The sequence below is a fragment of the Cupressus sempervirens genome, chromosome 2, assembly GCF_028749045.1.
Source record: "Cupressus sempervirens isolate cs-2001-9-10 chromosome 2, ASM2874904v1, whole genome shotgun sequence".
Lineage (NCBI taxonomy): Eukaryota > Viridiplantae > Streptophyta > Pinopsida > Cupressales > Cupressaceae > Cupressus > Cupressus sempervirens.
Genome location: NC_143119.1, coordinates 100,322,149 through 100,394,237, shown reverse-complemented (window position 1 = coordinate 100,394,237; position 72,089 = coordinate 100,322,149). Strand labels below are relative to the sequence as shown.

General features: G+C 35.1%; 1 protein-coding gene across 1 annotated transcript; it reads right to left on the bottom strand.

Moving 5' to 3' along the window:
* Nucleotides 1–37,439: 37,439 nt before the first annotated feature.
* Nucleotides 37,440–40,680, bottom strand: LOC149571222 (triacylglycerol lipase 1-like). The gene is made up of 9 exons (XM_089808661.1): nucleotides 40,421–40,680; nucleotides 40,122–40,226; nucleotides 39,875–40,015; nucleotides 38,889–38,999; nucleotides 38,651–38,794; nucleotides 38,518–38,558; nucleotides 38,251–38,336; nucleotides 37,950–38,042; nucleotides 37,440–37,765 (listed from the first exon to the last, which is right to left on the bottom strand). The coding sequence occupies exons 1-9, from the start codon at nucleotides 40,583–40,585 to the stop codon at nucleotides 37,467–37,469; spliced, it is 1,185 nt and encodes a 394-aa protein (XP_089664787.1). The 5' UTR covers nucleotides 40,586–40,680; the 3' UTR covers nucleotides 37,440–37,466.
* Between the last annotated feature and the right edge of the window lie 31,409 nt (nucleotides 40,681–72,089).

Genomic DNA, 72,089 nt, shown 5'->3' with positions numbered 1-72,089 from the left:
AAAAGGAGGAGCATACTCTCCAGTACATAACCACTTCAAAAAACAAACCCATGCTACTACCTCAATGAAATATATAACCTATCCCATTGCCAATAGAGATAAGCCTTTCTGACAATTCTAATGGGAATAGGTTCACGTTCAAAGAACAAAAAGCCTCAAATTTTCTCATGTCGAACTCCTCCACTACACATTTTTGAAACACCTTCAAAGCCTTTTTCATCAACTTTGTCTTACCTACCTCTTCCATATAAAACAAACTCAAAATCCCTCTACCTAATAATCTTGTATCAATCAGATCCATTGCAATAGATACCTCCATGCAAATATCTTCTGCTAACATTCTACGAATCATACCATTAACTAGCGCTAAGTGTCCAAACACTTGGACAATAGGACAAAAAAGATCAAAAATTATTTTCCCATATGCATATGCCTAGCCAACCAATAATCCACCCCAATAGGTCAATAATGGTAACTTTCTCTTGACCATTAGCCTACTTAAAAAGACTTGTAATTTGCTCATCTAGAGCCTCCACCAAGTCTAAAACCTACATACATTTGCACCTTATCCCTAAAAAAGCCATCAAGTTAGTGCAAAAGAAAGAGCATAATTCCTTTAAAAATCAAACAAATTGAATGTCACTAGCTCTTAAGCCAAGATTCAACAAGATATTCAATCAAACTTGCTACTAGGATATTGAAACCTTCCAGAAAAGTAGTGGACCAAAACTACAAGAGGACTAAGTTCACAAGAAACACTCCTTTTAGCATATGATGTGACTTCTTCTACATTAACCCATACCCTTTCTCATGAAGGCTTGCATATCTTCTGTAATAATCTCATGCAAGGATGTCGACAAAAGATCTACACAATCAAATGTTTCAACTCTTTGATTTGCCAATTTATCAGCCACTTTATTCCCTTCTCAATCTCATGTTTTCAACCACATGGAATAGGGAAAGCAAAATGTAGAAAAAAATATAACCTCAATCTCAAAATTTTGATTGATCAATTAAACAGCTTCTTTAAGCTCATATTTCAATAAAACCATATGACCAATGGACATCATACATAAAATAATTTTGATAGTTTGATAGTTATGATTTCAATATTAATTATTTTATAGAATTTTGCTTGTTGCTGCAAAAAAAATTTAACTCTGACTACCATCACTATTTTGATGTTTACTACAATTAACAGTGTAAGAAACCTGTCAAAACATCTCTACAGGTCATCGATATTTCGATAGATACTACCATTGAGAGTATGAAAAATCCATCACAACATATCTCTAGGTTGTCAATATTTCCATGCCTTCCACCATTGATGATGTGGACTACCTACTCATAAGCATTGATAGTTTGACATTTTGAACAAGTTGTTAGGCATCGGTATGGGACAATGATGGCAATAATTTTTTATAGTTGTCTGTCAATATATCAAAACTCATCTTGGTCGTCGAACTCTCACATAAGCATTGATAGTTCAACATTCTGACCCAGTTGGCTAATGCCACCATGGGACAATGATGGCAATAATTTTTTATAGTTCTTTTGTCGATATATCGATACTCATCTTGCTTATCAAACTTGTGACTACAGTTTAGTGATGGTAGGTTTTGATATTTTTAAGTCACAATTTCAATGAAAAAGTGTTGAAAAATAGGTCCAAAATTACTAGTGGAGGGTGCCACACAGTCAAGATATCCATCAATGTGATTTTGCAATAGTTAATGCTAGCATCCAATTTTTGGTTGCAAGGTTGCAAAGGTTAGAGGGAATCTATAGTTAATCTTCCTTGACCATTAGATCTTGTTAGATTGATGGCTGGCATTTCCCCACTTTTTTTAATATGCATGATGTTTAGCCAAAGTGGGGAAGTGGGCATTCACCACGTGGGCATGGTGAGATTAGCCATTTCATGAATCACCAGACATTACTAAGTTGGATAAGGTGCAAGATGTTTTTTCCTAATTTTCCAAAGGTGCAACACATAAATGAAAGTAAATGCTAAGTTGGACTAGTGGGTCCGATGTTTTTGAAGTGAACATAGTAATTGCTAGGATCATTTAGGATTTCCAATCAAATGAGGATTGACGATTATCACTTACCAAAATTTTGAAGATGATCAAACTTTAGCTAAAGTGGAAAAGCAAGCATGTGACATGTATCATGATGGGCTAGGTGGATTCAAGTTCTCTTCATCATATCATCACAAGGGTTAGAAGGCATTTTAATGTTAATCATTTTGAAGAAGTATTTTTTCAAATGAGGATAGATAAATTGAATCGACATCATTCCATCAAAAGCTTCAAAGCTTCAAGATGAAAATTTGCAAAGTTGTGAAGTTAATAGAACAACCAAGTTGACGATCATCATCGTGCATGGTTAAAAGGAAACCCTAGGTCAGAGTGGAAAAGTGGAAAAAGCCTATTATTGTAGCCTCACAAGGTTAAAAGATGGGTTAAGAGTTAGGTTTGTGGGAGAGCAAGCAACAGTTAAAGATGTCTTCACAGTTTCGCAGGTCAACATGATCAATGATGGAATACAGTTGTGAGGTTGCGATGACATGAAGTGGTCAGTTTAGCAATTATCACAAGGATGCAATAGTTAGTAAATTGAAGAGACACTAGGCTATGAAGAAATGATAAATACCTAAGATGAAGACATCATTGTTTCACAAGACCAAACAATTAAATAAGAAACTAAGTTGCGAAGCCGTGAACAAGGTAGTCAATAGGTCAACCTAATAGAAAGAAGGTTGGGGCACAAGGTGGTAGAATGCTTAAAGGTTATAGGACCACATGGTGAGTTTGAAGGTTGATTTCTATTGAATGAAGACAAACTGACTTGGCATGGTTGCAAACATAGAATTAAGTAGCTTTCTAATGGCGAACAGGTCCTTGATCACTTGCAACTACTATTTTGAGTGTACTCCATGCCTGATGAATGTAGAATTCCACCTACCACCACCATGGTTATCCATCTACCAAATTAGATTAGTCATGGCCATCATTTGTATCTCTTCAAGGCTTGAATTACATAGAAAGATTTGATTTCTACATAAAGACATGCACCCTGATCAAATCTTTCTAGAATTGGCAGTGATTGTTCTCTGCAACTTAAAGGTAGTTGTTAAGTTTTGGCTTCTAGTAGAAGTTTTTCTCAATTATTCTTGAGCCATAAAAGTAATTTTTGTAACCCTTCAAAGGTTCGGTCTTTTCTCTAATTCTATAGCAATTTTATTGCATGCTCTACTACTGTAATTTCATTTTGCCTTTGAGGGTATGTATGGGATCATAATATGCCAAAAAGTGGTGATGTGAAAAATATGTTGTTTTGGAACATCTAAAAGCATTTCAAAATTCACTTTGACTTTCTTTCCACCCATCTTGATACCAAACCAAAAATGCAATATCTTGCCTGATCGAGTACCTGATTTGAGAACAAGTTTTTGATTTGAGAATAGGTAGCCGATTTATGTTCCCAAATCATGGCACCAAATTTAAATTTAAAGGGAGTGGAGACCACTTTTTAAGATAAAATTTGATTTTTATTTACCAAACTCAAAGGGGGACCAATTTTTAAGTTATATAGAGTCCTAGTATAATATAGTTATAGCATAATTGGTGGGGGGGAGGGGGATTGGGTGGGGGGCAATTATTATATATAGTTACTAAAATTTACTATATAGTATTAAATAATAATTTTATATATAGTTATTACTTATTACATATTATTATTTATCATTTAATTATTTCATATATAGTTATTTCTTATTATATATTATTATATAATTATGTGTCATATATATTATTATTATATGTGATATATATTAGTAACCTAAGTTAATAAACTATATGATAATGTATGTTTCTAGGGATCTGCATAGGGACATGCATGTGTTCCAATGAATTCAAATGGGTCATGGGATACCCTATGATCCCTTTTGACCCATTATATGACAACATATCTTCCTAAGGGTCAAAGGATGCCTAGGGACATACATCTTGTATTTCAATGGGTAGAAAGGGGTTATGGAGTGTCTTATGACCCCTTTCAACCTATTACATGATAACATATGTTCCTAGGGGTCTTAGGACCCTTATAGACATATATTTTGTGTCACAATGGCTCAAAAGGGGTCATAGAGTATCTTATGACCCTTTCAACCCATTACATGACAACATACGTTCCTATAGGTCATAGGACCCCTATGAACATATGTTGTCATGTAATGGGCTAAAAGGGGTTATAGGATATCTAATGACCCCTTTCACCTATTAGAATACAACATGTATGGCTTTAGGGTCTTAGGACCCTTAGGAACATATGTTATCATGTAATGGGTCAAAATTTGACCCATTAGAGCACAACAAACATGATGATAAGGGTCCTAGGACCCCTAGGAACATTTATTCTCATGTAATGTGTCAAAAGGGATAATATAATACCCTATGATCCCTTTCTACCCATTGGAATATAAGAGGTATTTCCTTAGGGGTCATAGGATACCCTATGACCCCTTTCTATCTGTTGGAACACAACATATATGTCCCTAGGGACCCTAGGATCCCTAGGAACATAAGTTATCATGTATTTGATTTAAATGAATCAGAGGTTATTCTATAACCCCTATAACCCATTTCAATACTAGCATGCTTGTCCCTAGGGGTCTTAGGATGCACAAGAACATATTTTGTCATGTAATGGGTCGAAAGGGGTCATAAGGTATCTTTTAACCCCATTCGACCCATTAGAACACAATATGTATGTCCCTAGGGGTCTGATAAATCCTATGAACATATTTTGTCATGTAATAGGTTGAAATGTGTCATAACATGCCCTATGGCCCCTTTTTACCCATTACAACACATCATGTATGTCCCTAGGGGTCCTAGGTGCCATAGGAACATACATCATGTGTTTGAATGGGCCAAAAAGGGTCATAGGGTTCCCTAAACCATATGACCCCTTTTGACCTATTAAATGATAACATATGTTCATAGGGGTCCTAGAACCCCTAGGAAAACATATCATGTGTTCAAATGAGTCAAAAGGGGTCAAAGAGTACCCCATGACCCCTTTTAATACATTATATGACAATATATGTTCTTAGGGGTCCTAGGACCCCTAGGGACATAAATAATGTGTTTAAATGGGTTGAAAGGGGCCATAGAGTAACCTATGACCTATTTTGACCCATTAAATGATAACATATGTTCCTAAAGGTCCTAGGACGACTAGGAACATATATCATGTATTCAAATCAGGTGAAACGGGTCATAGAGTACCCTATGATCCCTTTCAACATATTTCATAACAACATATGTCTTTCAGGGTCCTAGGAGCCCTCGAGACCTATTTTATTTTTTTGAATGGATCGAAAGGGGTCATAGGATAATCTATGACTCCTTTTAGCGCATTTCATGATAACATACATCCTTAGGGGTGTTAGGACCCCTAGGGACCTATTCAATTTGTTTGAATGGGTTGAAAGGGATCATAGGATAACCTATGAACACTTTTGATGCATTTCATTCTAAAACATGTCCCTAGAGGTCTTAGGCCACGTAAGGATCTATTAAATTTGTTCAAATGGATTGAAAGGGATCATAGGATAACTTATGGTTGCTTTCAGCATATTTCATGATAACATATGTCCCTAGGGGTGCTCGGACCCCTAGGGACCTAATTTATTCATTTGAATGGGTTGAATGAGGCCATAACATAACCTATAACCTCTTTCAACACATCCCATGAAAACAATGTCTCTAGGGGTCCTAGGGACTTATTTTAATTGTTTGAACAAGTTTAAAGTGGTCATAGGTTAACCTATGACACCCTTCAATGCATTTCATGACAACATATGTCCCTAAGACCTATTTGATTTGTTTGAATGGATCGAAAGGGGTTATAAGATACTTATGACCCATTTTAATGCATTTCATGACAACATATGTCCCTAAGACCTATTTGTTTTGTTTGAATGGGTTGAAAGGGGTCATAAGATACTTATGACCCATTTTAATGCATTTCATGACAACATATGTCCCTAGGGGTTCTATTGTTAGAAAAAATAGTCTACCAAGCTAAATGAGGGGGGGGGAGTGGCGGCGGGGGTGAATCAATTACCCAACAATTAAAACATTTATCTTTTTTAATAAAACTTAACCATTCAACCAAAGTAAAAAAACAACCATAATAAAATACACATAGAAAAATATACCAAATATGTTGACTAGGGAAACCCTTGATCAGAGGGAAAACCTCGGTGGGATGCCCACAAGATGACGTACTAATATAAATATTCCTTGTTAGAGGATGGATCCTGTTAGTAGTCTATTACAACATTTAGTACAATAAGTCCCTATTAGGAGACTTTGAATCCCTATTAGGAGATTCCAACCCTATTAGGATTTGTAGTATAATATATGCAAGATGATCCCATTGCCCAAACAAGCAATTTCAACTACAAGAAGAGGTCACTGCTCAAACAAGTGATTTACAGTTATCTTCCTTCTTTCATCTATCCTATCAATCAGACCAATCATTGTTAGACCTTGTAGACTAGGATATGAACCTCGGATCCAAATACCAGACCTTAGATCACTCAACAAAATATTGGCAATGAAGTTTCCTTCACTTCTGCACTGCTCTGCTCAACTTCGCATCCTACACTCTCTATTACTTATCATCAATCATCATAAACATATCATTCATGCCATGATAAAGGAAAAAGTCATTCCTTTATACCAAGTCCTAAAAAAAAATCCCTAAGTTGGCTATTAGTCCTTCTCAATTAATTATTATAGGACCACATTAAGAACACATTACACTTAGTGATAACATTAATCTTCTGTCTTGCAACTTGAATAACTTTCCATACACACAACATTATGACAAGAAAGCTTAGCCACACCATCAACAACATGTCTTCTTCATGCCCTCAACCTTGATTCTTAGAATAACAACTCTACTAAGAGATATAACAAGTTTACCAGAATAGGACTCTATAAACTCTATCTTAAAACAAACATCACCAAAACTCTCATAATTTCTTCTAGACTTATCCTTTCTTATTTTGATGTTAACTGCATATACCAAATACTCAGAAGTATCTCCCATGATCTCATATAGTTATAATACCCAACTAGCCATCTATACCAACTTGATCTTTTTGTTGTTCTTCTGTCAGATACCACAAAAAACTGCTTTGTTGACATCAATGAAAAACTCAATCACGAATGTAACATATCATCATAATAACATATCTACAATACTCTCCCATGGGAATATCATCAGCATTCATTTTTGTAACCAATCTTCTAACAATCTTCCTGATCTTTCAAAAATCTCCCCCTTTGGCATTGATGACAACATAGATGAAAAAATATCTAGTTCCAAGAATACCAACAAAAGATTGTTTCTTCTTTTCAAATCCTCTTCATCAATCATTATCCCCCATTGATATACCTCACTATGCTTTCTACAATACTTCTCCCCATGATGTTCCATGATGTTTTTCATTCAATACTCTCCCCCATTGACATCAATGTCAAAGGTTTCAACAACCAACATCTCTACATTAAACTCTGCAACAACTGATTCTTACTAGCTTGAGTGTCAAAAGACACTGTTCACAATAATATCCAACAAGAGTCCCAGATGATTCTATTCATTATAGATACTCCCCCATTCAGGAAGCGTCAACATTCAGTCTAGACAAACAATGGTGCTTTGTTATCCTGGATTGATGCACTCTTGCATCTTCTACTTTGATATAGGAAAGGACATAACCCCAAGCATACCTCGCAAATACTCAAAAGTCTCTTTGGGAAGAGGCTTAGTGAATATATCTACAATCTTCTCTTTAGTGCTCACATACTCCAATCTAATTTTCTTTTCTGCAACTTTTTCTCTCAACATATGATACTTAATAGAAATGTGCTTAGTCTTAGAATGCAACACTAGATTCTTAGACATATTTACCATGTTTGTGTTGTCACAATGTATGACAATAGGTTCATTGATTTCTATCCTTATATCCTTCATCATCTACTTCATCCAAATGACTTGATTGCAATTACTTGTTGCAGCAACCTACTCTACTTTCGCTATACTTTGTGATGTATAATCTTGCTTCTTGCTTAACCAAGAAACCAATCTTCCTCCAAAAAAGAAAGCTCCACCACTAGTGCTTTTTTTTGGTCATCCATACTGCTTGCCCAATCTGCATTAGTATAAGCACCTAGAGTGAAATCATTAGATCTGTCATACCACAACCTAAATTTTGAAGTTCCTTTCAGATATCTAAATATCTTTTTTTACTGCTACATAGCATACTTCTTTGGGATCAGCCTAGAATCTTGCAACAATTCCAACTACATTTGCTATATTAGGCCTTGTGTGAATAAGATATTGTAATCCTTAGATCATAGATTTGTACTTTTTCTATTCAACAGTAAGTGTCTCATCCTTTGTAGATAACTTGTGTCTAGTTACCATAGGTGTTCCAATGGGTTTACATACTTCCAAACCAAACCTTTTCAATAAATCCTTCAAGTACTTAGTCTGAGAAATAAAGATTCCTTCTTTATTCTGTACAATCTGCAATCCTAAGAAATATTTCATCTCTCCTATCATACTCATCTCAAATTCTTTCTTCATCTCTTTAGCAAACTTTTTAATTTCTTTATCATTTCCTCCAAATATGATATCATTAACAAATGTTACCAAAATCATCAAACCATCATCAATTTCTTTCCAATACAGATTATTGTCTACCATAACTTTTCTATATCCAAGCTTTGTCAAATGCTTTTCCAACCTCACATACTAGGTTCTTGGTGCTTGCTTCAATCCATACAATGCTTTCCTTAGTCTATATGCTATGTCCTTGTCATCTGTCAAAGGACATCCTTTAGACTGCTCAATGTACACTTATTCAAGTTCTCCATTCAAAAATGCTAACTTGACATCCATCTGATATACTTTGAATTTCTTCTATGTTGCATAGCCTAAGAATAATCTTACCACTTCTATTCTATCCAGTGGAGCATAGGTTTCATCATAGTCTATTCCTTCTTTCTATGAGTAACCTTTACATACCAATCTTGCTTTATTCCTTAAAAATTCTCCTAGTTTATTCATCTTGTTCCTAAATAGCCATTTGGTTCCTATCACATTCTTGTTTGTTGGTCTAGGGACCAATTCTCATATTTCATTCTTTACTATCTAATCCAATTCCTCTTTGATAGCTTGTTTCCAATAATCATCTTTGCATACTCCATCTATATCCTTAGGCTCAACTTGAGATATCAAGAATAATTCTTCATTGACTCTACTTCTTTTCATCACTCCTTTGTCTTTGCTTTCGATGATATATTCAAATGGGTGATTCTTTATCATATTCTTTTCTAAAGTAGAAGTTTCTATCTCAATTCTTGGCTTTATTGAAGGTTCTAAGCTTTGTTCCTGGCTTGACTCTCCTTCATTCTAAAAATCATTGTTAGTCTCAAGAAATACCTCATCATTCCTTGGCTTAGTAACAACATCATCATCTGAATTGTAATCAACTATTCTCTCTTGTATTTTTAATTTCTCATCAATTCTCACATTTGCATTTTCCATAATAGTCTTAATTCTCTAATTATAACATCTATAAGTCTTTCTTTTCAATGAATAACCAAGAATCATACCTTTATCACTTCTAGCATCAAACTTACCAATATCATCATCTATTTTGATATAACACTTACTCCCAAAGATTCTAAAATACTTAACTGTAGGTGAGTGACCAAACCATACTTCATAAGGGGTCATGTTTGTGTCTTTCCTAACTTGCATTATGTTCACAGTGTAAATTGTTGTATTCACAACTTCTCTCCAAAATGTCTTGGATTCATCATTCTTTGCTAACATAGCTCTTGTTTATTTTGTAATTGGGTTGTTTCTTCTTTTTGCTATACCATTATGTTCATTAGTCTTCAACTCAACTCTTTCTTCTACTCTAGGATCAGATCTTTGTTCTTCAATCAGATTCCCATTCTACAAATTATTGTTAATGATAGCTTCCACATTTTCATGGTTAGCCTTGGGATCAACAATAGTTATCAAAGCTATGTCTTCTATTACTTCCTTTTCGTTAACCAATTCAAGCTTATTATCACAATCATTCAAGAATCTTTTCATACTTGCTTTAAATTCTTCATCTTCATCAGAAAGAAAATTCTTTCTAGTTTTTCTTACTCTCTTAGGGCATGTAGATGCATAATGAGAAAAATCATTACATATCCAATAAGAAAAAAATTCCATACCTTCTTTTCCTCTTTTCATAACTAGATCAATACTTACCATGATCTTCATGTCTTCTTTGGATCTGAACTTATCTTTACTTGTGGCTCTATCTAGAAACTCAATGCTCAACATAATTATGATCTCTTACCAAGAAGCTCCATCTTCTGGGTGTCAAAATTTCTTCTATCAGATGTAAGACTATGTTCTTTGAATATGTTTTCCATGGATCTCCTAAAGTTGTTAAACTTTATCTTCAAGGACCTAATGCTTTGATACCAATTGTTGGAAATAATGGTCCACCAAGATAAATGGGGGGCGGGGGTGTGGGTGGGGTGGTGAATTAGTTATCCAAAAATTAAAACATTTAATATTCTTTAAGAAAATTTAACCATTGAAAAAAAGTAAATATCAACCATAATAAAATTCACATAGACAAATACACCATATATGTTGACTAGGGAAATCTTGACCAGAGGGAAAACCCAGGTGGGAGTGATGCCCACAAGATGAAGTACTAATATAAATATTCCTTGTTAGAGGATGGAAGTTGTTAGGAGTCTATTACATCATTTATTACAATGAGTCCTTGTTAGGAGACTTTGAATCCGTATTAGGAGATCGCAACCTTTATAGGAGTTGTAGTATAATGTATGCAAGATGAGCCCACTACCCAAACATGCAATTTCAACTACAAGAAGAACTCACTGCTTAAACAAGTAATTTATTGTTATCTTCCTTCTTTTCTCTATCCTATTAACTGGACCAATTAGTGTCAAACCTTGTAGACCATGTCACAAACCTCAGATCCAAATACCAAACCTTTGATCACTCAACAAAACCTTGGCAATGAAGTTTCTTTCACTTCTGCATTGCTCTGCTAAACTTTGCATTCTGCTCTCCTTGCTTCTTATCATCAATCATCATAAACATATCTTTCATGCCATGATAAAGGAAAATGTCCTTCCTTTTTACCAAGTCCTCAAAAAAATTCCCTTAGTTAGTTGTTAGTCCTTCTCAATTAATTATTATAGGACCACATTAAGAACATGTTACACTTAGTGATAACATTAATCTTCAATCTTGCAACTTGAATAACTTTCTATACATGCAACATTATGACAAGTGAGCTTAGCCACATCATCACCAACATTTCTTCTTCATGTCCTCAACCTCGAGTCTCAGAATAACAACTCTGCTAAGAGATATATCAAGTTCACTAGAACATGCCTCTATAAACTCTATCTCAGAATAGACATCACCAAAACTCTCATAACTTCTTCTAGACTTATCCTTTCTTATTCCAACATTAATTGCATATACCAAATACTCAAAAGTATCTCCCACAATCTTAGATAGTTATAATACTCAACTAGTCATCTGTATCAACTTAATCATTTCACTATTCTTCTGTTAGATATTACAAAAAACTACTATGTTGACATCAATGAAACACTTAGTCATGAATGTAACATATCATCATAATAGCATATCTTCAATACTCCCCCATACAAATATCATTAGTATTCATGTTTGCAACCAATCTTCTAACAATCTCCCCGATCTTCCAACACCTATGACCCCTAGCAACCTATTTTGTTTGTTCAAATGGGTCGAAAGGGGTCATAGGTTAACCTATGATCCCTTTCGACACATTTCATCACAACGTATGTCCTTAGGGGTCCTGAATCCCTAGGGACCTATTTGATTTAATTTGTTAGAATGGGTCGAAAGGGATCATAGGATAACCTATGACCCCTTTCGATACATTTCATGACAACATATGTCTCTGGGGGTCCTAGGACCCCTAAGGACCTATTTCATTTGTTTGAATGACTTGAAAGAGTCATAGGATAACCTATGACCCTTTTCAACACATTTTATGAGAACATGTTTCCTTGGGGGTCCTAAGACCCCTAGGGACCTATTTGATTTGTTTGAATGGGTCGAAAGGGGTCATAGGATAACTTATGAGCCCTTTCAACACATTTCATGACAACATAGGACCCCTAGGGACCTATTTCATTTTTTTGAATGGGTCAAAAGGGGTCATAGTTTAACCTATGACCCCTTTCGACACATTTCATCACAACATATGTTCCTTGGGGTCCTAGGATCCCTAGGGACCCATTTTATTTCTTTGAATGGGTTGAAAGGGGTCATAGGTTAACCTATGACCCCTTTTAATGCATTTCACTACAACATATGTCCCTAGGGGTCCTAGGACCCCTATGGACCTGTTTGATTTGTTCAAATGGTTTGAATTAATCTATGACCCCTTTCGATGCATTTCATGACAACATATGTCCCTAGGTGTCCTAGGATCCCTAGGGACCTATTTGATTTTTTTGAATGGGTCGAAAGGGGCCATAGGATAACCTATGACTCCTTTCGATGTATTTTATGACAATATATGTCCCTAGGTATCCTAGGACCCCTAGGGACCTATTTGATTTGTTCGAATAGTCATAGGTTAACCTATGACCCCTTTTGACACATTTCATAACAACATATGTCCCTAGGGGTCCTACGACCCCTAGAGACCTATTTGGTTTGTTCGAATGGGTTGAAAGGTTTGACGTATTTTCTAACAACATATGTCCCTAGGGAGCTATTTGATTTATTTGAAAGGGTCGAAAGGGGTCATAAGATAACCTATGACCCCTGTCAATGTGTTTCATGACAACATATGCTCCTAGGGGTCCTATTTGATTTGTTCAAATAAGTTGAAATTGGTCATAGGTTAACCTATGACCTCTTTTGACACATTTTATCACAACATATGTCCCTAGGGGTCCTAAGACCCCTAGGGACCTATTTGATTTGTTTGAACGGGTCAAATTTTGATGTATTTCATGACAACATATGTCCCTAGGAGTCCTAGGGACCTATTTGATTTGTTTGAATGGGTTAAAAGGGGTCATAGGATAACCTATGACCCTTTTAATGTATTTCACGACAACATATGTCCCTAGGGGTCCTAGGATCCCTAGCAACCTATTTGATTTGTTCGAATGGATCGAAAGGGGTCATAGGAAAATCTATGACCCCTTTTAATGTATTTCATGACAACATATGTCCCTAGGGGTCTTAAGAACCCTAGGGACCTATTTGATTTGTTTGAATGGGTCGAAAGGGGTCATAGGTTAACCTATGAACCCTTTCAATGTATTTCATGAAAACATATGCCCCTAGGGGTTATACCTATGACCCCTTTCGATGAATTCATCACAACATATGTCCCCTGGCATCCTAGGACCCCTGGGACATATTTGATTTGTTTGCATGGGTTGAAATGGGTCATAGGATAACCTATGACTTTTTTTGATGCATTTCATGACAACATATGTTCCTGATGGTCCTAGGACCCTGAGGGACCTATCTATTTTTTCAAATGGGTCAAAAGGGGTCATAGTTTAACCTATGCCCCCTTTTGATGTATTTCATGACAACATATGTCCCTGGGGGTCCTAGGACCCCTAGGGACCTTTCATAGGTTAACCTATGACCTATGTGATTTGTAAGGAAGTCAACCTCCTCTAGAGATTTAATTGTATTGTTAAAGTCGCACAACTTGGAGATTGTTTCCATGTTTCACAAGGTTGAATTTAGGTCAAACTTTAGGCAATGGCACAAAAAAAAATTTTTGGCACATCTGGTGGGATGATATTGAAGAACTTTTTAAGTCTACTAGTTCACTGGTGTCAAAGAAAAGAAATTCAATGTATGTTGAGATGATAGTGTTTCTCTTAAGCATTCCAAGTCTTTAAGAGGCTCACATTCAAGAACTTGATGACTCCATCTCTATATCTTGGTTCTAGACTAGAAATGCTATAATTCATGTTGAAGGCTCATATAAGGGCATCTTCTAGAGGTACTTTTCAATATTCTAAACTGTCATTTTCAAATCCTAGAAGAAAGAGAAATTGACTCTCTCTATCACTAGTTTAGAGTTCATAACTAGCACATACACCTATTAGATCTCTTTCTACTCTTCCCATTGATAGATAATAACCTAGGGTACCATTTTTTAATATAAATAGATCATTTTTCTATATGGGCCTCCCTAGTGTATATGAGTAATGTTAGTATGCTAATAGAAACCAAATTTAAATAAAGCTTCTACAAACTAAACAAAATTCATAAACTTCAAGATAGACTAAGATGAGCTCTCAATTGAGAATATGAGCCATTAATGGACTCTCTCAATAAGAAGCTCTCTTGTTGAGGGGCTTTGTCTAAATAGATAGGATGTGTGCTCAAGCTTATGCTTCAAAAAGGGCTTCAAATGGAGTTGGAATTTGGGTGTGAGTGTATGGTTTTGATGTAAAATGGCTTCTTAAAATGGCATTATGACTTTACTTCATGGATTGTGTTGTTTTGCAAAGGGGAAGGATCCAATTTATAGGCAAGAGGCTTGAGGGATTAAGGGCTAATATGCAAGGATGGGAAAAAGCTCATGGAGGGCTCAGATTGCATGAGAAGAGAGCACATGGATTGTGCTTCCTTACAGCTAATCAAGGAGTGACACATGTCACAGGGTGAGAGGATGGATGAAAGGGGAAAGATGAGTCAACAAAGGAGGCTCAAGGGATAAAATCTTCATAAAGACCCTCATAATGACTTGTAAGAGCAATAAAAGGGCTTGGAAGAGTCATTTATGGCCTAGTGGGCTTCATAAAGTTTTATGGTTGAGATATTTTGAGGGAGATGAGAGAAATTTCAACTTGGGCTTGATTGGGAAGGTTTTAAGCTTGCTTAGGCTTGTGCAAATGATTAGAGGATGGATTAGGATGGTTTAGGATTAGCTTAGGGATAGGCAAGTGGATGGCATTTAATGAGGGTGGGTGAAGGAGGAGATATTTGTTAACTTTGGCTTGGGTTAGTAAGTCTTAACCCATTTTTAAGGAATGTGACAAGGTTAGGAGGGGATTAGGATTAGGTTTAAAGACATCTTCTAGAAGAGTCTAAACTTTGGATGAGGATAAAGACTTTCTAGAATAGTCTAGAATTTCCTAGGATGAGGATGAAGACTTTCTAGAAGAGACTAGAACTTCTTAGGATGAGGATAAATTAGATGTTTAGGAAATAAATAAAGTTTTATTTATTTCAAGGGTTTGGGTTGAGGAGATATTTATTAAAACTTTTTTAATAAACATGAGGATTAATATTTAATCTTAATTAAATATTTTGAGTTGGGATTAGGAGTAGGAAATGAAGGGATTAGCCTTTAATTAAAATTAAAGAAGGATTAGAAGATTTTGGAAGAGGTTAGTGGTCTTAAATAAATTGGCCAAGTTTTGGGCAAAAAAATAAATTTTTTATTTATTTTGGGTTTTTTGGTCAATTTATTAATTAAATAATTAATAAATAAGGAAATAATGTTTAAATAAGATTTAAACATTTTTGGGAGGGATTCCTTAATTAAATATTTTTAATTAAGATAAAGGGATTTAATGGCATAAAAATTAATTAATAAATGATGATGTCATCAGGAATTTTTTAGAAAATAAAAATACTTTATTTTCTAAAGGTTTTTAGGTGTCTACACCTAGAACTCAAGTGTTTGCTACCTTTAATGGTAGCATTCCTCTCATTTTAGCCTAAAGACACGATATCCCAATATCTACTCTTAAAAGTATAGATTCCATCAAGAGAGCACCCCATGAATATATTAGAGATTTTAATTATAGATTCCAAAAGACATGGGATAGAATACCTGCTATAGTAAAACCTTCCCCTGGTAATGCTTTCTTACATTACCTAATAGATTTCAATAGTGATAAATTGCTATTACCTTACAAGCCGTGGAAGAAGATACTTTACTAGCTGCATATGAAATTGTCATAAAAGTAGAAAATATCTTGATTCAAGGAGGGAAGTTAGCTCCAAGGCCTCCAATGCCTTTCTTTCCTGACATACCTACTCGTCAACCTATGGTAGCCCCTATTCCTACCACATCCACAAGCCAACCTCTTGCCATAACTCCAATAGTCTCTATAGCCTCCAATGATTTAGGAGAGTTGAAAGACATGATGCAACCCGAAATGTTATGTAATTAGAGGTTGCAAGATTAGGGTTCCAATATAGACAAGAAGTTGCAACATCAGGAAAAGAAGCTAAAAGACAACTTACTAGTGGTGCAAAATATGAACAACAAGGTGGTGACCTTAGAAAGGCAAAAAGCTCAAAATAGTAGGCCTTTCCAACCTCAAACATATAATAGACCACCAAATCAGGGTCAAGATTGTGTTCCACAAAATCAAAGTAGGCCTATGGGTAATACCTCTATAGCAAGAATAAGCGTAAATACAACAAGAGCATTAGTTCCTTATAACAACCTTGCTCAAGACCAAGAATTTTTGTCCTTCTTGTAATTATTCATATGGCTATTGTATGTGCTATAGGGAAACATCATCCCAAGCACTAACCACATAAGATCAAGCAGTAGGATAGGAGTATAGTGCCAGTCAACCTACTGATATTTCTCATCTACAACAGCAGGGTGATTTTTCTTTTATCAACCATTAGCTAGAGGAACATTGTCATGCTAGCCATGATAACTATGATTCTATTGCTCATTATACCAGATGCAAAAGAAGAGTTGTTTAGAATGCTACACCTCCTCCACCAAATCAAGCCTTAGCTTTAGATGTTTCTCCTCAAGTTCTAGTTACAAGTGCACATCCAAATGTTGCTTCACAAAAAAATAAAAACATAAGAAACGAGGAGTCTACTAAACCTCAAGCTACTCAAATTCAGTCATTAGTTCCTATAGCTCCCAAGTCTTCAATCAAAGTAGTTAGTACTCCTTTCAAAATGGTAGATCAAATGAAAAGGACTATTATCAATAACTTTATGTGGGATGTTGTTGCCACTATGTCTTCATAGAAGGAGCTACTACACCAAGGGTTAAATAGTATTTGGGTGTCAAATCAATTAGCCACCTTAGATAATGCAACGAGTTTGGTGCAACCAACAAAAGAAGGAGACACAAATAAGAAAATTAGGCCTCCTCCTTTTTATGTCTCTTTTATTATATGGGACAAGCTAGTCCATAATTACATCATTGATTTGGGAGCTAGGAGTTCTATGATGCCTAAATGTATAATTGACCTCCTTGATATTAAGTATGAGCCAATGGTCAAAGATATTCTATAGTTAGATGGTAGCTCAATTAAAACTATAGGGATCTTGAAAAATGCAGAATGGCATTGCATGCATGTCCTTGTTGTACTGTCACTCAAGACATATCATTAGCCAAGGTTAATCCACATTTTCCCATCTGTCTTTCTAGAGACTTCACTACACAAATAGGTGGTCATATTGTAGCATATTGGTCTTGTATGTTCTTTGGGACAATGTATGGGACAAGAGCTTCTTTAAGGGAAAAACCTCTAGCCCTTAATTAGATAGAGACCTACACACCTAGTCTTGTAAACATGAATTGTACAATTCATGAGATAGATGATGATGGCATGACCCATGAACCTATCACTTCTTTAGCAAGGAATTATCTTTTAGATGAATGGGCCACTAAATTTTAATTTGATCCAGCACAAGAAGCTCTAGAGACAAGCCTTGGCACATATTTTATATTGGAGAAAGGTACTCCTATTCCTATCCTCGTGAAAATAAAAGAGGACATTGATGGAGTATGGAGCATGTTCTTTGATGGCTCAAGAAACAAGAATGGCTCAAGAGCTGGTGATGTCAGTCTCCCCTAGTTTGGAGAAGTTTTATTTCTCTTAGACTCCAATTTAGTTGCACTAACAACATAGAAGAATATGAAGCATTGATTCAAGGCCTCCAACTTGCACAAAAGAGGGGAATCAAAGCTTTAAAGGTCTTTGGAGATAGTGAGCTAGTTGTAAACCAAGTAAGGAGCTAGAACATTACAAAAAATAATCTACTCAAATCATACAAGCACAGAGTTTGGGATCTACTTGAGGCCTTCCAAACATTCAATATCCAAAATTATCCCTAGAAGAGAAAACAAAAATGCCAATATATTTTCAAAAATAGGTTCTCACTATGGTGTACCAGAGCATGTTGAGGATAAAAGAGAGAAACACATCAAACTAGTTTTAAGACCTGGAGTTCCAGATAACCATGTCAATTTTTTGCAAAGTGAGGCAAAACTTTATAATAGGAATCAATATGGGCTACAAAACCAATATGGTGATCAGATCATGAGCCTCAGCTCCCACAAGATGCCCAAGTGGGCTAATCACCTTAGAGAGTGTTCTCAATCCTAATGATCAAGCAAGGAGTAGAGGTTTGAGTATAGCTACAAATAAGGATGATCACATACTAGTTGCCATTGTTGATGGAAAGGTTCTTAGTTTAGGAAAGGTATGCTCTGAAGCTAAACAAGAAAATTTTGTTCATTTATGTCAAGAATTCAGTAATGTATTTACATGGACATATGGTGATTTAAAGGGTTTTGACCCAAGTCTGTTTCAACATAACATATATTTAAGTAGTGATGCAAAGCCTATTAGGAAAAAATAAAGACCAGTGAATCCTAATATTAAGCTTATGATGAGAAAGCAACTATCCAAGCTAATAGGGGCTAGCATTATTTTTCCTATTAAGCGTTCTTCTTGGGTAGCGAACCTTGTTCTTGTTAGGAAGAAGCATGGAGAAATCAGATTATGTGTAGATTTTAGGGACCTCAATAGGGCTTCTCTCAAAGATCACCATCCTCTCCCTTCCATGGAGTAAATCTTATCCAAGGCCAGTGGCTCTAAAAGATTTTCCTTCCTAGATGAGTTTTCAGGATATAACCAAGTTTTAGTTCAAGAGTTTGATAGATACAAGAGTACCTTTGCCACTAAATGGGGGACTTATGCCTATAACAAAATGCCTTTTGGACTAACCAATGCAAGTTCTACCTTCCAAAAAGCAATGGAGATGCCTTTCAATAGAATGATTGAGAAATTCGTGCTAGTCTACCTTGATGAAATAACAATCTACTCAAAGAATGTGGAAATCATTTTGGTCATCTAAGGCAAGTGTTCATCAAATGCAGGGAATATGGTGTGTCCTTAAACCCAAGAAAGTTTGTATTTTCCACTAGTCAAGGAAGATTTCTAGGACATATTATGTCCAAAGATGGCTAAACTGTCAATCTAGAGAGAGTAGAAGCAATCCCTACTCTTCCATTTCCCACTCATAAGAAGGGGCTGCAAAGTTTCCTTGGTAGAATCAACTTTGTCAAAAATTTCATTCCTAATCTTTCTATCATGGTCAAACCTCTTACAACCATGTTGAATAAGAATATGGTTTTTACCTAGAAAAAGGAAGGAAAAGCCAATTTTGAAGAGATTAAAGCAGCAATAGCATTAGCTCCCACCCTTGTCAACCCCAACTTTGATAAGGATTCCATTTTCTATACCCTTTGCAGTGAGTCAAGCATATCATTTGTCTTGACACAGTTGAATGATGCAAATGAAGAATAACCTATAGCCTTTTTCAGTGAAGGGCTAAAGGAGTATGAAGTTAAATACAATTATATAGAAAAGCAAGTTCTTTTTTTCATAAGAGCTTTAAAGAAATTCAAGCATTCGTTATCACATAATAAGGTTCAGCTCCTATTTCTACATGCAAGTGTGAAGGATTTCCTCTTGAATAAAGATATCAATGAGAAAAGAGTTGGATGGATCACCAAGGTCATGGAACATGACATTGACAACAAGATCACAAAGCTTGTGAGAGGTAAAGGACTGCGTGAGCAGATAATTTCATACCTAAAGATAACTAAAGAATTTTCTCTAGTAGTTGAGGAATAATCAGTGGGGGATAAAAATATGAATAGTTGGATACATAACATGACAACCTTCTTGTTGGGAGGAGGATGTCCACAAGAATTAGGCAGAGCTAAAAGATGACAATTAAGATCACAGTCTATTCCTTTTGTCTTAGTGGATGGGATTCTTTTTAGGAAGGATGTAAATGGGGTCCTATTAAGGTGTATTAACCCTAATCAAATAGATAGAATGATCAAAGAGTTTCATGATAGTCCTAATGGTGGTCACTTCTCAGCTAGAACAACAACCATGAAGATAATGAGAGCTAGTTATTATTGGCCAACTCTATTCCATGACTATCATAAACATGTAAGGAAATGTGAGAAGTGTGCTTTCTTCTCAGGTAAAAAAAGATTAGTAGCTCTACCCCTTCATTCTATTTAGATTGATCAACCATTTGCCCAATGGGGACTAGATCTTAATGGTCCAATCAATCCACCTTCCAACTTTGGTCGTGCAAGTGAATCTTAGCTACAACATATTACTTTACAAGGTGGCCAAGAGCAATAGCTTTGAAGGATGCCACAGAGACTTCAGTGGTGGAATTCCTTGATGGAATTGTCACTAGATTTGGTGTCACTTAAACAATAATACCAGAAAATGCCAAATCCTTTGCTGGGGTTCACATTTGTTCTTGGGCAGTTGACCATGGTATCTATTTGAGCACTTCCTCAAATTACTATCCCAGAGGAAATAGTTTCACCAAGTCCTCTAATAAGAACCTAATCGAGATTATCGAAAGGATTACTGAGGATAATCAAAGATGTTGGCATTCAAAGCTAAGAACAACCCATTGGGTTGATAGGATCACACCTAAGAGAGAAATTGGAAACTCGCCCTTCATGTTAGTATATGGAAGGTAAGCAAGGCTTCCTATTTCACTTGAGTTCCCCTCCCTATTTCACTTGAGTTCCCCTCTCTTGAATTAGATCATCAATTGGAGCTAATTGAAAATAATGCCATGACGGTTAGGATGATAGAATTAATGGAACTAGAAGAAAATAGACAATAGACTATGTAGACACTTGAGACACATTAGCAATAGGCCAAAAAGAGTTTTGACAGAAAGGCTAAAGCCAGGGTTTTCAAGGAGGGAGACCTTGTTCTCACATGGGATGCAGATAGGGCTAAACCAGGTAGACATTCCAAGTTTGATGCTATGTGAAGTGGTCCATATGATATCACCAGCTATAAAGAGGCCAATGCTTTCTAGTTATCCAGGCTTGATGGTGATATTTTGGCAATTCCAGTTAATGGAATTTACCTTAAGCCTTATTTCTAGAGAAGGATAAGATTTATGTATATAATAGAGTATTTTCTTGTCTTCAATAAGTGCATGAGCACAGGCTATTTCTCTGTGAAATAGAAAATTTTTGAATTTTTGCAGTTGTAGCGGTTATCATTTTGTTGTAAAATAGGGCTCTTATTTTTGTGACTCCAACCCAATGGATTTCTTAAGGCCACTAGTCCATGCTTAGTAGGCAAGCATCCCCTAGGTGTTCCAAGAAATGTTAGCAATTTCCCAGACCCCCCCTTTTTTTTCCAAATATTCTTAGTCTCGTGAAAATCCAAGGTGATAGTCATGACCACGTTCTTTGAATTATTCATTTATTGCCATGTAAGCATGATAAGGATACGTAAAAAACCTTATTCATTTTTTTTATATCCCTAAGTCCTTCAATTATTCATATTACATGTTATTCCTTATGAGTATTTCAAGTTACGATCATGCAACTGCCTTTCATCGCACTATCGCTATAGTTTAACACTTAATTTTCAAATAGGCTATGAGCATGAAACATAGTCAAGATACATTAACATGGTTTTGCAATAGTTAATGCTAGCATCCAATTTCAGGTTACGAGGTTGCAAAGGTCAAAGGGCATCTATAGTTAATCTTCCCTAGAAGTTAGATCTTGTTAGATCAATTGTTGGTGTTTCCCCACTTTCTAAAGATGCAGGATGTTTAGTCAAAGCAGGGAAGCAAGCACTTGCCATGTGGATGTGGTGGGGTCAGTCATTTCATGAATTTCCAAACACTGCAAAGTTGGATAAGGTGCTAGATGTTTTGTCTTGATTTTCTAAAGGTGCAATACATAAATGAGAGTCGATGTTGAGTTGGATCAATGGGCCTGATGTTTTTGAAGTGAATGCAATAATAGCTAAGATCATCAAGATTGTCACTTTTTCAAATTTTGAAGATGATCAAACTTTAACTAAAGTAGGAAAGTGAGCATGCAACACGTGTCATAGTGGGCCAGTGCATTTGAGTTTTCTTCATCACATCATCACAAGGGTCATAAGGAAAATTAATGTTATTCATTTGAAGGAGTATCTTGTCGAATGAGGAGAAATAAATTGGCTCGATATCATTCCATCAAAAACTTTAAAGTTTCAAGTTGTGAAGTCAATAGAACAACCAGTTTGATGCTCATCATCACACACGATTAAAAGGAAACCCTGTGTGAGAGTGGAAAAAGCCTAATGTCACAACTTTGCAAGGTTAAAAGATGGATTAAGGGTTAGGGTTGTGGTGGAGCGAGCAATAGTTAAAGATGTATTCACAACTTTGCAAGTCAACATGGTCAATGAAGGAATATAATCACAAGGTTGCAACATTTAGTAAACTGAAGAGACATCAAGTTGCGAAGTAGTGATAAATGCATGAGATGAAGACATTGCAATTTCACAAGACCAAATAGTTAAATAATAAAATAAGTTGCAAAACTACAAATAAGGTAGTCAATAGGTGAATCTAATAGAAAGAAGGTTGAGAAAGGTGGAAGAATGCTTAAAGGTTATATGACCACATAGCAATTTTTATGATTGATTTCTGTCGAATGATGATATAGCTAACCTAGCATGGTTGCGAACATGAAATTAAGTAGCTCTTCAATGGTGAGTGGGTCCTTGATCACTTACAACTACTATTTTGAGTGTTCTTCATGCTTGTTGAATGCAAATTTCCTCCTACCACCACCATGGTTATCCATCTACCCATTCAGAGCAGTTGTGACCGTCGTTTCTATCTCTTCAAGGCTCAACTTACACACAAATATTTGATTTATGCATATGGACAAGTATCCCAATCAAATCTTTCTAGAATTGGCAGTGATTGTTCTCTACAACTTAAAGGCAGTAGTTGAGTTTTGGCTTCTGGTTGAAGTTTTCTCAGTTATGTTTGATCTATAAAAGAAAGTTTTGTAACACTTCGAAGGGTCAGTCTTTTCTTTTATTCTATAGCAGTTGTATTGCATGCTATGCTACTATAATTTCTTTTTCCCTTTTGAATGAATTTATTTCTCTATCATACCTCTTTCTTCATCAATATATTATGCAATATCTTCTTGCCTTATGTTGATGTATTACTTCCATTCTTCAACTATATGATTGTATCTATTTGGCCTTTGAATGATATAGAGTGAAGTTCCTTTCTTATAGCATTTTATTGGTCTCAGATCTTCATGTGATTGTTAAGTTAAGAAAGAATTGAATCTATGTATTTTGAGATTATGTTGATGAACTATGCATTTCTAGACAAAGATAAGAATGAACATACTATTTTGGTGTATCACCCCCTCGAGATTAGATCTAGTTTGATTTTCATGCATTTCCTTCTCCCTTTTCCTCTCAAGAAGTAGTTAGGTGTGCCCCGATAGTAAGGAAGTTAACCTTCTCTAGAGACTCAATCTCATTGTTCAAGTCCCACAACTTGGAGATTGTTTCCATGTTTCACAAGGCTACCTTTAGGTCAAACTTCAAGCAAGGGTGCAAACTTTTGTGATAGCAAATACTAATAATTAAAATATGCAAGAGATAAAACATATTGAATAATGATTCAATTTAAATAAAATACTAATACACTAAAATACAACTAATGTAATAGTAGCATTACATTTATATCATAAATTTTAATTATAAATATTTCTATAATAAATTCTATTATTTATTTTGCAATGTTCTATCTAAAACCGTTAAATATTAATTAAATCTATGAAAATATTAATTAATTATACTAAACATTATCAAGTTTTTAACTTTACTATTCTATTTAATTAAACTACTATAATTTACAACAAATACAAACCACTATGTGCCACTTATTCTAATTCATTATATTGTTAATTAGTGTCTTTTAACATTGATTTCGAAATACTTATTCTAATTCATTATATATTATGCATTTCAAATTAAAATATATTTTATAAAATTAGTCACACACTAAATTTCTACATACATAAGGTTAAGTTTTTTATTTACTTATACATTCATAATAAAAAGGTAATAGAAGCAAGGTCCAAGCCTCTTCATATTATAGGGTTAACAACCCTTGATAATGGTAAAAGTTGAGATATTTATTATTTCATTGATTAATTATTATATTATTATTTCTATGAAATTCATTCTAACACTTTCAATGTATCTAGAATTAATAAGTTTACACAATTCATACTAATAATTTAATTGATTTGATTTATATTTTAGGATGCATGTATATTGTCATTCTCAATTTGCTTGTCCAAGGCGTATGGTCTGGGTGAATTTTTTTCCCTTTGACTCTAATTTTTTTCAAACATGATAAATTATGTATGGAAATGAGAGTTTTTGAGTGCCTTGAGCTCAATGATGATGTATGTTTGGGCTCAAAGTGACCCAAAATGAAGGTCCCCCCAAATCCAATGCAAAATTCATTGTTGAAACCATATCTAAAAACCAAAACCAAATCTCTCATGAAGAGAATACAAACATGAAAGTCTAGAGCTCTAATATCAGGTTGAAGTTGAGAAAAGCTCAACCCACAACTCCCAAGAATCACTACATGCAAACACCTACCATAGAAAGAGAGGAGCAAAACAATGGAGGATGGAATTCACAGATCCATGAGAAAGGAGACATTCTTAATGATGCAAAATATAAATTCCTATTCAATCAAAAAGTGTTGATTACAAGGAGAGATCCATCATTATAATGGAGATCAAAACTCTTACGTGAAACTAACCTAGGTAGCATGTTAATAATTAATAAAACAAATAATTATTATATGCCCAAATTTTAGCTTAAGTAAAATAGAGTTAATAATAAAAAACCTTATTAATCTAACACTACCCTTAGAAGTAGAATAGAATTTCTAAACCCTATCCCTCATATCAACTTTTCATATCTAGTGAAAATCACTAAAAAATACTTCATTGCAAAAGCTTTTGATAGCTCCCACATCCAGCATGAATTCAAATTAATTTAAGAAAACATACGTAAGTCCCCTTCTGATCATCAACAAATCACATTAACCACTGAGCTTATCCACAATCAAGACTTGATATAGAAGGAACCTTGGAGTTGTTGTATGATCTTCTTTCAATCTTAGCATATACGAGACTGTGTTCAAGAGAGGATAAGATACCTCAGTATTTTGTTCTACTGTTTAGTGCATCATAAAACACACATCACCATGACACATTAAAATGTAGTTTTACTCATCCTATATTGGGGGATGGGGCTTCAAATTTAATATGTTATAATTTATTACAATATTAAATTATTATCTTCAACTAAATTTATCATTATATTATCATACAAATTTTAGTTTACTCCTTATAATTTTATTAGATTTCAAACCTACAAATTCATGTCATATATCTTGAATTCTGAGATAGAAGCCAAACTCATTTGCCCATAATACAAGAATTTCAAAGGGAAAAATGATCAAATTTGAACCATGGCTCCCACAACAAACATATAAATGAAATTTGGAATGAGATACAAAGAAGCCATTTTGAGAACCCATAGACAATGTTCAAAATTATATTTCAAATCAAGATTTCTATAAATTTGAACCATCACTCCCACAACAAACACACAAATAAAATTCGAGATAAGATACAAAGGAGACATTTTGAGAACTTGCTAAAAATATTCTGAATTATATTTCAAATCAAGATTTTGATCAATATAAATATCTTTAAAATAAAAGGAACATATTTACTAGGATATTTATGAAAGAGGGGAATTTTATAATTTTCCCTCTTATTTCAAGCTTTGCATTTCCATCGGGTCTTCATATAATTTATCAAACATGTTGAATTGCCAATATAAAGTTGTGGATTTTGAACAAAACTTTGGTAACTCTGTAACTTCCTTCACTTGTCATTCTTCTTATCGACATTTGTAACTAACTACTTGTAAAACTTTTTCATATTATTAGTCCCTGCCTATTTATAGATAGGGAACTAATGTTTTCAATAGACCCCCCTCCTATTAACTTGTCCAGTTTTAAAAACTTAGATTCTAAGGTTTGACAAAGTCTTTATTTTAAAATTTATTTAGATTTATTTAATCTTATTTTCTGGGGTTATTTTTCCAGTGAAAAAAAAATTAAAAATATGAAAAAACAACATTAATTACATTTAATAGTTGTCATCCAATTGCCAAGCTATCTAATCAAATGTACAATTTCATTTAATGATGCAAAAGTGCCTATGCAAGGAGGATGTACCTGTAACACAATTTTCATGTTTAATCTCTAATGTCCTGTCACCATTTGAGTTATAAATAATTCAGTGTGGATTCGTGTCACCATTTGAGGCTATAATAGTGGAGTAAAAAATGAAACCGTGGATTAATATGTGCCTTTTGTTTTAAGATCATATAGGCTAATATATAATGCAATTATAAAAATATTAAAATAAAAATGCTTTTCTCTTCATTCAAAACAATGGCGAAGAGCAATGAAGTGTTGAAGGATGAAGTCAAATCAATAAGGGCCCGTTTGGTTGCTGGAATACGATGTGAATAGGATTACAAAATTAGAATATATTTTTAATTCTTTGTTTGGTGCATAGAATGGGAATGGAGAATAGGATTTCAAATTCCTATTTTAGCCCAAAAATGGGCTTTTATCCATTTCCAAAAAACTTATAATTAGAATGGGCCAATCACATTCCCAATCTTACTTTCCCAATATTTGGCAAAATGTATAATTCGTCGGGTCCACAAAAAAACTCCCGCTCATTATTTCACCATTTCACTAGATCAATTTTATTATGAAGGTTATTTTCTAGCATTTCACTTGTGAGTAGCAATAGTTTTCCCTGGCAAGGCCATCAATCTGCCCAGTTTGGTTATTGCAACTTCTGGAATCTATCTTGGAGTCGTATTATTTTGGGTGGGCTTTGCATATGTGAGTTTGAAATATGTGAATTTTTTCTCCTCCATCAATGACATTGATGAATACAAGATAATATTGTGCCCCAGGATTCGATCTCGGAACCACAAAGCCAAGCCTTATCGATTTGGGGAACAACTTTTATAATAGTCTTTACAGGATATATTATTATTAGAATACACAAAGGTTTGTTTAAGGTTTTACAAATTTGTTAAAAAATGATAATGTTCAATCATTTGGGTTTTTAGTCAAACTGGTTTAGGGCTTTTACTAGAAGTTATATCTTTGAGTAGATTGGACAAAAGCCTAGCGGTTGTAGTCTTGAATGCATCTCTGTTGCTACTAATATCCACTATGTTCCGCAACTTCATTCCATCAGTATCCAATTTTGAAATGAAATTAGAGTTGTGATAGCACATGAAGCAGTCATCTAACCATATTTTCACACCTATGTTGTTGGGACAAACATTGTGAATACTTTCATTTGCTTCTAGTGCACTGTTTGAGCATCTCTCTGCAAATATGTTTCCAGTACACTGTAGAAGACCAAAGACCTTATTGGATATTTGTATTGTTAACTGATATTACAAATTGATTTTGTGTACTTCACATATGGATTTATGAAAAAAAAAAATCAGATTTAAAAATACATATTTTCAACAAAAATTGCAGGCATATAGTGTAAATAAAAGAGCAAAGAAGATGAAATACAATAATACAATATTTATGGTAGTGAGGCAAATTTTTTTAAGCAGAAAATTAATGTGTTATTAAATATCTGATACAACCATTATAAAGAGTTCTTCGAATATAAAAATTTGAGGGAGAACGAACAATCATATGACTGTTGAACTTCATACTCTAACAATCTCCTATATAAAGACTGAGAGACACAACCATGCACAATGACATCCCTGCTTCCTATTTGAAGAACAAGGCCTTGGAAATGAATCTATAAATTGAAATAATTAACCAAATATAATAATATATTAAAAAATATATTTATATATTAAAATAGAAACTTAATTGTATCCCAATTCCAATTTTGTACAACCAAACAAGGGAGTAGCATATTCCCAATCAAATACTAGGCAAACCAAACAAGAATGGGATTTCTCTTTTCCATTCCCATTCCCCATTTCCATTCCTATTCCAATTTTCCATTCTAATTTTCTATTCCTATGCTTGCAACCAAATAGGCCCTAAATTATGTAGTGCATTACCCAAATCAATTTATGCTTGTACCGTATGTTTCATTACTTTTGTCGCTTTAACACCAAAAGCCTTCTCTTTGGATTTGGTTTTCCATTATCCTGAAACCCTAGTTTTTCTCGGTGAAAACTCTATTTATTCCACCACATGAAAGAACTAGCTAATATGTATTCTCTCTCTGTGTTATTCTTTGAAATGGAATATTTTACAATAGAAGAAAATGGAAGTCTGGAATGTAAAGATGGGCAAATTTTAAGAATAAAGGCAAAGAAAAGTCTAAAATTTGGAGGGGAGATTGAAGATAATATGAACTAGATGTACCAATTTTATAAAACGTTTTATTAATAGATGTTGTTTTTTTCATTTACGATCTTTGTTAAATTTTAATTTTACATTACCCTATCTAAGTAGGCGAATATTTATTTAAACATTGTTTATGATCATGTTAAAAATATTTAACATTGGTCCCCAGTGTCCACAATATTTTAGATAAAACTTCCTAACTGTTGAGGGTTTATGTCAAAGATATGGTAAAATGAGTAATAATATATTTGGAAGTAGCACAAATAGTGTCCTTTGCTTGATCTTTTTTTTTCCAGATGTAGTGTAGCTTATGCAATTGAACATTCCCTCTTCTCCATATTATGTTAAATACAATTTACATTAATATTATAAATTTACTAGATTTTAGTAGATTAATTTATTTTTTAAATAACATTACTAAAAAAGAAAAAATATAAATAATTTTTAATTATAAAGAAAGACAAATTGAGGAAAACATCAACAAATTTATTAAAAAGAATAACTTCTATTAAATTTGTGAAATATTAAATTATTAATTTATCTTGAATAATTTGAAGTGTAAAAAATAATATTTAAAATTTAATTCAAAATAAAAAGTACAAGTGAGAAGTAGGGACTTGTTGAGTATTTCAACTTAAACACATTTGAAAATCTTATATAGAAACTTTGAATCACCAATAGCTTACTTGGTTACTCATGTGATTTGAATTATCATATTATCTTTAAAAATTAACCATCTATATCAATATCTTATCAATCTTGCATAACTTGAATATGTGGACTTTTAATTAAAGTTTTTATTTCTAAAGAGTAAATTACAATAACACAATGTTTTTTAAAAAAAATTCATGCACTATATGTTTAAAATATATTTAATACGTTAAAATGTTAAAAAATCTAATTAAACTTTTTTTATTTGATTTTTTTATAGATAGAGTTTTTAAAATATTTTTCTAATTTAGTCAAATAAAAAATTAAAATATTAATAAGATTGAAATTATAATAATAATATTTATGTAATTAGTTTTTTTAAATTATATTAATTGTTATTATATTGAACATGTAAACTAGTAATTTTAAAAATAATATTGTATTAAGTATTTAGCACTACTAGCATTATTTAACTTTTTAAAATGTACATATATAAATAACATAATTGAAATATATATATTTTTATTTATTTATTTCATTTTATTAAAAAAATCACAATATAGAACAATAATATTTTCCTAAAATCTTTCTTTCTTAAATACTTGTTTGTTGAATACATATTTTCCATAATGCATATGGGTTTTAACTTTATAATCTATACATTTAACATTAACATATTTTCCATGTGCTAGTTGCTAGCAGGTTTTTGATGGTTGTTCCACCACTATTGTAAAGGGCCAGCCCCCTAGTTTTTGTCTTTTTTTTTAATCAAAAACATTAACTTTATTCTATGAAAACTATTTCTTAATATTATTTTCTAATAATCCATTTCCTTCTATTTTTTTCCAATAGGCAAGACTCATACTCCAAAAGAACTCTTGTACACATGTATTCGTCGGGCATTGGAAAGATTTGCATAACTTAGTTGGAAAACCACTTTGCAACTTGTCGGCTTATTTATAACATGCAATCCCTTTGACTTATTCATCAAGGTTTCTAACAAGTTTGATAACAACTATTCTTAAATATTACAATATTACACACTATGGGAAAAAAAAATAGTTTGGAAGAAGTAATTTAACTTTGACTATTTAATACTTTTAGTTTAGGAATCAAGCCTTAGCTTGTGATGTTTAAGTCATATGTTTGATAACCTTGCGATATCACTATTAGTTTACAACTCACCAAAATTGTTCAAATGTCTATGAAGACTATTTCCTCTTCTATCAAGTTCTAAAGAATTATACAAAACTTTATTTAATCAACTCCAGATCTGAAAATATCGACATTTAAAAGAAAACCCAAAACTTTAATTTCCAATATACTATGTGACTGACCAACTCTCAAAAAAAATTTACTAATCATTCACACTTGACTAGTTGATTAATAAATTTAGTACCAAAGTTCAAGAAAATTGAAAATTTTAAATGAGGCTAATAATATGTTATAATATAACAATATTAAGACATTATCTTCCAATACATTTAGAACTTTATATAAACATATGCAGTTTTCATTATCATAGATTATTATAGAACTCTTATTTTATTCCTTATAATTTTACATAATTTCAAACTTAAAAAAAATTATGCATATATCTTGAATCTTAAGCCAAAAGCCAAATTGATTTGGCCATCATTAAAAAAGTTTGAAAACTCGTCAAATTTGAACCATGGCTTCCACAACAAACATACAAATGAATTTCCCAATAAGATGCAAAGGTACCATTTCGAGAGTTCAATGGCATTCATGAATCGGACGGCTTAAACATCACACACTTAGCTTCATCTTGTGAGAAAGAAGGAACTTTGGAGCCATATTCAATATGTTAGAAATTGTCACCCTTATCATCCTTGGGTGTTAGTAGGGGACTTCAATTCAATTTTAAGTCTAGAGGAGAAGTGATGGCTGCCGGCTGGGCTAGGGCTCTTTCCCTAGCTTGTAATTGTTGTTTGATCTTTACTGATTTTTTCCTATTCTATTTGGATTGCCAGCTACTAGACATAGTTTGCATGGGTGTTTTTGGAAATCTTCTGCAGTCAATTTTGGATTGGGGTTTTTATTGTTTGCATGGCAGGGCTTGGGATTTCTTTTGCATTGGTGAGAATAGATGGTTCTTCTCCAACTATGTATGCAATGAGATCTGAATCGTTTTATTTAGGGGAGAGCTCCAAGTTCAAAAAAGTTAATGGTTGTTTTCCGCGTAGCCATGATCGCCCTATTCTGGTTATTCCTCGAGTGGTTGTAATGGAGGACATTCAATATTGGACCAAACATGCTTTGATATGAAAATTTCTTGGAATCCGGATTTCCCTATCCGCTCTTGAGGCATGGATCCGCCACTCATGGGAGGTGGAAGGCAATATGGAGATTATGTTGGCAAGGAATAGTTTTTTTTTGTTGTATTCTCTTGCATGTTTGATCGTGATCGTGTTTTTGAAGGAGGCCCTTATTTCTACAACCATGTGGGGTTATTTGTCAAACCCTGGCATTCAAGATTTAATTATGCTAAGGATCTCCCTTCAACAGTGCCAATTTGGGTTCGCTTGCCTCGCCTTCCCCTGGAATTTTGGTGTGAAGACATCCTCTGGAGAATTGCTACTTTGTTGGGAAAGTCGACTGCAATTGCACATCCATCCCTTGATAAAAAGGTTATTTCTTATGCTAGAATTTGTGTTGAAATTAATTTAAATAACCCATTACCAAATTCTTTGGAAATTTTTCTTGGGGCTTCTTCCTGGGTGCAACAGTTAGATTATGAATCCCTCCCTTTTCGCTGTCGGATTTGTCATGAGTATGGTCATTTATAGTGTCAGTACCCTCGTAACTTGACTTCCAAAGGAGTGGATGGTTCTACAGCTGGCAATGTTGGTGGTTTGGTAGATACTAGAGGGAAAGGACAATCTCAGATGGCTAATACTACCAAGGGGACGAATCCACAAGATGCTATAGGTAAGGGTAAGGCTGAAATGCAGGATAAGGATGGATTTATCCCAGCTCACCCATGAGCTAAAGGGCATGGTTAGAAGAGGCCTTTGAAAGAAATATTATCTTATTCGGGTTTTAATCGCTTTGAGATGTTGGATAGTATGGTTCTAGAGGAGGGTATTCCTCCTCCTATCTCTTCTGATCCAGTTTGCCCAAATGAGGGATTTGTTCCTAATGACGCTTGTGGGGCATCCCAAGTTGTGGTATATCAGAACTGTGAGGTCCTTGTAGCTCCTGTGTCAGAGGCTCATGTGACACCTGCAGTGTTGGAGGATAATTATTGTTGTTCTAACTGATTTGGTTAAGGATGTGCTACCATCAGGTAAGGGCAAGGGATCTCCTCTCCCCTTGGGGTTGATGCCTAGACCCTTTAAGAGAGTTTCTTTTACTCCCCCTCTAAGGAGTGGGCACAAAACAGACCAAGAGAAGATTAAACTCACAGGAGATATATTGATTGAGTCTAGGTCTGTGAAACCTTTGGATGCCCATTTTCCCAATTCTACCCAATGATGATTATTCTCTCATGGAATGTTAGGGGGTTGAATAGCATCCCTAGAAAAAAGGCTATTAAGAACTTGGTGGTTGACCATAGTCCTAATGTTTTTTGTATCCAAGAGACTAAGCTCTTTGTGGAGTCTATGGTCCAACATGCCTCTAGTATTTGGTCTCATTGCCAATGCCAGTGTGTTGGGGCAATAGGTAGTGTTGGTGGTTTAGCTATATTTTGGGATCCATGGAAAATTTCTCCCCTTGGTTGGGTGTCTTCTCGCTTAGCTCTCTCTATGGTAGCTTTTTCTTTAGATTCAAGAGAGGTAATCATGGTTAGTAATGTGTATGCGCTTGTTGATCTTGTGGGAAAGGAGGAACTTTGGAGCCATATTCAATATGTTAGAAATTGTCAACCTTATCATCCTTGGGTGTTAGCAAGGGACTTCAATTCAGTTTTAAGTCTAGAGGAGAAGCATGGTGGTTTGGCTAGACTGGGGCCTTCTTCTACTCTTCTTTGGCAACACATATCTCTTTTGTATCTCTCTGATGTTAGGCCTTCTAATGGTCTCTATACTTGGAATAATTGAAGGACTGGAGTTGATGCTATCTCAAAATGTTTCGATAGATTTCTTGTTTCTTGCTTCTAGGTTAGTGGCACCCTTACTCTCTCTTCGAAAATCCTTGATTGGAGGGGTTCTAATCATTGGCCAATCAAATTTTTTGTTATTGGGGCTTGTGTTCCAAAGCATCCTCCTTTTAAGTTCCAATTGATGTGGCTTCGTGACTCCTCTCTTCATGATTTTATTTTATGTTGGTGGAAAGATGGTGCTCTTACATATGGTACTACAATGTTCTCATTTTCTAAAAGGCTTCAATATGTTAAAAGGTAGCTCAGGATATGGAATAGACAATGTTTTGGGAACCTTCACTCTATGAAGAGGCTTGCTCAAGAAGATCTTGATGTCATCACAGGGGAGATTAGAGATCGAGGTTTCTCAGAGGATCTTCGAAGGGCTGAATCCCTTGCTTCTAGAGCTCTAGAAGAATGGGAACTTTGCGAGGAAATTTTTTGGAAGCAAAAGGCTATAGTTGATTGGCTCTAGGAAGGTGATCGGAACACTGCCTTTTTCCATAAAACAATGCAATCTTGCCGGAATCAAAGCAATATCTCTTCTTTGGTTAATTCTCAAGGTATCCAACTGAAATCCTTGCCAACTTTTTTCCAGGAGGCTACTCGGTGCTTTTCTACCCTCTTCTCTAAAGACTCTACTCCTACTGATAATGAAGAAAATATTATTTTGTCTTGTATTCCTTCCCTTATCACTCAGGAAATGAATGATTATCTCATGCATCCAATATCTTTGGAAGAGATGGAGGAGGTGGTCTTTGGCATGCCTAAGGGAAAGGCTTCTGGTCCTTATTGCTTTCCAATTGAGTTCTTTCAAGAATTTTGGGACATCATTAATCATGGTTTGTTGGAGGTGGTTAAGGAATCCTATTCTAACAAGCAGATGCTTCGGGCTTTGAATTCTACATTCTTGACTCTTATTCCTAAGAGAGAGGGTGCTAATCAATTGGAGTTTTTTAGACCAATTGCCTTATGTAATGTGGTTTACAAAGTTATTACTAAGTTGATTGCTAAGAGAATTAAAAAGTGGCTTCCCATTATTATCTCAGAAGAACAAGGTGGTTTTGTTGCTGGAAGAAATTTTTTGGATGGGGTGGTTATTGCTACTAAGGCTATTCACTCTATGGCTACTTCAAGGGAGAGAGAAATGTTTGTTAAGCTGGATATGGCTAAGGCCTACGATAGAGTTAAATGGAGTTTCCTAAGGAGTATTCTTCTTTCTTTTGGATTTAGCTCTGATTGGGTGAGTTGGACTATGAGTTGTGTTACTTCTGCCTCTTTTTCTATTCTTATTAATGGTCAACCTTCTTAGCTATTTGGTGCCTCTAGAGGCCTCTACCAGGGCGACCCTCTCTCCCCATATCTATTCATCATCATGGCTAAAGGCTTGGGTAGATTCATTAAGTATGGGGTGTCCTAGAATTCTATTCAGGGGTGGCGGTGGGGTAATGGCTTACCTTCTCTTTCCCAACTTCAATTTGTTGATGAGTTTGCTCTTGCGGGTCTTGCTAGGATCAAGGAAGTTGAAGCCTTTTGACATGCTTTGGACATTTATTTGGCAGCTTTAGGCCAGAAAGTTAATGAGCACAAGTCTTCCATTTACTTTTTTAACACTCCTGATTCTATTCAGCACAGGATTGTTGGTATCCTGCGGTTTCAGATTGGATCACTTCTTTTGACTTATCTTGGCATTCATATTGTTGTTTCTAGGAAACCATGTCTCTTCTAGAAAAAATTGATTACCAAAATTTAGGATAAGGTAAATAATTGGACTCATAGATGGCTTTCTATTGCTGCCTGGGTTACTCTTCTTCAATCTGTTATCCAAGCTCTTCCTACTTATAGAAGCATGGTTTAGGCTCCTCTTGTTTACTTTCTCAAGAAGTTTGATGCTCTTTCTTAGCAATTCCTTTCGAGTGGTAATTTGCGTAGTACTAAATGGAGCTTGATTAGTTGGGAAACTATTTGTAAGCCTAAAAAGGAGGGTGGTCTTGATCTTCAATCAGCTCCCTTGAGTAGTCAAGCATTGGCTACTAAACTTTATTGGCGATGGTGCTCTGGACAACATCAACTTTGGGCTCGTATTATCACTCATAAATATTTTCATGGTGTTGATCCTTGCTCATTTTCTACACTTCCTCTTGAAGGTCGTGGCTCAATGGTCTGGCATACTTTGAAGACGGGTGCGGTGTTAGTCAAGAGGGATCTGTTCTGGATATGTAAAGGAGGTTCTGAGGCTTTGTTTTGGTTTGATGCTTGGGATGGATTCCCTTTCATTTTATCCATGTACCCTCATCTTCAGTCTCTTTGTGACTCTTTTCATGCCACTGGATGGGATAAAGTGGCTCATTACAAGACTCCTTATTAATTGGGACCTGTTGTTGGTTACAGATGGAAGCATTCTTCTGATTGGCCTCCTGGAGGCACAAACATGGATCATCAGGAGCTTTCTCAGATTCTGGCCTCTAGAGAGTGTTCCTATTTGCTAGATCTAGATGTTTTGGCTTGGGGAGGTACCTTGTCTGGTAAATATCATGTCTCTGTTGGGTATCAAGAGATAACTAGACAATTATTTGGGGATGTTGAGATCACTTGGTGGAAGCAAATTTGGAATAAAGTTTCTTGGTGCAAGTGCAATTTTTTCATGTAGCTAGTGGCTCACAACCGCTGTCTTACATGGGATAATCTTTGTAAACGTGGATTTCAGGGCTCCTCTTATTGTGTTTTGTGTGGTAATGGGGAGGAGTCTGTCTCCCATTTGTTCTTGCATTGCTCCTATTCTATTCAGTTATGGTACCTTTGGTGGAGTGCTTGGGGTTGCTCTTGTAGGCATGCTTCCTCTTTGCCTGAGTTCTGGGCCCGCTTGGGCAATGCTCCCTCTAAGTCTTCTCCTCTCCATGCTACTTCGATTGCTAGCCCATCATTCATGCTTTGGCATATCTGGTTGGAGAGGAATCGTCGAATATTCCAAGATGTTCGGCTTGGTGTTTTGCATCTTTGGTGGAAGATCTCACATTCTCTTCAAGAAACTATTCAAGTGAAGTGTGAGCTAGATGGGGGTATGGATCCAGTTGATCTTGATATATGCAATCGCCTCAATTTTCATCTTCAGGATGGGGCTGCAACTCAAAGGTTTTCTTCTATGTCTAGGTAGCTTCAGCATCAGAGGAAAGATCGGGTAAATCAGGATGGGCATTGGACTCCTCCTCCCTGTGGAGTTCTGAAAATTAACACTGATGATTCTTCCCGAGGGAATCCAGGCCCTGCTGGTATTGGGGGAGTGGTTCGTTGTAGTTCTGGTGATGTTAAATTCTTTTTCTCAGTTCATAAGGGTGATTACACTAACAATCTCATGGAAGCTCAGGCTATTTTATATGCTATGGAATAGTGTTGCTTGCAGGGATGGAGTAAGATTATCTGTGAGTCTGATTCCCAAGTGGTGGTGAACATGCTTTCCTCGTAGGAGCTTGAGGATGTTAGTCGGCAGCTGGCCACTGTTGTTAATCAGATTATTCTCTTCTCTACCTCTTTTCAATTCATTAGGTTCACTTATATTCCTCGTGAATGGAACAGAGCTGCTGATTGTTTAGCCAAATGGGCTTCTAGTCATGATCCGGGTTGGAATCTTATGGATAGGGGGCAACTTTCCTTTGAGATGGTGCAAGAATTTGATGATCTTGTTGCTCAGGATCGAGCTCCTTGTTGAGCTCTCCTTGTTGTATTCCTTTCTATCTTAATAAATTTTTACCCCTCTTTTTTTAAAGTTGATTTATTTTTTCCAAACTTAATTTTCTTCTTAGTGTGTAATGTTTAAAGATAACTATTCTGAATTTCCTTAACTTGATGAAAGCAAAAAAAACATATTTCCTATGACATTTGAAAGAATAAGATTTTAGACTTTACAAATATTTCTTTTGACATTAGTTCAGTGAAAGAATTCCAAGATTTGAGGGTAGACATCTATGTGAGCAGAGGTACCAAACATGATATCCCCATGATTATAGTTAGGCATCAGCAACATCGTTATGTTTCCTGGAAGCTTCTTAGCAATTTGTGCCACATCCTCTGAATCTGCGAGGGGATCATTTCCCCCATGAGCGAGGAAAAAAGACAAACTCTTTGGAATTGCTGACAAGTCATAAGATGGTGGGGAGCTTCTCTGATAATGCAACATATTCCCAATCAATCCATAATCATACTTCTCGAATCTTCCTGATCGTATCACTGTAAAACCAGATCACTGATATCAATGCAATTTAAAAAGTGTTTAGAAATAGTTCATGAATGATTTAAAACCAAGTGTTATATACATTTTTGTAATTTTTTTTCAGAAAATAGAAAAATGAATTATATCGCAGATATAACCTTATAAAGAGTCCAAAAGTAGATTAAAAAGACATGGACTTACACTGAGCCAATTGGGCTATGTTTTCCATTGAGGTGGATTGCCTGTATTTGTCGTAATAGGCATTCAGTGATTTGTTTATGCAACATGATGGCCCTGTTTTCCCAATAATTAGATGAACTAACATATTTATATTATAATTCTAGCTAATGTGAAATATGTCAAACAGATATCAATTTCCCCAAACCCACTATCTTTAAAACTCTAGAATCTATAGATTAAAAATTATATGTATCTGCAAGTAATAATATAATGTTCAGTTTAGCAATTTGTAAAATATGGCTGCATGAACCAATGTAAGAACCTGTAATCTCGTCTGACAAGTCCAAATTCCGGCAATCAACATGTGCATTTCTACAAGTTGTTTGTACTATTTGTGATTCTGATGCACTATAATAGCGTACAAAAAAATTAATTAGTATGATAATATGCAAATGTTTGTTTCTGAAATCAATTAATTGTATATTGTATATCATACTTTTTATCAATAAAACATAAGAATTATATTCATCAGATCTAATTTATTCATTTCAATTATTTTAAGATGGCATGGAAGTGTATGTTTGGTTACCTTGAGGCATTGAATTCATAGATATCAAGAAGCAAATTCACCTATAAAAATCATTTACATGTCAGAACTAGATAGGAAACGGATAATCTATTGAGAAAGAATAGAAATTGACTCCTTGTTATTTGATGTTTACCTGATCTACAAATAGCCAGGCAGCTGCTCTGACTATAGGAGAAGAAACATGGTTTAAATAAGCAACGGGGCTCATCATAGCAGCCTTCTTAACAAGGCTTGATATTTTATTATCTGTAAATGCTGCAAATCCGGACATAGCACCCTGGCATTAGAAGGCCACCTTAAGTCAGTCTATACTTGACTACAATTCCTTGAATATTTATTAACAAAGTGAGCATTGTGTGTAAACTTTTGACCTGAGAATAACCAACGTAGTAGATGGGTTGCCTGGTCATATAGTTTACAAATTGCAGCATTGATGAGACATCATATTCTACCAGATCATCCCACTTCCAATCCCAGAATTGCTGCATGCTCACCCATGGAAACTGTTATTTAATATCTCCAAGTAAAATCATGCATTATCAACATTTTTAGTGTTAGAATGGAATGTAACAAGTCCAAAGAATGTAAATGAAATGCGCATACCGACACATTTATTATAACAAGAAGGAAATATATATAACCTAAAAATTATTGAGGCAATTGTGTACAACTATATAAATCTTTGCAAAAAACAAATAAACTTAAGATATCCCGAAGGATTAGTTAGCATGGAATTGGTGGAGTGAAATTCCTATAATCATTTTTTTAACATTGGTTACATGTAGTTCTGTGAAGTGTTTGCAGTGCAATGAACTGTATTTATAGCATCTTGGTTATATGGGTAAGGTTGAAAGGATGATAAACGCTTTTATTCTATCATGCATGATAGTTAATGATAAGATAAAAATAGATGACAACAATATTTTTAGGAAAGATTCTTATTTCATTAAACAAATCCTATTACAAATTAGCTACATAATGTTGAAAAACACAACTTCCTAAGATGATGATGAAAGTATTTCAATTTTAAGTAATATGACAGCCACTGAGCATATAGGATAAGAACATATGACACCTATATATCTTCGAAAAAATTTATATCTCATGAGTGAACTTGACATATGACTGAAAGGTCCTAATTACAAATTAGTTTCGTAGAGTCTGAAGATGTGACTAACTACAATGTTGACATAAATGAAAAGTTGCTCTGTGGGCATTAAAGATTGTCATTACTCTCCATATCATAAATCATTCCATACTGCCAACAAAAACCATCAAAACAGGAAAAAGAAGAATAATATATATATATATGGCAAAGGAATGAAGGCAAGAAAAAAAAAATCAAAACTGCCAGTACCCTCTGCGTTCTGTTGTAGATAATGTGACCGTAAGTGTAAGTGGTTGTCCGCCCATTGCCGATCCAGACATCAAATCCAGAGTCAGCCAACATAAATGCCAGAGATTGTTCAGGCTCATTCAAAAGCCATGATTCACCACCCTACACAAAACCATATTCATGATCAATGAATTTTTCAAAAATGAAAACAACAAATACCCACATCCTATCATAAAAAAATCTAGTCATAAGTTACAGTCTTTAACACCTCCATTAATCCATGGTGTAAGAAAACAGGTTTCTTGAAGGAGGCTTCAAATGTCCTGTTAGACATCTTTTGTACAGAAAGTAAAAATCCATCCTTAGTTGGAACCTGTCAAAACAGAACCAAAAAAAATTATTTAATTCATCAGATTTTCACAGTTCATGATATCGATTCTAATTGAATTTTTACTCTGTAAAAGTGGGGAAATATAAAAGAACATTGAACTGAAATAAATATTGTTTTCTTAGTTTAAGAAGATCAATTAACATCAGATTCAAATGTAGCATAGATTTGGAGATTACGATGAATTCGGTACAGTCATATCCTCTGTTCCAAACAAAGGTTGCACATATGCCATGAGTATTGATAACCGAATGGGCTTCCTCAACACAATCAACACAACCAATCCAGCATAAAGTAAGCCAGATACTGAAAGAAAGAAGCAGATTATTACAGAATTCTGCCATTACGAGCTTGGCACATTTATTGCACCGAAAGATCTAATGGTTGAATAACTTCAAAAGCTTGTAGAACTTATATTATACAGCCGACTATTGGGGCGGTTCCATTTTAGGCACTAGTGACATCCATGTAATATGATTGCTTATTAAATTGGGCACCACCTAAACAAGCTTGTTTTTTAACGATTGAATCAAAGATCTAGGTAACCACTTGTGGAAATCCAACCCAAAAATGAGTGTCCTAAACAACTTATTTTACGATTGAATCAAAGATCTAAGTATAACTTACGGAAGTTCAACCTTAAAATCAGTGTCATGCAATTGTGATCCTTCTAATCCGCCTTGGCTTCCATCCTTCGAGGAGAACACATGCCAAATGCGTTCTAAACTAGGCTAAGTTCTATTTTTGAAAAAACTCTGTTTTCCGTAATTGAGTGCTGAGCTTCTTTAATCGTCTTTTTTGGTCCAAAGGGTTTACCATGGGTCTTAGATAAGATCCATTTATTATTTTTCCGTGAGGATAAAGGATAAGAATGGATATTTAAAATATATTATGATATAATTTATAAATTAGTGTGTTTTTTTTTGAAATTTTGAGTGTAATAGAAATAAAAATCTAATAATAATAAGAGTTATGGAGAGTTGAGAGTTCTCTCTAAGATTGAAAAGAAATTAATTTTGAAGTTTTCAAGGAAATATTCTTGAAAGCTCTCCAATATACTTTACAATTTTCATAGCCTTAAATAGAAATGTCAAATAAAATATAATCAATATGTATAACATAAAATGGACTTAATATAATTGAAGATTAAATGATTTATCGTTTGAAAAATATGACATATATTAAGGAACACGTGTATGGCACATAATTTATAATAATATTTTTTTTTATTCTTAAATTAAGTAATTGTGGATTACAATTTAAGCTTGATATTCTAAAACAAAAGCATCATACTGAATTTTAGATTTATTGGCAATTGTATGTTGGTATAAATTATTGTATATGCATGGCTTGTTAATGGGCCTTTGAGATTTGATTCTTTCCCCAATTCTCCATCTGTTCTTGGTTCCCTCCTAACTCAGGGTGGACTAAGATGAAGTTGGATGGGGCATCCAAGGGCAATGTACGCCCCTTAGGCAGTGGAGCTATGACTAGATTAGAGCATGGAAGCATCTTGGCACTCTGTGCAAAAAGGGTGGCTAACAAAATGAATAATCATGTTGAATGTCTTGTGACCATTGAAGCAGTATTGCTAGGAGTTAAGCTTGGCATTCAGAAGCTTCACCTAGAAGGGGACTCTCAAATAGTTGTTAATGGTATTGCAAAAGGGAACATAGAGATGTGGTATCTTGACAAATACATCAAATATATTAGAACTTTTCTTGATGAAGTAGATGAGTTTAAGATTACCCATGTTATCAAAGAAGTTAACTCCCTAGCAAACAAACTCTCAAATGTGGGGGTGGTGGGTCCTTTATATGAGAATGATGTAATCAGGGAATATTTCAGCCAAATTCAATCCTTGGTTTTGGACTTGTAAATGATTTCAAATGACAATGCATCTTTTGACATCACACCCTTTGGCATGCATTGTGGCTCATGATGTGAGCGATAATGGGGGGTACTAGTATCATTATAATCCCTTCTTGGTTATGAAAGAGCTAAAATATAAAATGACTCAATTTATTGTCTCAAATTTTCTGGATACATTCAAATACATACAAACTTGATACTGAATGTTTCACATTGATATGTGAAGAACTTTATGTAGCCTCATTTTCCCTTACAAAAACTACTTATGAGAACAACTTCCTAGCAAGTAAATATTAAACTAATTTATTTATTTAATTTAATCTTAAAAACTAACCTAATTTAATGTGATAAATCCAACATTCCCCCTTATTGCATTAATTCAACAGGAGTGAAAGTTGTAAAGGTTTTAACCAAAAACTTTGATAAAGCTACTTTCACCAATTTTCTTCATTAGATCCTTTGATGAAATGCTTCACCAATCTTTGCTTATTGAAGTACATTTTTTTCTCTCCAAATCTAGATTGCAAACCCTAAAGTTGTCCACTTAAGTAGATTTTATATCCCAACTTTAGATTACAAATCCTAAATTTGTCCTCATAATAAGATTGTTTCCACCTCCCTTGCACAACCAGACATAGTTCCTCCAAAATTTCACATCACCTTGGAGTGTATCTAATGCCTCCTCTAGTGCTAGACATGAGACGCCTTTCCTCTGAATGTCCACATCTCTGTCGAGTGTATCTAACACCTCCTCAAGTGTCGTAGAAACAATCACCATTGATATGTCTGCACATGGATGCCTTTTCTCCAAAAGTAGACATCTCCTCTAAGTGTCTCTAATGCAATAATCATCTCTAAGAGAGAAGCTAGCTTGAGATGATAAAAATCCTCCAACCTCCATTGCCTCCAGCCTCCTATCTTCAATAAAAAATTGTAGAAGATCTCATCTACAAAAATTAGGGTCTAGTCATCCAAAATCCATTAAAAGAACTCTTCTTCCCATTGATCAACCCGCTCTGATACTAAATGAAAGCGCTAAAAAATAAAATGAATCAATTTATTGACTCAAATTTTTTGGATACATTCAGATATGTATAGACTTGATACTGAATGTTTCACATTGATATGTGAACAACTTTATATAGCCTCATTTTCCCTTATAAAAACTACTTACGGGAATAACTTCCTAGCAACTAAATATTAAACTAATTTATTTATTTAATATAATCTTAGAAACTAACCTAATTTAATGTAATAAATCCAACACGTTATGCCTCAGGGTCTCCCCTATAATGGCATGGAAGTCATGATGTTTGGATGACAGAGCAAGGTTTTCATCTCTTTCCTTCTTGCCAAAGGTGATCTTTGGTAGAGATAGGACAAGGAGGTGGTGTCCTCTGTCAACATGGATCTTTTTTCTTGCAAGTAAAGGATTCTTAGAATTTGGCTTATGTATGATGGAGCTCCCATCACATAAAACATTGTACAATGTTTAATCCATATGCAAATGGTGGTGGGTATGGTAGTAGACATTTAAGAGTTTGTGCCTTGAGTATGTATTAGTAAGTTTGGGCAATTTTTTGAATTAATGAAACCCATCCTTGGGAATCCACCCTTCTCAAGGCTTCAATAGATGTTTTATACTTTATCTTTCAATTTGCCTTACTATGTCCAAGGAAAGTCAAGAAAGAGCAAAGTAAAGGCACTATGAGATGGAAGCTATTTTTTCTTTCTCCACTAACAAGCAAATTCCTTGTTTTAAGGGGTTGATTTTTGTCATGGTGAGGAATGTTTTCAAGCTTGATGATGAGTCATTCTAAGAATCCTTAATATTGGTGTAAATAAGTATTTACTAATTACACTTTACTTAAGTTTACTTAGTTTAATGCATTAGCATATTAGTTGTCATGTAAACACCTAGGAGTTTTCATATTCACATGAGTTGTCATGTAGACAACATAGTAGTTTGCACTCCAATTGAGTACAAGTTGTCTACTACATCTCTTTATGAGATACACCTTTGCATTCTTATCCTCTCATTGTTTCACGTACATTCATGCACAATGGAGGATAATCCGGTCATGGTGGACATGTTCTTAGTTGTTATGCTTATATCTTTGTTGACTCCTAGTCATATCAGTTGCCTTTATATAGAAGGCACTTCTTTGATGTATTCATCCAATTATCTGATATCCAATCCTCCAATATCCATTCTCATTTGATCATCATTTGTCTCTCTTGTGCTATCTACTGAGCTTCTTGATCTTGGTGTTGAATTATTGCCTTAGGAAAATTCTTACATGGTATCAGAGCCATAGGAGTTTCATTGCATACCCATTGGAGAGATTTTTTTTTGCAAGTCAAGATTGGAGCTTGGTGGTGCAAATCAAATGTTGGCATCACATTCAAAAGGTCAAAAAACCTGCAAATTGACTTTTGTTTCATCAAAATCAAACATCTGAGGTGAAATCTAGAGTCATTTAATTTTTGAAGGTAAGACGACGGTGATTCAAGAAAAATAATTATAGAGGTGATTTTCAAACAACAACATGTCCCTCATATGGACTCCTTTTTTCGACATTTTTTTTTTTCATAGAATTTCATGATCTATACATTCATGTAGGTTGTTTGAGATCTTTGTTCCTAATTTTTTTGAAAATTTGCCAATCTCAATTTTTACAAATTCAGAGGCTTCGTTCGGACTCATATGGACACATATTCAAGAGCTATTTTTTTTTAAAGTGCATAATTCCTGTCTACTTTCCAGATCTAGTATCACTTTGGAGTAATTTTGAGTGGACATAGTACTTTTAGCATTTGGTCATTTTTGGCCTCTTTTGGCACTTGTAATTAATTATATCCTTGAGAGGTCTTGTTTCTTATCTTGTTGAGTCATATATAGCTTCATATTTGTTGTTGTAACCATCAAATCAGAAGTTCACTTTGGTTCATTTTGACAAGTGGCAATTGTACACACACTTAGTATAAAGTGCCAAAAAATCTATTTAGGGGGGGTTGCATTGATTAATGCATCATGGATGAGGAAGATTTAATTACCTTGACAACACAAAACTATAAGCAATAGAGTGAATTAGTTCTCACTTATCTTAGTGAGAATAATGCATTTCCATATGTGAAAGGACTTTCATATAATGGTGGCACTGTTACAATCATTTATCGTGCACTCTTTCTACATATGGATATGGAGGTTATGGATTCACTTGATGACATGAAGTCAACTAATTTTTATGATATTTAGATCTATCTTTGGGAGATGTATGTAGATCCACGTGTTCCTAAATTCCCAAAAGATCTTTTTCCTCCAATTACAGCTACTAATTCTACTATTGATATTGCATCTATTGTTTCTCTTGATGATGCTTGTATTCACATCTAGTTGTGGATTCACATGATTCAGTGCAGCAAGATATTCATTGTCTTCCAAACTCAATTCCTTGAGATGACTTCTTGATATACACTGCAAGTTTGTTTGTGGAGTCCTACATTGAGGATATGGGAAACACTATTGATGATATAAATCTTCTCTTTATTGAGGATGATCCTTCTTCAATTGTTGCGATGGAACACTCTAACCTCATGATTCTCCACTTGATATTTATTTCAAGTTTGACATGATTGTGGATAATTTCGTACAACATTTGTAGGAGTTCCCTTTCACTTTAGAGAATACATTTGACTCTTTGGACATTTCTTTACATGAATCTCAAACTTTACTTGAGATGTCAAATTGCACGGTTGATCATACTCATGTGTTGCAAATTCCTATGTAGTTTCCTAAGATAGATTACATTCTGAGAGTTCTTCTTATTGATTGGAGAAGATTATTTTGTACACCCATGACTCAATTTCTTCCTCAAGGGAGAAATATCATTCAATTTTCATGGTGCCACTTCTACATTGATCCAAGAGCATATTTCATGGGTATAGATTCTACATTGAGGGGAACCTTCTTTGTTTCTCTTCCTACTTCTTCTTTTGAGTAGGCATCTTGATCTTTGGAGTTTGATCCACATTCCTATATGGAGAAGTTTCCATTGGTTCCTTATCTTTCACCATCTTATATTGGACTTGATCTTAATTGGTTCATGACATCTTCATTATTCAAGGACATGGTGACACATCTTCAAACTTTAGAGACAACATACTTCATATGGATTCCCCTTCCATCTTCCTATCCACAATGGGAAGCTTCTTGCATTTTTATTTGTTTTATCTTCTTCCTAAAGGGAGAAATGTTGTTTGTAGGCATTGGATTATCTTTTATCTTCAAGCACTCATCATTCTTGTAACAGATCATTCACTATGGGGGGATTTCATTTCACCTTATTTCCTTCTTATGGAGGGATTTTCTATTGTATATGCATGATGTATGTTGTATGTTGTTGGTGTAAATAAGTATTTACTAATTACACTTTACTTAAGTTTACTTAGGTTAATGCATTAACATATTAGTTATCATGTAGATACCTAGGAGTTTGCATATTCACATGAGTTGTCATGTAGACAACATAGTAGTTCACACTCCAATTAAGCACATGTTGTCTACTACATCTCTTTATGAGATACACCTTTGCACTCTTATCCTCTCATTGTTGCACATACATTCATGCACAATGGAGGATAATCCACTCTTGGTGGACATATGCTTAGTTGTAATGCTTATCTCTTTGTTGACTCCTAGTCACATCAGTTGCCTTTATATAGAAGGCACTTCTTTGATGTATTCATCCAATTATCCAATTATCTGATATCCAATCATCTGATATCCATTCTCATTTTATCATCATTTGTCTCTCTTGTGCTATCTGCTGAGCTTCTTGATCTTGGTTTTGAATTATTGCCTTAAGAAAATTCTTACATGGTATCAGAGCTATACTAGATTCTTACACTTAAAACTGATCTTTGGAGAAGAGTATTTCGAAAAGGACATGGCTATACCCCCCTACAAATTGCACCATTGAATAAATTCAAAAAAATAAAAAACATAATATTTTTTAATTTTTGTAAGTTTCAGCATTTGATCTTCATGATCTATATATTTTGTGATCGAAAACAAAAATAAAATTAAGAAAATTTTGTTGTATTTTCATGAATCTGAAAAAGAATCATGTTTGACCTTTTTTTGTCTTTGGTGCATTTTGTCTGGATATTAGCCAGCACCTTATGAAAAAGGTTGGAGGCTCAGTTCAAACATGGAGATTTCATCTCTATTTTTGGAGCTAGCCTTAATGGTGGCTGACTCAAAGCCAAAGGTGATGTATGTAACAAGGGCTTGTGTGGAGCCAAAATGAGATGGTGGCATTGAACACATTATTCATCAAGAAAATTTGGGTGATGGAATCACATGGAATAGTATCCCTATAGGTTAATTGGTGGAAACCTAGGTGAATTGCAACCTCTACTAGTTTGATCTTCTAACATACTATCATAAGTGTGCCTCCCCTTTATTAAGATGGTGAAAATTACTTTTGTTTCCTTCATTCTTTGGATCAAGCTTGGGCACTAGTGTGTGATAGAGTGGTGAGATGATACAAAAGGACACCAGTCAAGTCGAATGTACCAATGGATGATGATGGTAGACCAAGGATCCATAGGCAGTTCCTATTCAAGTCATGCAAGACAAGATCCAAGATAGTTGTAGGTAGGGTCATAGGTAAATGTTTGCATGTCAGCATCAAATAATGCTAATGTTTAGTCTAAGGATCCTCTCAGGGGTGGTACAAGTTTGGGTCGTATGACTCAGGCTGGGAGTGTGGCTTTGGTAGGGGTTGATGTTTCCCTTCTTCCTAAGCGAGCAGTGGTGGTTGGTAGTAGGGCGGTCCAAGATCTGGGTGGTGTTGTTTTTGTTGGTTAAGGCATTCCAAATTTCACCAAGAAAGAAGTAACCAAAGGTTTTTTGGGTTAGTTTAGTGTTTTTTTCTTCTATTTTCTTCGACTATGTTGGATCACAGTTTTTGTGCGGCTTGTAATCATTTTGGAAATTTATACCAATGTACAAGGGCTATGGTACATGGTTGGGTGGTTTTTTTTTTGTAGGGTAGAATATCTATTTGAGTCACATATGTAATTATTTTCAATGTATAAATACAAAAGTCTTATAACCTATCAAAATAAAAATTGTATGCATGCTTGGTAGGTTATGAAAAAGTTTAGTTGGGTCAAACTATTTATACATCAAGAATTAATAGAAGTAGCAATATACATCAACATAAATAAATATTTCAAAGAAAATAAAGTAGATTGTTTACATGCAATTATACATTATAGTCTAAATGATCTTATTTTAGGATCTACACAATAGTTGCTAAGTGAAATTTCATAAAGGAGTAAAAATATGTAATGCCTTAAGAATAAATAAAGGGTGTTAAAAAAATCATTCTTTATTGGTGAACACACAAATGGGCGAAGCAGAGCAGATGAGCAGAGTGGAGCGGGGAAGAGAAATTTTGAATGGGATTTCGATCGAGTAACCTACAAAGCATGGGAAAGATGATTAGATTGTGGGCCTGGAGTAGGATAATGACAAAGGAAAGAGGTATGCAGTAGAAGATGGAGACCCATGAGTTTTGCAAACCCATCTAGAGAAAAAGATAATCTTGCTCCAAAATTAAGGGCATCTATAGGGACCCCAAGGGCCTGGGGGTGATGGACCAATCTATTCAAAGTCAAACCATTAGGTAAATCCTCCCCTAAGATCATTGATAAATCAAATAGAGAGAAGGGGATTTATGCCTTAGAAGTACCTATAGAGATTTTATACCATAATATTCTAGGCATGGCAGCTACTCTAGTTGGTAAGTTCATTGGTCCTTGACCAAATATTGACTTGGTGTGAACCTTTGCTAGAAATAAGTGGGAGTTGAAAGGTCAGGTTGAAGTACTGGCTATGGCTAAGGGCTTCATGTCTTTTGAGTTTTCTTGCCCTAAAGATTACTCAAGGATTCTTTATGCGAGAAACTAGTTGATGGGGAAGTCTACCTTTATACTTCAAAAGTGGACTTCCAACCTTGTCCTCAATAATGATTTCCTAACCTAGGCACCATTTGGATTAGATTTCCTGGAACTTCCCTTGAAATACTAGCATGAAGATGTGTTTGATGGCATTGCCAAATCTTGGGGAGTTGCTATCTATTGAACCTATTACTGCAGCCAAGAAAAGACTCATGTATGCCAGAATCTATGTTGGAGTGGTCAAGCACCAAGATATGCCTCAAGTGATCGAGTTTCAATCACATTTGGGAAAGTGAGTGTAGTACATAGATTATGAGAATGTACCTTTCACCTACTTCTATTGCAAAAATGCAAGACACAAAGCAAAGGTGTGCCCTATTTTCATAGAGAAGGAAAAGATTGGCAGGGCTCAAAATAAACAAGGAAAAAGAAAGGATAATCAACACAAACTCTTGAATCAAGTGGAGGCTTCTAGGAAGGTGTGGAAGGAGAAAGAAATCAATCGAAAGATCCCTGAGGGGGAAGTTCTTGGAGATAGAGACAAGATGGTGACCCTACTAGATCACCATACTCTAGAAGGAAGAAAAGAAAATAAGGAGCTAGAACAAAAAAAGGAATTTTTGACAACAAGCAACAAGGACTCAAAAGATCTTGAGACTAACCCTAAAATCATTACTCTAATGGGGGGAGTGGATGATGTGGTTTGTAGGAAGAATAGAGTAGAAGATGAGATCATAGTGAAGGAAATCAATTAGGAGATCACAATAGAAGAAAGTAACAAAGCATCTTGCATTCCTAACACCCAGGATGGGGATTCTATGGAGGTGTAGGGACAACCTCTTACACAGGAATCAAACTTTAGCAAAATAAATTGGGTTTCCCCTACAACATACAATAGATTTCTTGAGATGGTCTCAACCATCACTCCTGGCCATTTCTCTTAGATGGAGTCTCTTTTTGATAGCTATAAAGATGATAATGAAGGACCATGGATATCAACCAAGAATAAGAAAAATTAAAACACCAGGGATCCATTGCCAATTTTTCTTGCATCAACAAGGAGCATAGTAAAATCCAACACATGAAGTAAATCTAGCACTCGAGGCAGGAAGAACAAGCAAGAAATCAAAAAGGAAGAAACAAGGAGGAATATTATGGATAGGACCCAAAGAACCATCCAGGAAATATGCACCCAAAATAAATCATGAAGTTTGTCTCTTGGAACATTCGTGGACTCAATCGGATCAACAAAAAATAAATTTTTAGGAATATGATTAGGGATCATAGGCTAGATCTATTTTTTATTCAGGAAACTAAAATGAAGAAGGAGGAAGTTGAAAAGATTTTTTTAGTAAAGGAATGAAGAACATGGCTACAGACTCTGAAGGGGCTTCTAGAGGTCTGTTAATAATCTAGAGGGATAACTTTGAAGCAAACATCATTTTTGATGAAGGGAATATTTTGCTCATGCATTTTAGAAAAATCAAGGACTAGGTCAACTGGTATATCATGAACATCTATGCCCCTAATACTAAGAATAACAGAAGAATTTTTTAGAAAAGAATTTGTGATTTGTTGGCCTCAATGGGAGAACCCAAGGATATTATTATGGGTGACTTCAACACCCTTCTTTTGGCCATGAAGAAGTTAGGTGGTCTCCTACCTGACTTGGATAGCAGACAACACTTGGCTAACATGATTAGAGACCTAGCCCTTCTAGATGTTGAGCTTGGGGGTAGAAAATTCACTTGGTCTAATAGGAGATTCAGTATGGACTGCATTCAGGTGAGATTGGATAGGGCCCTAACTACTGTGGAATGGATGAACTGATTTCATTGTAAACTTTCCTCTATGGCAAGACTTGGATTGGATCATTCTCTGATCTCTCTTACCTTAGAAACCACCAATAGGAAAAAGTATTTCCCTTTTAGATTTGAGAAGATGTGGTCTGCTCACCCTAGCCTTTTTGAAAAAATTAAGGAGTGGTGGGGTATTGAAGTGTAAGTTGCAACCATGTATAAGGTGGCCATGAAACTCAGATACATCAAAATGGAGATCAAAAAGTGGAACAAAATGGACTTTGCCAATATTTTTCAAGCTAAAGAGAGGATTTTGGAGGACCTTGCTAAGGTGCAAGAAGAGATACAAAATAGGGAATATGACAAAATTAGGCTGAATTCTAAAAATAATATTCTAGCTGAGCTTCACAACATTGTGGGAAAAGAGGAAATGTTTTGGAGGTAAAGGTCTAGGTCAGATTGGCTCAAGGAAGGGGACAAAAACTCAAGATTCTTTCATCTCTCCACTATGATACATAGGGTTTCTAATAGGATTGGTGGGATTAAAAAGGGGAATGATACTATAGGGGAAGATAATGACATAACAGAGGAAACTATCAGGTACTTCTCTTCCATCATATCCAAAGACTTAAACCTAGATGTAGAGGACCAGAATGAAATTCTCAATACCATTCCTAGTGTGATTAGTGTTACTCAAAATGGGACCTTAGTGGCCATCCCAAAGGTAGAAGAAATTAAGGAAGTTTTTCTTGCTCTACCTACTGAGAAGGTCACTGGCCCTAAGGGCTTCCCTGAATTTTTCTTCCAGATGTATTGGGATTTTATTAAAGGTGACCTTGTTAAAGCAATTCAAGAATTTTTTGGAGCCAGGAACTTGTTTAAAGAAATCAATGCCACTTTTTTGGTTTTGATCCCTAAAGTCACAAGTGTGGATTATTTTGAAAATTTTAGACCTATTAGTCTATGCAATTCTTTTTACAAGATTTTTGTGAAGGCTTTAACTAACAACATTATCCAATTACTGCTAGAGATTATTGCACCTCAGCAATTTGGATTTGTCCCTACAAGATGAATCTTGGATTCCATTATTGTTGTTCATGAAGTGATCCATTCCTTAGAGAAAGGTAAATAGGAGGATTTTCTACTCAAACTTGATCTTTCAAAGGCCTATGACAGGGTGGACTGGGGGTTCTTGGATAAAATTCTAGAAGCTTTTGGTTTCAATGCCAAAGTTAGAAATATTATTTCTCAACTAATTTCCACCCCCTCCTTTGTAGTCATGATTAATGGGACTCCCTCTAACTTCTTTAAATATACCAAGGGGCTTAGGTAGGGTGACCTCCCCTCACCTATCCTCTTTATCATTCTGGTCAAAGGCCTAGGTAGGCTTATTCATGACAAAAGGAGCAGAGGGGAATTTGTGGGCTTGAAACCTTCCTCTGGTCCCTTGATCTTCTCCCATAAAAATTCATGGATGACACCATTTTAGGGGGAGAGGCTTTAGTGAGAGAAGCTAGAAATTTGAAGAGTATCCTCACTACTTATTCCAATGCCACTGGGAAACTCATCAACTGGAGCAAGAGTTTTGTATTCTTTACTAACACCCGAGTGGACAGGCAGAGGAAAATTCCTAACATTCTGGGGTGTAATATTGGTGTTCTTCCTTCCACCTTTTTGGTACTTTCTTTGGGTAACAAACCTCTTGACCTCTTTTGGAATAATCTCATTGATAGATTCAACAAAAATCTTACAAGTTAGAAAGGCATCACTCTAAGTCAAGCAGGCAAAGTACTGTTGATTAAATCTACTTTGCAGAACTTGCCCACTTATGCTTTAAGCTTCTTCTCTATTCCTTCTAAGGTGGCTGATACTCTAGAATCCATATAGAGGAATTTTATGTGGGCTAGTACTGATGGCAACAAGAAGTACCCTTTGATGGCTTGGGAGATTATCTATAGAACAAAGAAGTAGGGGGGTTGGGGATCAAGAATTTGAAACAATTCAACAAAGCCCTCCAAGCTTAACAAATATGGTGGTTTTTCAACACCACTAGGGAATGGAGAGATATTTTGGAGTACAAATATGCTGCTAGTATTAATTTTAGATAGTTCATTAGTAGGGATCTTGACCCTAGGGGCTCTAACATCTAGAATGGCATTATGAGAATGAAGAGTATAGTTTTTGAGAAAGCTAAATGGAAACTAAGAAATGGAGAAAACATAAATTTTTGGCATGATGAATGGCTTAGACCAGGGCCTCTATGGAACATAGAACCATTTAATAGATGAGATAACTCTTGTATGGAAAGATATGGGAGCAAAGTGAGTGACTACAGGGTCCATAATGAGTGGCTACAAGGTCCATAATGAGTGGATTGATCTGACCAAGATATCCCTAGATCTCAAGCCATCAATGGACATGGTCAAGCATATACCCCTTTCTTGCAACAAGGATGCCATTATTTTGGGGGAGACTGATAATGGAAACTATATTGTAGCCTCTAGCTATGAGACCATGCAAAACAATGGAAATGCCCTAGTTTGGGCTAAACCCTAGTTTCTGGGTCTCATTCCCAAAATTAATATTTTTTTCTAGATTATGCTCCAAAACTGTATTTTAACGGTGGACAACCTCACCAAGAGGGGAAATATGATGCCCAACAAATGCATTTTGTGCAAAAATCACAATGAGAGTGTAGAACATATCTTTATCCACTGCCATTTCATTAGAGATATTTGGTCTCATTTCTTGTCTTTTTTCAATATGACCTAGTGCTTTCCTTCCAACATTTTGAGTCTCTTTGAACAATGGCACCATGATTTGTATGGGGATTGGATCATATACTTGTGGAATTGGACGTTTCCCCATGTGTGTTGGGGAGTGTGGAAAGAGTGAAACAACAAAAAATTTAGCGAGAAAGAAACAAATGCAAACATTGTCTTCCACAAAAGCCTTAATGCCCTTTTTAAAAACTACACTAATATTAAAGGTCCTAACTCCTTTCTCAACACAAAGGGCATTGATAATAATAAGAGGAAAGACTACAGATGTACTCTTCCACCTAAGGGATTGCATAAAGAAAATTTTGATGGGGCGAACAAAGGGAACCCGAGAAAGGTAGGGCTGGGAGACATCATCAAAAATGCATATCGTAAAGGGATTGCCACTATTTTTGCTCCTTTGGGAATACAAACTAATCATTATGTGGAGGCGATAGTGGTTCATCAAACTATCAAACTAGCTTGGACATGGGAGTCAAAAATCTTTGGCTGGAAAGAGACTCAAAGAATATTATAGATTGCCTTAATGAGAAGAATGAGCCAACGTGGACGATTACGAATATCATTGAAAAATGCATACAACACCTTAAGACTTTTGATAAAACTAATGTGGTTCATGAGTATAGAAAAGCCAATCAAGTGGCTAACAAATTGGCCAACTAGGCAGTCAAGTACAATGAAGTAGCGAAGTGGACAGATGGGCATAATTTTTTTGCCAGATATTAATGAGCTGATTGAAAAGGAAAGGATACACAGTAGATTGGGAATCATAAAAGGTTCATTATGATTGTTTATGAGTTATGGGAAATGTGTAGAAATGTGATGTGTAAGTGCAAAAGAAATTATACTTTTCACATCAACAAAATCCATCATCTTACTTTAAGGATCGACTTTGGGCATAAAGTACACAATGTGAAAAGAAGTTTCAAGAAAACAACTAGTGCCAACGATAATCTAGCTTCAAAGAGTATCAATACCAAGAAAAAAGCTTATAGAGAGGAAGAAATTATAGTAGTGGAAAGACATAAGAGGGAACCTAAGGATGAAGCTCAGAAGTGGCGTAGACACTCCAAGGTGTGGAGCATTCTGAAAAAAGGTGAAGTCACAAATTTCACTGAACAACTCTATGGATGGAAACGTTCTATTACGTGGAGCATGGTGAAGAGATGGAATGAGGAGATCGCTAAGATTGATGGAGTGGATTTCAAGGTGATAGAAGATGTTATCTCTACAGTGAGTGGTATTCCCATAATGGGGAAGAAATTATATAGAGATAGAAAGATTTTAGGGTAGGCGATGGTTGAATTCACCAAGGATTTGGAGGAAACAAGGCTTTGGTGAAGAAAGGTACTTACTATCTGTTGACCACCATTAAGTTACTATAGAGGTTTGTGTTGAGGGTTATAATCAAGTACATTTCCCTTGACATAAGATTTGACTACCTTTGCACCCACCTTTTTGTGTTTCTCAAACATTTTAGGTATGGGGCAAAGATATCTATTCCTTTCTGTCTTTACTCATCTATTAATGAAAATATTAATGACTATAAGGAGAAGCACTCTAGTAACCTAGCCTTCCATGAGGGGCTCTTATTTTTAATCTATGAATTCTTTAAGGTTGGGTCTATGGGGAAACAAATTAAGAATAGGAAGGAAGGAAAGAAGGGTAGAGTGGATTCAGATGAGTCAGGAGAGGACTATATGCCTTCTGATACTGAGGACAGCTAAGAGATACACTCAGACTTGGAGGAGGGAGCTTCCCCACATTTTAATACTGGAATTTTTTTTTTATCAAAATGGAGAGAAAGAAGAAAAATTAATAACCAAACCTAAATAGGGTTTCAACATCTCTTCAAAAAGGGACTACAATGAAAGGGTAGAGGGCATGGACATAGAGGGTGACAGTGTTGAAGGGGAAGAGGAGACCTATCTTAGAGAAGGGGAGGGCTTTAAGAGGAAGGGTGGTAAGAGAAACATTACCATTAAAATGATGGCCAACAAAAAGGAGGATTGTGAGGTCAAGACCTTCAAAGGTGGGAAAAGAGGTAAAGCTATCGAGTCCAAGGAGGATAAATAGCGGGTGGGGAAGGATAGTGTTAAGGGGGATACTAATCAGGTTGACAGGGAAGAATAGGAGTAGGACTAAGAGGAATTCAAAACCAGCCAATACAAATGCATGATTACGGGAAAATATAGGAATGTGGTGTGGAGGATTTTTGATACTATTTCTACTATGATGGGAATTAATAGAGAACTTGTCAGAACTTTGGTCAAGGAGAATAAAGAGGAAAAAATCCAAATGGAAGATTTGATTGACCCAACCCTTGTGATTTTTAGTGACACCACAAAGGAAAATCCTCAAATGGATGTGCTCAACAATGCTAAAAAACAATGCAGTGGATAGCTATTGCACCACTAAATGGATTTTCCACAAAATTCAAGAGCTCAAATACAAAGTGAGTAGTTTGAAGAGGGAGAATTACAAATTGTAGAATAGGAAAATGGAGGAGGAAAAGTACATGGATAATAGAGTGGAGGAAGTGAAGAGTGGGGTCCAAACCATGGAGAGCTCTATGCATAACATTGCTAAGCAAAGCTATAACATTCTCAAAGAGGCTAATGAGAACATAAAGGTGCTCATTAACAAAGTGGAAGAACACAGGGCCAACAAAGAGGAGGATCTTTCTCCCAATAGAGCCAAGGATAGGTCTCCTGAGGATAGTTCAAGGAGGAGAACCAAATCCAACACAAAGAAGAAGGATAACTAGGAACCTGACAAAGATATGTCCAACATAAAGGAGGTGACTGGAAGAATGTCAAAGCTAGAAATTCATGCTATAGAATATTCAAAGAAATCACCTAAGCAACTTTCCTGGCTTTTTGGCCTCTCCTAGTTTTTTGTCCTGCTCCCCTAGTTTTTTTGGGTTTCTATCTTTTATATATGGGGGGGCTATTCCATTTTGTTTCTTTTAGTTAGACGTATACTTTAATCATTCTTTTTATGTTTATCTTATGTTGTGTACGAGTTTTAGGGCCCCATTAAAACTTTTTTTCCTTAATCAAAACTAAAGGGCATTAAAATCTAGAAATAACAAGAATAATAAAGAGAGAAAATTGCAACACATAGAAAGAGATGGAGAAGAGAGTGCCATATTGATATAGAGTTTTTCCAAGTGGACTACGTCTTTGAGTCTAGCTCAATTAAGTGACCAATCTTATAATAATGCTTCAAATGCTCCTAGAAACTGTCATAAGGTGTTCTATAGCCCATCCACAAAGTTGTGATAGAAAAATCTCACTCAAATGACCTCACATAAAGGCTCTCATAACCACAAGGTTGATTTACAAAGAACAAGAAAATGGCTTCATCTAAAGGCTTTGCTACAAAAGGATAGCATTATTACAACATAGATTCACTATTCCCTTTTGCAAGAAATCCTCTCATAAGACTTCTTTTACAAGCTAAGAAAATACTCTTGAATTCTCCTCACAAGAGAAGATGATCTCCCTTTCTCCCTCTAGACAAGAGAACATGCTTCTACTACTTCTCTTCTTCTCTCTAAATCCCAATGAATTTGAATCTAAATGAATCCCAATGAATTCCAAAGGCCTCCTAACCCCTTTTTATAAATATAATTGGCCCTAATAAGGCTTTAACAACCAAAACAAAGAAAAATGTCCCATTTCGGAAAATAATCCTAAAAATGTCCCCTTTTCCATTTTACACATATGGCCTTATTTCATTTTTAGGGGCTATTTTAACAAGTTATCCTTATTTAAATAAGGTTGGTGGGATAATCATTGTTTAAATAGTAATAATCCTAAAAGTTAGTCTAAAGGACTAAATGGTGTAGTGGTAGGGCTTGATTTTAGGAGGCTTGTGGTTAGGGGCTTGACCTCCAACAACTTCCAACTACTCCATTTGATAGTTTGATTGATTTAAAATAAACATTTCTCCTTAGTAAATGTGATGTGTGGTTAGGGATGAAGTGGTTATGGGTTCAAATCTTATAAGGATTTTTTTTCTACCCAATTTCCAAGTTGTCACATCACAATGATGATGTCATCATTATTAACCTTTTCCCTCCAACTTCAAACAAGCATAACTTCTTCATATGAACTATGTTTTTGACGAAATGAACGTCATTGGAAAGCTCCCCATGAGATATTCAATTTGAAATCCATTGTTGACCACTTTTTGAATGTGAATTTTTGCACCTTTTTAACAACCTTTGTACCTGGTTTGACAAAGAATTTGGCCGAACATAACTTTGAGAAAATGAACTCCTTTTGGGCCTATTCAAGTTGCACCAAGTTCATTTTGATGAGTTCTTCAATCTGATGCTACATTTGGGAGATTTTGGGAGACATATATTTATAGTGAGAGCTCCACTTGGATTACTAAAACAAGAATAATTTAGCATTAAAGAATCTTGACTCGTTTTTCTCAATGTTTTCAACATGTAAATATTGATAGTTTGGGAACATAGTATGGCAAGTGTGTAACCAAGTTGATATGCAAGTGATTTGTGAGGCATAGAATTAGGTTAATAATAGCAATGCTACATATCAACTCCAATTCAAATCTCACCTAGTTTACTCAAACCATTTTAGATCGACTGTATTGTTGACTTGGTGTCCAAGTGATTCATGAGGCATACTATTAGGTTAATGACCATAGTGCTATGCATCAACTTTGATTAAAATCTCACTAGGCTCATCTAAGATAATTTAGTTTTAAAAAATAATAGTTAAGGAATGATGACACTCTCATCTTCTCCCAACACTAGGGTTTCTCCTATGTGATGAGTGATTACTTCTTCTGGCATCTCTCTTTGATATGGACATCATGAACAAGTAAATATGTATTTTTTGGTTGATGGTCTACTTGTATAAACTCATGCCCAACCTATAACTGTTAGTACACCAAATAATAGAAGGTCAAAAAAATGGTAACAATTTTCTTGCACATTGAATATTGTATAGTGACTTTAGGGCTTTCAAACAGGGGCACCCTTAGTGAATATGTTGGAGAAAATATTGTGTAAGGAAACTTGCAACCAAAAATATCATTGTTTCCACATAACCCATAATAGATCTGAAATAATTAAAAACATTAAATCCATGTGCAAGAGAATACAACATAGTAACATAACCACATAAATGTGACTCAAGTTATATCTTGGAAATTGTCATTAAGGGCTAAATCCTAGCATCAAAAGCATCCATTACCATGTATTATTCAACAAAATACCAATGCAATCCAACCATGGAATCCTTCAAAGTCATAGTTTCAACCGAGAAATACATGTGAAAAAGCATGAATCCATATAGTCTATGTCATGCTTCTAACCTCCACAAATGCTCCCTTGGTTAATCTGTCTCACCTTTTCTTACTCTTCTTGTATCTAAAACTACCCTTGTATTTTTTGTTATAGTAGCAAACTCCCACAAAACCACCAAATGGTATTACATAAACCATTTCCTACCAAACCTCAATTGACGCACATTTAATATTGGACATTTTTGTATTTTCCCTGAATATTAAATAATTACATCAAATATTATCATAATGTTATAGTACAACTCATAAAAAATATTCCATGGAAATCTCTACATGTTTCATGTCCATCTAGGTTCTCCTAGGTGCAACATTACATAATAAAATAAAATAATACAATATAAATAATATTATGCAATGTCTACAACACAAATAATCTCAACAATCTACCACTTATTGTATACATTGCATAGGGTCAATCCATAGCCACATAAATGAAAAAGGGAACAATCCCTCCTAGGACATCACCATCATGAATCAAATGACACCATGTGCTCCATCCTGGTACCTGTAACAAAATCAAAGTATCCAGTAGATCTCAAACATGAATGATCCCACCTCTTATTATGCCACTTCCACTGGGCATACATAGAAGTTGTCTAAAGATAAAGCCACCCAACCTATCACATAAGACTCATAACATATTGTACCAATTGAAATACCAAGCACAAAAGCTTAATCTAAAGGTAAACACATGTATATATGTAGTTGTTGAAGTCTATAGCTGAAATAACACCTATAGAAAGTGTTGATCCATCCAACTATCCATATCTCAAAAGCTCTACCAAGTGAACCTCACATCATCAACATATATTCAATTTGTAACCTACAATCACAAGCCTCAAGAGCAATAGCTACTATATATACACCAAGAAGCCCAAATTGAAAAAAGATATTGTCAAATATATTACCAATCCACTCACAACATCTCATAGAAGTGAAATCATGTAGTATCAAGGACATCCACAACATATAAACCAATAACCTACAAGAACACCTCTCATAAAAAATCTCCAACACTCTCCCACATTCTCCACAACCAACATGAAGAAAGAGATAAAGGAATAACTATGCTATCTCTCACATGACATACATGAATACAAAAAAGTGATCACAAGCTCCAACCAATCCCAATTCCAATGTAAGTGAAATAAAACATCAAGGAATATAATTAGGACCAAAGAGAAACCATGCAAATCATAACCTATATCATATCCTTCTACACACACCTGTAGATGCAAATTGTGTCAAGTATGATCTTCCCCATAAAACCCCAACCAAGAAACTACAACAACACCTAAACCATGCCTTATAACTAATCATGGATGTAATCCTCTCACAAGAGGATAAAACTTATAAATATTCCTAACCTTAAGGAATAACCATTCCTATCTAATGAACATGCCCAATATACAACCATCTCCCAAAGTTATCTAGCATAACAAAAACATATGCACAAGGACATAATCAATGATAAACCATCTCTAAAAAAACCCTCTAGAACAAACTCATTTACCATAGCTCAATATCCATATCAATGAAAAAAACCATAAATATAGTGCATCTGAGAGAAACAATGGGTTATACTTCTCTAGTAGTAAATTATAGAGTAGACCAAGAGTGGGGAATGAGAATTCTCATCAAGATATCCAAGTCTCCAACCAAGACTAATCTAAGAACAATATCCTCTCAATTCCAAATTAGGTGATTGCCCCTTAGACTTCCTATTGAAACCATCAATCATCCTAACAAATACATCTCTAATCCAAGAGAAATCAGCATCACCACTATATCTAAGTATCCATGACCACAATTTGCAAATGATCAATCCATGGTAACTCCAAATGAAACATAGAATGGTCACAAAGTATCCATCAAATGATCAATGTAATCAATATCAAGAAACTAAACCAAGATCAATGTAATAGTTCCAACCATGGGCTCAAGAAAATAAACGTAAGAGCATGATCTAACCATCTCAACCAAAAAAGATAACATGCCCCATATGAACATACCATAACATGTCAAAATTCTAAACACATATCAAGAGTATACCATGACATAATATTGAAACCATCCTAACAGCAAGGATAACATGTCAAATGAAAGTGTAAACTACACCTCTACTAATAACCCCATGTTGGAATTTTAATTGGGAAACTAAGGACTGAAAGGGGTCAGGGTGAATCTGGATCTATATTAAATTTATATAAAATTTATCCTTCAAACAACTTTACTGTATTTACCATATTGACCATCACATATCTAGTTTATTCATAACATAACTTGTAAAATCAAATGTTGTAGTAGATAGTTCTAACTATAAATCAAAAGATTTGGATGCCTAGAAACCCTCCAAGGTGAAGGTAAAAATAGGGTGGGGATGCCACCCACAAATCTTCACTACTATAGTAACAAAGTTAATCTGTTAGGGTTATAATTTTGATCACTTTTGATGATCATCCCTATGAGGGGTCTGCCCTACTAAAAGAATTTAAGACTATTAGGTCTTACATTATTAAAGGATTTTACACTTACATAAAGTAAGGACTATGTTAGGAGATTTACAAAGGTTTGTTAAAACCAATATATTAATATATTTTCCTTGATTCAATCTATTAAAACTAACTCGGTACCTGATCCTTCAATATGCACTTATAATTGTTGATTATAAATCTCATCCTTCCAATCTTTGATCTAATATCCAATCTGATATAGCTTTTCTTAGTCTTTTAATGCTTCATAAGGTTGCTATACTTTGTTCTTCACAACTTTTGCATGCATCATCCAAAACTTAACTCCTACACACAATACTTCACTTCTTTTTCCCACTTCGTAATATCTTCTATGATATTTCATTCCACACTTATGAAAAATAAGGTTTGGGTCTGTCTATTTAAAGACTTCCATAGAGTCTTCTAGACTCTTCCCTTTTTGCCTCTTCATTTGATTGGATGTTCTTTCCTCATAGGGATCAGTGATCAATGTCAAAATACATAACAACCTTTGTAAAAAACTCTATGATAATTAAATGTCATGTCTATGTCATCTTGAAATTCTTTACCTCAAAGTTTGTATCATTCTAGACATTTACGTTCTCTCTATATTACTTGGAACTCATTATTTTTTATGCTCAATCGTAATTGTTATCTCTATTATTGCTCGACCTTAACTATACTAAGCTCCTTTTGTATAACTTGACATCCATGTGCTCTGTCTTCTTAGCATTCACTCTAGGCTTGACTTATACTGAAAATATTCGGTGACCAAAGGCTTTCTTAGCTCCTATAGAACTCGAAATATACATGATTATTTACAAGTCTTTACATGACTCAACCTATATAGAGTAGCTTGATCATTGTGATGACCAACTGACTATGCCTTTTATATGAGTAAGTGTTTGACACTAATAGACCATAAGACTTAGAGATACCAACAATTTCCCCCTTTGACATTAGTGGAAAAAACATTGTTATGATTATATCTTTATAGTACAAAGAATAAAAGTACTCCCCCTAGGCCTATGACTCAATTCTTGTAGAACTTCAAAAAAAATTCTTTATAATACAATATACAATATATACATAACTTAAAATTAGCCTGATTATAAATTTGGCATACCTTGTCTGATTTGTGTCTTTTTGATCTCCATTCCCCTTGTATATATCAATCATCTCAATAATTCCCCTTTGATAATTTCACTTCATTTCCCCCTTACCTTGTCAACTATTTATTTCCCCTTGTTTTTGACAATTATGTCAATTGTTTTTGCTAATGGGGTTGTGAGGTTGGAATCAAATCATATTTATCAATGAATGGTTTGTGAATTTGATTGATCATGGAAAGTGCATGATCCCATGTGGTTCTTGTTGATTCCAAGAAAAGGAATCTTCAACTCCAAATTTTTAGCTAAGTCAATTCAACTGTCAACAATCAAAATATTTGTTGGTCTCAAAATGGTTTTGACATTTAAGTGTCAACACACTTAACCAATTATCAAGACAATGTCGAGTATAATACAGAAGCCGAGCTACAATGTATGCCAAACTAGAAAATTCAATAGGTGCTGAGTGAACTTTCGGTGCCGAGCAATCTTTAGGTGCTGAGCAAAGTTCAAGTGCCAAGAAAAGTATAGGTGTCAAGTCACTATAGGTGTTGAGTGAAACAAAATTTCTATAGGAGCTGAGTGAACCAATTTTCCTATATGTGTCGAGCATCAACAACTAGCATGTGCTGAATAACACAGGATCAACATATGAGTTTGTGCCTTCACAAACTCAGATGTAAACTATTTTTGGAGCCAACATGGAATGAATCTCTAAGGATCTTGAAGATAAGAACAAATCTTTCACATTACCTATGTAATCAACATACATCCAGTAAGAAAAATGCAAAAGGCATGCAACCAATAAGAAAAGTAAAAGAATTGAGCAAGAAATGAAGATTTAATATTGATTGCAGATTCATACCTAACCCTAAGTCTTTGAAATCTTTAAAAGGAGGATGAAACCCATTGTATGTGCGTGAGTGAGAAGTGTATGGGTGAATTATAGCAAAGTGTAGAAGGGTAGAAGGCTTAGTGAAGAATAGAGTAGCATTGCAGAATCTAGTTAATGAAGAACAAGAGTATCAGAATCTAGTAAAGTGACATATCATATCAAGAAAGGATCAAATCAGCAAGAGAAAAACAAGGATCTAGAATCAGCAATTGAAGATTGCAAAGCTAATAGGTCAAAGGCTTTCTAATACTCTCTAGCAATTGTATTAGATATGGAAATCCTATGGACTTAGGTTGGCCTAGCAACCATTTGTAAATCATTTAATAGGGTGACATTCCAAGTGAATGTATGAAAGTCCTCTAACTAGGCCTACTTTTAGCAAGGTAGTGAAATCCTTTAACCAAGTCACTTTAATAGAGTGTAAATTCTTTAATAGGACAAGCCTATCATAGGGCAGACTATTGGAAGTGGTCAAACATTGTAACCTTGAACAAGTTACACATTGTTGCAGTGGTATTTTGTGGGTGTCATCCCAACCCAAGTTTTATCTTCTCATTTTTGGAGGGTTTCTGAGTTACCAAATTTGTGTGTTATCTATTTTCATGCATGTCATTTATTTCATTTTTATTAGATAAAATTAGATGCATGTGAATGGTTCCAATTAAAGGAATTTGAAAAGGTTAAAGTTAGTTACTTTTGATTCACACACACCCCCCCCTCTAAGAAGTAAATCTTCCCACTTGTTAATTCCAACAATTGGTATCAGAGTCAAGTTCTCACAAGGAGAAGCCCTACGGCTTGGAGAAAAGATCTAGAAATGGAAATCTACAAACTTGGAAAGATCATAAAGGATCGGAAAATTGACATACAACTTTCTTTACATGCTTTGGAAGAAGCTAGAGGAGAACTGAAGAAATCCTTAAAAAGAAGAAAATAGATTGTCATAGCTGAGAATGACACACAATACAAGGAGATTGATAACTAAAATCTATTTTCAAATGGAGATTTCAAAGAATTTGATGTAGCAATAGTAGACTTGATGGATAAGAATAGAGCTTAAGAAGAAGAAATCAGAATGCTTAATCTTGAACAAGAATCACAAGCCATGATGCTTTGTGAGGTAACTAAACAGAAGAAAAGAATCATTGAAGACAAGGCTATGCTAGAAGAAGACAAGAGAAACCTAGCCAACATATTGGAAGAAAAGTCAATTGAGCTTGCAAGAATCTCAAACATGCAACTGGACACCCTAAGTTAGATGATGAATGCAAATCATGAACTAAATGTCAAGGACATTGAGATCTCTACACTGAAGTTGCAAAATGAACAATTGAAAAATAACCTAAGCAGAGAAAAGGAGATTGCAGAAAGCTTCAAAAAACCCAATGAAGCCATCAAGTACTTTGAGCAACTATTGAAATCACCAAGGGCTAGCAATGACACTTCAGGACTTGGTTACACCAACACTGAACAAGGAGAGTCCTCCAAAATTGTAGAAGAAAGGAGTAATAAAGGTAAGAACACTAAACCTACTTGGCATTTCTATGGTAAAAAGGGACATACTTCTAATGTATGCAGGAGTAAGAATGCCCATTAACATGAAAAAACTAAGAAAGCAAGTTATTATCATAAGTGCAAAAGGCAAGGACATCAAGCACATGACTGTAGGACTAGGACTATCAGAGCACTAAAATTTGAAGGTCACTCCTACAGCTGCAAGAAGTATGGACATAAAGCTTTGGAGTGCAGATCAAAGCCTATGTGGACATTAAATCGGGCAACAAGGGAAGGTAACCATGGTCATCACTATAATTGGGACTACAACACCAGGTATATTTATCATTACTGTTAGGAATATGGACACATTCCTAAAAATTGCATAAGGACACATTTTAGAGGGAACTACAGAATATGGTTGAGTCAAACCGCATGTTTCAATTGCTTGAAGACTGGTCATATCAAAAGGAATTGCCCAACAAGGTCAAATTCATCCAACTCAAAGAATGACAAAGGAAAAGAGAAGGTAGATGTTGAACACATCAAAGAAGAAATGAACAAGACATGGAAGAAGAAATATGGAAGTAGCACATAAAATGAAGGGATCACTTCACCTAACAGGTCAAGTGGTTACACTTCATCAAACTAAGTAAGAGAAGGCATAAGGGATTGATTTACAAAGTTTCATCATGCATCAATTCCTAGAAAAGAAAGTACTAAAAAAGGATAGATCAGCATGAGAAAAGATGCAAAGTTAAAAATTAAAGAGATCACAAGTGTTGCCTAGTTTCCCTCAGATGATAAGTAAAAATTGAGTACAAGCCGAGTTGATTGTCAAGACTATAGAAGTCAAGTTGGTAGAGGAAGCCAAGTAAATAATAAATCTCAGTTGAAGCTGAGTGAGCAATACTCCTATAGAAGCCGAGTAGTGAAAAGGCAATGGAAGCTGAGTAATGCAGAATCCTTCAGAAGCTAAGTGGATAGTTGTAGAAATACTAAGCATTAAATGCGATGAAAAAAGGGTATACTATCATATTTTCATTCAATTTTCCTCATTGAGAATGAAGAGAAAAGACAAGAAAGAGTGTAGAGCGAATCTCAAGCAAGAATCCAATGTATAAGAAGATTTCAATAGCATTCCAACATAATTCCATTGATTTTAAGGTATTTACAACTGTGTCGAGCTATGCAGTTTCATGTTTTCTCCGTGTTGGAGCCCTAGATTGTGTAAAATGGCATCTAGCTCTAGAAAAACTGAGGAGAAGGAATCATTTGAGGTCCAATTAGTATCAAAAGAGGTCAAACAACCCAATTTTTGTCCAATCCCAAAGGTTGCATACAAAAATGACCCAGCAAGAGCCCTTTCCTTCATACCCCCAAAGGTTGTAATGGTTCAAGATGTAAGGAAATGTTATAACTACAAAATTGGGGCCATAGGTGATATGGAAATGAGGGAGGCATATGAGAAATTGTGTGATAATGTATTATTGAAGGAAGAATACAAAATTTTTGATAGGAAGGGTTTAACGCAAGCCCTAGAATTTCCTACTGTGTTCAAAACAGAATGGATTAGGCTAGTGTTGAGCTGAATGCATGATGGTAGTTTATGGTTGGAGGATGGCCCCATAAAGATCATGAAGAGAATTGTACATAGAGTGACAGGGTATCCAACCCTAAATCAGCCAAAGACCCTTAGGAGTGACTCTAAGGAGGCAATTGAGAGGAAAACGGGTGCAAAATGGAATAAGAGAGGGATGACAATTGACACTATCCAAGACCACCTAGTTGACTTTGTTGTTAGGGTCATTGCACACAAATTCTACTAGTCCAACAGACTCAATAGTGTGCCTTGTATTGTAGTGGATGTAGGATACAAACTGGTGAAGAAGGATCATACATATGAGTTGTAGAGCTACAACAACAACAGATCAATGAAAATCTAGCAGCAATCAGGAGAACAAAGGGAGCACAATGCAAATTTGGTTCAATTTTGATATTCTTTTTCTTTTATGTATAGAATGAATTCCCTTCTTTTGTTCAAGTGGCATGGAAGAATGATAGGTCAATCATAGCTCAAGTCAATGAATGCATAGAGTAGATGGGAGCTAATTTTGAGACTTTGATGATTAGTTATTTTGAGGATTTTAAGAAATCAATGAAGCAGAGGCTCAAAATTCTAATTTCTTTAGTAGAGAAACATGTAAATGAAGTTTTTTTTCTTGTAGATATTGATCACACATGCACACAAGTGGCCATACCAAGAGTGAGATGGTTGAGACCTCTTGGGTATGAGATAAATATAGATGAAGCATCAACAGCAATAACTACACTACTTGTAGAGGAGATTGACAAGGATGCACCACATTTTGGAACCTATGATGTGGTGACATCCAAAGTGGATATGGAGTTGAAGACTGCCTTCACTTTGAGGAAGAAAGACAAGCTTGTCAAGAAGCTAAAAGCAAAATTTGGGGAAGGCACTATAGAAGAAATAGAGGAAGAAGAAGAAGATGTCAAGGGTGATGAAGAGGAACAAGATCAAGGGCCACTTGCCCTAACCCAAGGTATGGGAGAAGATGAAGAAGGTGTCGAGCAAGAAGCACCAAAGGCTAAGCCAAAGAAAAGGAAAGCTCAGAAGCAACTAGTTGCACAGCCCAAAGGGAAGAAGAAGAAACCTGCAGAGCCAAGCCCAAGCAAGCCAACTATAAGAGCTAACACAAGGGCCAAAACACAAGGGAAAATAGAGTAGGAAAAACAAAAGGCAATAGAACAAGGAGGGTCTGCACAGTAGAAAAAGAGAAGAAAGTGTGTTGCACCTCCAGAATCAGACAAGGAGAGAATAGAGTCTGATGAAGAACAATTCAGATTGGTAAGACACTCTACCACATCTAAATTGGAAAATATTTGCAATAATATTACAGATAATGCAGATTTATCTGGTCTAAAGACCATAGATTTTAATAATTTGTCAAAGGAAAAATAAAGCATAGTGGAAGAATCTATCTACACTATGATGGCTAAGTTCAAGACTACTCCACTTGAACTAGATAATTCAATGCCTAAGGAGCTAAGCTCATTAATTGAGAATAAATGGCATTACTACCTTAAAATGGAGAAAGAAATAAGAGAGTCTACATTGGCTCATGTAATGCTAGAGCTTACTAAAGGTCAAATAACAAACGCTAATAAGAAGCATGGGAGCAAATTTGCACCCAAATATAGAGCCTTCAATATTTTTCTTAACCAAATAGAAGATGTTGTTCAAAAGTCCACACAAATGTGGAAATTAATATATGGATTAACAAATGTTAAAGAAGGACAAGAAGACCCATTTGAGGGTAGAAATGATGAAGAAGAAGAAGAGAATGAAAAATAAGAAGAAAGAGAGAAAGAAAAAGATGAAGGAGAGAAAGAAAAAAAAAAGGAGACAATGGAGACACATGGTGAAGAGGCAACAGCTAAAGAGTAGCAGACTTAACAGAGTGTCCAAGACAACCAACTACCACCACCAAGCCCTCCACACACAACACCTATAGAAATAGTAACTATATAGGATGTTTCTAACACTTCAGCTCAGAACATTAATCCTTTAATTGTAGAGGATCTCAAAAAGATCCTTCACCAATCTACATTACAAGCACAACTTTGCACGAATCTAGTTTTGGTGAGTATTAATGAGCTACTGAAATCTGTAGCAAAAATAACTAGGGAGAAGGATAGCATAAAAGAAAAATCTTCACAACCTCCCACAGCTACAATAGATCAACCCAAAGAGTAAGGTTTATTGCACAATAAAAGTAACAACAATTTCCAAGGAGCCACCAAAGGAACAAACAGGACAAGATGTTCCTACTGCACAAACCCAAGGTGCACCTCCTCAAATTGTCATCATTGATCAAGGTAGTAGAGGAGAAGAGAAAGAAGTAGAGAAAAACCCTAAGTAGCAGGAGGCAATACAAATATTTGTAAAATTTCCTACCTCAGGGACTCCTAATAAGAAGCCAAACACTGATGTATTACCACTACAAATTTTAGCACCAAGCTTGAGCACTACCAAAGTTGCAAGGATACTTCACTATGGAGACCCTAAACTTGATGAAGAAATAGTCATACCAAGCTATGACTCAAGAACCATGAACCTACAATAGATAGATGAAGTGCAAGAGGCACTAGAAAGGAGGAAGAGACAAGAGATACTCATAAATGAGTATAGGCAGAAGCAAGCACTAGTGGAAATCAAGGACATATTTCTTGATGCATTTAGCTTGCAAGTACCTAATGAAACCCAACTCATAATTGAGCAATTGTCCAACATTTTGGACCAGGTACAAAATAAAGACTTAGAAACTAGTGTCAAATTATTAGAATGGTCAGAAAGAAGTTTTAGATGAAAGTGAATGAGAAGATATCAAGTGAAATAGCACTTTCACAAGTTGAATTGGCAAAGAAGATTGAAAAAGTGAAGAAAGTACTTGAGAATGTATTCTCATTGTACAACAACTTGTGTGATTCTTCATATTTCACACAGGAAACAAGCCAAATGATTCTGAGCTTGGAGTGAAATCTAAAGATTTCTAGCAGTCAGCTGCCTAAAGATCCATCTCAGAGTGAGAAGCATTTTGTAGCTACGCTTCACACAAAGAAAGAATTAGTTGTGTTGATAGAAAAGGAGGCCAATATTAAGGCCAAATTGATGCAAATTCAATCTTCCATATCTCCACATCTGGAAGTACTTCATAAGGAATAGGCATATGCAAAAAATGTACTAAAGAAAGACCCAAATCTTTCTACTTTAGAAGGCCTTGTTCATCTTGCAGCAGAGACAACCATCTAGCACAAGTCATTGGAGATAGCTTTAGACCATTGGGATGCTTCTCTCAAGATGATTATGGAGGTATATAAAACATTTTTGGCATAGTATTCTATTCATGCTTAGGACCCCTTGACATAAGTGTCAAAAAGGGGGAGAATAAGAATATTCAATTCATTATTGCATCTAATAAAAGAGGAGAATATACTTATGGGGGAGTATAATTCATTATTTAATGAGGGGGTATAATGTTTTGGGAAAGATGTGAATAAGAATAGTTACATAATTCATTCTTTGATGGAAGCACTAAAGAATATCCAAACAGGGAGATATGCATATTCACATTTTTAGGAAGAAATAAAGCCAAAAGGATGCAAAATTGCAAGCAGATATGACAATGAATAGATATAGAGTATAGAAAGTAGAAAAAAGGTACACAAATACAGATATTGGCAGATAAAGCAAAGAGTATCAGATATATCAGCATGAGACATATTCAGCACAAGAATTTTGGTTACAGGAATGGAAATGGCACATTAGCTCAAGGGGTGTTACAAGATTTTGAGGTATACAAAATTTTGAATAAGTTTTTGAAGTCTTGTACATATGCCAAACAAGAATATGTAGTATGCTCATAGAGATCAGATTCATAATGTTTAGTTAAGTGTTTTTTCCACTCATGTCAAAAGGGGAGATTGTTGGTCTCAGAATGGTTTTGACATTTGAGTGTCAACACACTTAACCAATTCCCAAGACAATGTCGAGTATAATACAAAAATTGAGCTATAGTGTATGTCGAGAAAGAAAAATCAATAGGTGTCAAGTGAACTTCAAGTGCCGAGAATATTTAGTTGTCGAGTAAAGTTCAAGTGTCAAGCAAAGTATAGGTGTTGAGTCACTATAGATGTTGAGTAAAACAGAATTGCTATAGGAGCCAAGTGAGCTAGTTTTCCTATATGTGTCGAGCATCAGCAACTAGTATGTGCTAAATAACAAAGAATCAACATATGAGTTTGTGCCTTCACAAACTCAGATGTAAACCATTTTTGGGGCTGACATGGAATGAATCTCAAACAAATCTTTCACATTACCTATGTAATCAACATGCAACCAATAAGAAAAATGCAAAAGGCATGCAACCAATAAAAAAAGTGCAAGAATTGAGTGAGAAATGAAGATTTAATATTGATCATAGATTCATACCTAACCCTAAGTCTTTGAAATCTTTAAAAGGAGGATGAAACCCATTGTATGTGTGTGAGTAAGAAGTGTATGGGTGAATTATAATGAAGTGCAAAAGGGTAAAAGGCTTAGTGAAGAATAGAGTAGCATTGCAGAATCCAGTTTTTGAAGAACAAGAGTATCAGAATCTAGCAAAGTGACATATCAAATCAAGAAAGGATCAAATCAGCAAGAGCAAAACAAGGATATGGAATTAGCAATTGAAGATTACAAATCTAACAAGTCAAAGGCTTTCTAATACTCTCTAAAAATTGTATTAGATATGGAAATCCTATGGACTTAGGTTGGCCTAGTAACCATTTGTAAATCCTTTAATAGGGTGGCATTTCAAGTGAATGTACAAAAGTCCTTTAACTAGGCCTACTTTTAGCATGGTAGTGAAATCCTTTAACTGGGTCACTTTTAATAGAGTGTAAAGTCTTTAACAAGACAAGTATTTCATAGGGTAGACCATTGGAAGTGGTCAAACATTTTAACCTTGAACAAGTTACACATTGCTGCAGTGATATTTTGTGGGTGTCATCCCAACCCCAACTTTACCTTCTCATTTTTGGAGGGTTTCAAGGTGACCAAATTTGTGTGTTATCTATTTTCATGCATGTCATTACTTTCATGTTTATTAGATAAAATTAGATGCATATGAATGGTTCCAATTAAAGGAATTTGAAAAGGTTAAAGTTAGTTACTTTTGATTCACCACCCCCCCTCCACCCCCTTCAGAAGTAAATCTTCCCACTTGTTAATTCCAACAATATTATGATCTCTTTGTGCTAGATCCTTTGCTAAAATAATCTCTCATTGCATAACCTCCAAATGAGGTATCAACATTGATTGTATAGAGATAAATTTTGCCCTCATTCATCTATCTATTATATTTATCTCAGCCAACCTCCCTTGTGAAAACAATAGCTTGTTATAATGCATTGAACTTGATTCAATTGACTGATAGATAGAGGTACTTGATTGCTTCATTTCATCCTGAATCCTCTGAATATTTTCTTAAAAATCATTTTTGAATCTTGGCACATCACAAAGTA

Coding starts and splice junctions, on each gene's coding strand:
- LOC149571222 (XM_089808661.1), bottom strand. CDS start 40,585: ATGGCAGAATTCTGTAATAATCTGCTTCTTTCTTTCAGTATCTGGCTT. Junction 40,227..40,420: donor ATGACTGTACCGAATTCATC/GTAATCTCCAAA, acceptor CTGTTTTGACAG/GTTCCAACTAAGGATGGATT. Junction 38,559..38,650: donor CCTGGCTATTTGTAGATCAG/GTAAACATCAAA, acceptor TGATTTTTATAG/GTGAATTTGCTTCTTGATAT.